This window comes from Panthera tigris, chromosome E2, assembly GCF_018350195.1.
Source record: "Panthera tigris isolate Pti1 chromosome E2, P.tigris_Pti1_mat1.1, whole genome shotgun sequence".
Lineage (NCBI taxonomy): Eukaryota > Metazoa > Chordata > Mammalia > Carnivora > Felidae > Panthera > Panthera tigris.
The window spans coordinates 14,939,044-14,995,812 of NC_056674.1; the positions used below are offsets into that span (position 1 = coordinate 14,939,044).

General features: G+C 51.9%; 4 protein-coding genes and 1 pseudogene across 4 annotated transcripts; 4 read left to right on the forward strand and 1 right to left on the reverse strand.

Moving 5' to 3' along the window:
- The first annotated feature begins 4,261 nt into the window (after window positions 1–4,261).
- LOC122234283 (interferon lambda-4-like) lies at window positions 4,262–5,628 on the forward strand. Its single transcript, XM_042970105.1, has 5 exons — window positions 4,262–4,492; window positions 4,819–4,890; window positions 4,966–5,109; window positions 5,337–5,411; window positions 5,530–5,628. Exons 1-5 carry the CDS (start codon window positions 4,262–4,264, stop codon window positions 5,626–5,628), a joined length of 621 nt encoding a protein of 206 aa, XP_042826039.1.
- A 2,177-nt stretch (window positions 5,629–7,805) lies between these two features.
- LOC102950865 (interferon lambda-3-like) lies at window positions 7,806–9,707 on the forward strand. Its single transcript, XM_042970106.1, has 6 exons — window positions 7,806–7,812; window positions 8,585–8,755; window positions 9,018–9,063; window positions 9,192–9,315; window positions 9,397–9,480; window positions 9,560–9,707. The coding sequence occupies exons 1-6, from the start codon at window positions 7,806–7,808 to the stop codon at window positions 9,653–9,655; spliced, it is 528 nt and encodes a 175-aa protein (XP_042826040.1). The 3' UTR covers window positions 9,656–9,707.
- A 6,777-nt stretch (window positions 9,708–16,484) lies between these two features.
- On the forward strand, window positions 16,485–25,066 carry LOC102950555 (annotated as a pseudogene).
- A 13,215-nt stretch (window positions 25,067–38,281) lies between these two features.
- Window positions 38,282–39,670, forward strand: SYCN (syncollin). The gene is made up of 2 exons (XM_042970304.1): window positions 38,282–38,710; window positions 39,539–39,670. Exons 1-2 carry the CDS (start codon window positions 38,316–38,318, stop codon window positions 39,546–39,548), a joined length of 405 nt encoding a protein of 134 aa, XP_042826238.1. The 5' UTR covers window positions 38,282–38,315; the 3' UTR covers window positions 39,549–39,670.
- An 893-nt stretch (window positions 39,671–40,563) lies between these two features.
- NCCRP1 (NCCRP1, F-box associated domain containing) lies at window positions 40,564–43,692 on the reverse strand. Its single transcript, XM_042969502.1, has 6 exons — window positions 43,425–43,692; window positions 42,751–42,813; window positions 42,615–42,666; window positions 41,945–42,040; window positions 41,223–41,361; window positions 40,564–41,090 (listed from the first exon to the last, which is right to left on the reverse strand). Exons 1-6 carry the CDS (start codon window positions 43,690–43,692, stop codon window positions 40,950–40,952), a joined length of 759 nt encoding a protein of 252 aa, XP_042825436.1. The 3' UTR covers window positions 40,564–40,949.
- Window positions 43,693–56,769: the final 13,077 nt, after the last annotated feature.

The window sequence follows — 56,769 nt, forward strand, 5'->3', positions numbered from 1 at the left end:
CTGGAGATTCATCCAGGTTTCTTTTCGTGTATCAATTATTCCTCCCTGCTTCCTGGTATCTATGTAGCAGAACTTGTTTTACTCTTTGAGGGACATCTTGGCTGTTTCCAGTTTGGGGCTCTTCCTAATGTCGCTATGGACATTTGCATGCAGCTTCTTGGGTGGACATACATTTTCATTTCCCCGGAGTGACGGTCCAGGAGAGCAGTTGCTGGCTGGACCTATCAGTTGCATGTTTTATGAGAAACCGCCAGCCTGTTTTTCGGAGTGGTTCTACCATTTTTACGTTCCTACCAGCAACATAGGACTGACCCGATTTCTCAATCATGTTTGAGTTGGACTCACAAACAGCTTTTTTGGTTTTTGCTCCTAAAATGCTTGAAGCATTTTTTAAAAATATTTTTTAATGTTTATTTATTTTTGAGAAACAGAGTGAGACAAAGCGTGAGCTGGGGAGGGGCAGAGAGAAGGAGACACAGAATCTGAAGCAGGCTCCAGGCTCTAAGCTGTCAGCACAGAGCCCGACATGGGGCTCGAACTCACAAACGGTGAGATCAAAAGCTGAAGTCTGACGCTTAACCGATTGAGCCACCCAGGCGCCCCTTGAAGCAGTTTTTGTGTCTTTTTTTTTTTTTTTTTTTTTTTTTTTAGCAGAGTATGGGTCACACACAGTGAGTGGGTCACAAGAAAGCTATTAGATTGGTATTTGTCTTAGTCCGGTTGGCTGCTGTCACAAAACAGACTTGGTGATTTATAAACAACAGATTTTTTTTTTTAAAGTTTTCTTTCTTTTTTTTCTTCAAATTTTCTTTATTGAAGTAATCTCTACACCCAACGTGGGACTCAAACTCACAACCCCCAAGATCAAGAGTTGCATGCTCGGGCGCCTGGGTGGCTTGGTCAGTTAAGCGTCTGACTTCGGCTCAGGTCACGATCTCGCGGTCTGTGGGTTCGAGCCCCGCGTCGGGCTGTGCTGACAGCTCGGAGCCTGGAGCCTGTTTCAGATTCTGTGTCTCCCTCTCTCTCTGCTCCTCCCCTGTTCATGCTCTGTCTCTCTCTGTCTCAAAAATAAATAAGGTTTAAAAAAAAAAAAAAAGAGTTGCATGCTCTTCTGACTGAGCCAACCAGGTGCCCCCAGAATTTCTTTTTCACAGTGCTGGAGGCTGGGAGGTCCAAGAGAAGGTGCCTGGTCAGGTGAGGGCCCTCTTCTGGGAGGCAAAGTTCTCACGTGCTAGAAGGGAGCTGAGGAGCTCCGTAGGGTCTCTCTCACAAGAGGACTAACCCCATTCATGACTTACTCACCTCCCAAAGGTGCCACCAACCAATACCATCATCTTTGCTGATTAGGATTTCAACACAGAAATGTTGAGGGGACAAATGTACAAGAGTATTAAATGTTATTTTCTACTGCACGTAACTCCAGCTCAATAACGTGCCTGGTGGGGCTCATAGCTGGATTCCTGATTGTCCAGAATCTGAGTCTGCTTCCCTGAGTCTGTCCCAGCGCTCCACTCCTCTCACTGTTACCAATCTTATTTGTACTTCTTTGGTCCTTGGAGACATGTGGTTGCTTTTCAGCCCCACAGTGGATATTGGTCAAGGATGAATAACCTTAACTAATAAGGTGGCAAACAACCAAAACCCCAGCTCAAGCCACCTTGGACAGTGGACAGTTTACGGATAATACCAGAATGCAGGAGTTAAGGGAAGGCTTCGGGTAAGGTTTGATCCTGTAGGACATCATGAACCTCCCAGTTCTGTTTGTTTTATGTTTCGGGTTTCCTTCCACAGGTGGGGAAGCTGTTCCCCCTTACACATTCCAAGATGGGTGCTAAGAGCTCCCCGGCTTTACACTCGGACTTCTTCAGTAGAGGTCGAAGACAGCCTCTCTCCCAAGATGTCTGACTTTGATTGGACTAGCTTAGGTCATGTATCCACGACAAACCCAGTCACTGGAGTCAGGGGCACAACTGTGGTAAAGGGCTGCAGCCAGGTCACATATCCCATCCCAGGGATGGGGGAGGGGGAAAAGTCACCTTCTGGAACTATCCAAATCTCCAACTGAAATGGGGGATGTGGGGATGGGTGGGGGAGAGGTAATGGAAGCTGGGAAAACAGGCTGCATGGACACTTTGGGGGATCCTTTCTAACATTTCCATAGAATTTCTCTCATGATTTTTCTGAGTTCTTATCTTTCTTGTTTTTGTTTTTGTTTTTAGTATTTATTTTAAGAGAAAGTGTGTGTGTGTGTATGTGCGCGTGCTCGTGCGCGTGCACATGCATGTGTGGGTGGGGAGAGCCAGAGAGAGAGAGAGAGAGAGAACCCCAAGAATCCCAAGCAGCAAGCTCCTAGCTAATGGGTGGGGGGAGGTTTGATTCCATGAACTTGAGATCATGACCTTTGCTGAAATCAAGAGTCAGACGCCTAACCACCCAGAGTTCTTACATATCAACCATGTAGACGTTTCTTAAAACCTTTACACCTTTGAATAAGAAAATAAACACTGAAAAAACAAAACAATTTTCTCATTGATGCTGAGGAAGACCTACATCTGAAAGAGTCACAACTTGCCTGTAATTATCAATATTTATTAATGAACGTAATTATAATAAATTAGAGGTGGTCTCATGAAGGAAGCTTGGTTGAACTTGGCCAAAACATACCTAAGCTATTCTGCACACAGACCAGTCTATATAGGTTGTAGAGCATCACCGATAATAACACCGGCAGTCCCAAAGTCACATCTCCAAGCTATGCGAGCTCGGGCAGGACTCGGTTTCTCTGTCCCTCAGCTTCCTCCCTGATAAAATGTCAGCTAATAAAAAGACCTTTGTGGCAACGCTGCTGGGGAGAATAAAGCATTAAATACAAGAGAAGAGCTTCAAGTAGGGCCCAGCACAGGGAGAGTGTTTAGTACAAATTAGCTCTGATTATTATGAACAATGACTGAGAAAAATGTAATCTCACTTTTCTTTTTTTTTAAGTCCTTTAACAAAATTTTAACGTTTATTTTATTTTTGAAAGAGACAGAGCATGAGCCAGGGAGAGGCAGAGAGACAGAGAGGGAGACCCAGAATCCGAAGCAGGCTCCAGGCTCTGAACTGTCAGCACAGGGCCCGCCGCGGGGCTTGAACTCACCAACTGTGAAATCATGACCTGAGTCGAGGGTCTGAGCCACCCAGGTGCCCCGTGATTCCACTTTTCAACAGCAAACGCACATTTATAATTGGCAAAGGAATACATATCATTTAAGAACAGGCCAAGGAAGCCAGAGAGAGTTTGTCAAAGACCCGGATGAGGAAAACCCAAGAGAACCCAGGGGGAATATTCAGGGCGAGACAAGAAAGATAAACAGAGAAAGACAAGGGGCGCCTGGGTGGCTCAACAGTCAAGTGCGGACTCTTGATTTCGGCTCAGGTCATGATCTCAGCTTTGTCTACTGCAGCCCCACGTGGGGCTCTGCGCTGACAGCTCAGAGCCTGCTTGGGATTCTCTCTCTCTCTCTCTCTCTCTCTCTCTCTCCTTCTCTCCCTACCCGCCCCTCCGCTCCCCTGCTCTTTCTCCTCCCTCAAAATAAATAAATAAATTTTTTCTTGGAAAAAAAGAAACAGAGGAAGACAAGACTGCGAAGCCAGGAAGCCGCTGCCCACAGGGCACTACAAACCTGCCCCAGGAGCTCCCTGAGGGCAGGCACTGGCGTGGGGACACCTGCCACTCTTGTCCCTCGAACGGGAAGGAAAAGCTATGTTTTCGGTTCCTTCCTAGAGTGCAGAAGAAAGGCAAGCGCGGGCGCGCAAGTCAAACAGCTGTCCAGAAAACAGACCCAAGCGGTTGGCTCAGGACAGAGGGTTGGGGCCGAGCCACGGCTGGCACCGGTCCGCAGGCGGGTAAAGTCCTCAGCCCCGGGCAGGCGCCCCAGCGCTGACGTTCGGAAAGCTTAGCCGGCTCCGGACGGGGAAGTCCGGCTGCTCACCGTCTCCCAGCCCCGCACATAAAAGCCGCATGGACCCTGCAGGCGCCGCTGTCGCTGTCGAAGGTGGGCTCCAGCCTGGGGACAGCGGAAGGCGGGCGCTGCAGCAGCACGAGGGGGCACCGAGGACAGCGTGCAGGTGAGCGGCGAGCGGAGACCGGCCGAGGGCACCAGGGGGCTGCGGGCTCGCGGCGTGTCTCGGGCCCGCGCTCTGAGCATCGGTCCCGGCGCGACGCCAAGCAGAGGCAGGGGCTTGGACTCTTGGCGCCTCGCCTTGCGCAGGAGCAGAGATGGGGCCGAGGGGCGCAGCCGCGGTGGCCGTGGGGCTGTGGGTCTTGGTGACGGCGGGCGAGGCGGCGGACCCTGGCGTGACGACACCCCGGCGCTGCCTGCTGTCACACTACCGCTCGCTGGACCCCAGGGCGGTGGCGGCGGTCAAGGCGCTGAGGGACCGCTACGTGAGTGACGCCCAGACCTCTCCACCCGTCCCCGAGGGCCCCCTGCGTCCCAGCGCCCAGCAGGCGCGCCTCGGATCTCAGGGCAGAATTCAGACCGCGGCGTCTTGCGGGGCGCCCCTGCGGTCAGCACACGCTCTGCCTCTGTGCCAGGCCCCAAAGGGCGCCCCCTCCAGGCCGACTCGGTTCCACGTCGGAGCGCCGGGCTTCGCAAGGCGACCGCGGGGTGCCTTTGGCCCACCGTGCAGGCCTTCCGAGAGCTACGGGGTTCAGTGCACCATCCGCACAACCGTCCCCGGCCGGGAGCGTCCCACGTGTAGGAATCCCCGCCTTCCCAGCGCTTGGGGAGCGCAGCGAGGAGGCTCAGCCTCACCCCGACCCTTGTCCCACAGGAGGAGGAGACCCTGAGCTGGAGGCCGCGCAACTGCTCCTTTCGCCCAAGGAGGGACCCTCCGCGTCCCTGGGTGAGGCGGGCGAGCCGTCGGGGGGCGGCGCGGACGGTGGGCGCGGCCTTTCTAACTCCCGCCTGCTCCCCACAGTCGTGCGCGCGGCTTCGCCTGGTGGCCCGGGGCCTCGAGGACGCCCAGGCCGTGCTGAGCCGCTTGCGGAGCCCGGAGCGGTTCCCCGGCATCGGCCCGATCCTGGAGCTGCTGGCGGCCGCACGGCGGGACGTGGGGGCCTGCGTGAGTACCGCCCGCGCCCCCGGCCCCTCCGGCTCGCTCTGCGCCCCCGGGCCTCCCCGCGAGGCCAATCTGTCCCCCGAACCGAAAAGCCGGCCCAGACACGATTCGCGTCGTCTCGGTGTCCCCCTATCCGGGCTTTGGTCTGCGGTGGGAGAGTCACTCACGGGCAGAGTCCCAGGGACCCTGGGTTCTTCGCCGTCTTCACGTCCCTCCTGTTCCCCTTGCAGCTCGAGCTGGTCCGGCCAGGCTCCTGGAGGAAGTCCCTCAGGCCACCGAGGACGCGTCCCCAAACGCGCAGAGCTGCGAGCGCAGCGGGCGGGGAGGCGGTGAGTCTGCAGGGGGGGAGCCGTGCGAGGCTGAGACGGGATGGGAGCTCGGACTCCTGGCTCAGCCCGCCTCCGCCTCCTTCCCGGGTTCCAGGACTCGCCTGGGTGCCACGAAGCCAGCGTCGTCTTCAACCTCCTGCGCCTGCTCACGTGGGACCTGAGGCTGGTGGCAGACTCGGGGCCTTGTCTGTGATCCGGCCTGGGCTCGGCCGGGCCTGGGACCCGAAGCTCTGCGGGCGGGAGGCTTCGGGCCCCGCCCTCTGGGGGGTCCTTTGCAGCAGGCGGGTCTCTCAGCCAGCTCGGGAGATCCTCAGCCTCGGTTGGCGGGACCTCGACCCACCGGCACTGGGTGCCAGAGGTGCGGGTGCTTTGCCCAAGGCCAGAACGAGTTCCCCGGGATGCAGCGATACTTCCGTGGGACGCATGATCTTCCAGGCGCCTGGTGTGGCAGGAAGAGACTTGAGTCTGGAGTCTGCCTTGACTCCCACGTGCCATGTACCAGTTTCTACTTCTGTGGTTCCCAGAATCCCAGCGCCCCTCTCCCAGGGCAGGTCCCAGGCCCTGATTTGAACCTTCAACGCCCACTTTGGGATTGTCTGAATCTGTGATTCTTGAATCTCCCCAGTGGGGAGGCGGCATACGTTCCCTGAGGGATCTGGTAGTGGAAAGGCCTAAAGTCCTTAAATTATTGTAGTTTTTTTCATTTCTGTTACTTACTCATGTTTTGTATTTGCAAAATTCCTGTGTGTATCTGCAATTCTGTCTGCAGGTGTTAATTTATGGCCAATTATTAAATATTATTGCATTTGCATTGGTTGTTTCCTTGTGACCATTTTGGGGTGCACTGTCCAGTAAAAAAAATGCTGAACCAGGGAGATCAGGTGACTTGAAATTTCAGTTCTGACCCTGCCATTTAATTATGGAGTAACTCTGGGCAAATTGCTTCTCTCTGAGCCTCGGTTTTCTCATCTATGCAATGACATTATGATACTGTCCTTGCAAATGAGTAATGTATTTTGAAATAGTGTTTATAAAGCTTCCAGGTGAGGTCATAGTGTGGTCTTAATAAATGGTCTCCATTAAATAACCACACACAGAGAAGTACACACTTGTGCTTTTTAAACTTGTCCAGATTTGTGGGCTGGCGATCTTTGTTGCTAACTGTGATCCTCATTCTCAAGGTCACACAGCTAGTGAAAGTCAGAGCCAGGTCTGAACCCCAGACCCTTTAGTTTCAGAACCTATGCTCTGAATCACCCCCACTGAACTTCCTTTCTAAGAAAAACAAGCCTGAAGTTTAGGAATTTTGAGATACTCTATCCACTTTCAGAATTCGCTGTTGATCCAATGTCTTCTCCCCTGACATTAAGGCCCTTGCAACTGACAGAAATTGACAATGCCCTGGTAGGTGACTGGGGTACATCCCTGCTTTTGGCTTTGAAACATTTTTCTGTATCAGAGCTCAAAGATTTTCCCAACTGAGGACTTCTGTTTACCCTTTCTCTGGAATTATCAATGAGGGAAAGGACTGCAGGCGGGAATCACGTGTCAGAAAGGACCCAACACCTTCCCTCCAAAAAATTCATCCCTTCTGGGTCCAGAAGTTCCAGCTACACAAAGGCCAGAGACTGCAGTGGTTACTGTCCAGGTGTCAGACCAAGTTCACTAAATCCCTGCCCTCACCACTTATTTGCTGTGTGACCTTGGGCAGGTCTCTTAACCTCTCTGAGTCCCCGCAGGTTACTACCTATTTACAAGGCAGGCGAAGCACAATATGCAGTTGGTGTTCTCACGGGCATTGTGGCAAAGCTTCCGTGACCTGGTGAGACACAGAAGTGTTCAACAAAAGGGGGGGGTGTCTCTGTTTTCCTTTTGCACTGGCTGCTGCCTTTCCCCAGAAGGCTCGACCCTCAGATGTTCACATGGCTCCCTCCCTCCCTTCCTTTAGGCTTTTGCTCACATGTCACTTTCTCAGGCCGCCTCATTAATCCCGCACTCTGCTCTCATCTCGGCATTATTTTCCCCCCATTTTCTGTTACCTGACGTAATACATACGCCATGCTCCCCACCCCCACCCCCAACCCCGACACTGTCTCTTACTCCTCTCTAGTAACAAGCTCTGTGAAGGGTCGTTTTGTGTTTGTTTGTTTTCGGTGCTCAATTCCTGGCACCTTGAGCAGTGCCTGACAAAATGGGGACCGAATAAGCACCCGGTGAATCAATGAAGGCGTTTGTCACCACTGGTGACCAGCTGGTTCCTTTGAAGTCCTTGGGCACACCCCACCCCCCATTCCTTAGCAGAGCGTCAGATCCCTGGGTCTTTCTGTGCCTGGATGATGGAAGGTGTGCGGGCTGTCTGTCTGTCAATCAATGGCAGGTGAGGACAGGTGGGGAAGGGTTGGTGTCCTCTCTGTTCTTGGATGTTTAGCTTTTCGACTCTCTCTGCCTGCGTCCAGACAGCCTTCTCCCTGGGATTTCTCCCCGCCCCTAAACCGCCTCCCTCTTGGAAGTCTCAAGTTCCCTGTGGCACCACCCACCAAGGGTGCCTTACCCCTCCCCTCCCTATATTAGGGAGTCCCGTAGAAAGGCAAGTCCCTCTGTCCCCTCCCACCCCAGTCCTGAAGCTAGTCCCTTCAGGGCACCGTGACCCCTCCCGGTGGGGCCGGCCGGCGCTGCCCCAGCCCTGAGGATTCACCTTCGGAACTCACCTTCGCGTAGGCAAACACTGAATCCGGTTTCTCTTTCGCTCCAGATGCTCGGCTGGCTCTGGGCTTCCCCGGCCTGGGGGCCTCCCCTGGCAGTGAAAGTTTTCACTTTTCCTACATCAGCCGGAATTGCCCATCTGTCCAGGTTAAAAGCTGCACCATGGGGCTCAGGCAGGAATGACACGTCTCAGAGCTGCAAGTTCTTGGGGGACGCAGACAGAGCAGTCAGCTGGGATCCGGAAGAGGACGCCCGACAAGACTGAGGACCCCGGGGGACAGCCTCTTTGACATTTGGAGTCCCCCGTCTGCTGAGGAAGACCAGAGTCCAGGAATGAAGTCGAGCGAGCCCCACAGCACCATCCACGACCCTCCCCTCCCCAGAGCCCTCCCCCTCGGCCCTTGATGCTGCCCTAGCCCTCGCCTTTCTGTCCTTCCGTATCACAGATCCGGCTGTGGGACGCACGCTGGTGCTCATTGCTATGGTCCAGACCGGGACGGGAGCAGTGCCCGGCCCCCAGCCCCTCGGGGCCCTCCTGGATGCCGGGGGCTGCCACTTGGCCCAGTTCAAGTCTCTGTCCCCACAAGAGCTGCGGGCTAACCTCCTCCCCTCCCTCTGTGGGTTACCTTTCCTCACTCCCCCAGCGGGGGACCTGCACCCTTCCCTCCCTGGGCTAACCCCCCCATCAGCCCTGCAGTGGGCAGACTCTGAGGGACCCTGCCAGTCCTTTTGCAACTTAACCTCCTGTTGTTAGCACCATCCAGTCCTACTGGGGTGGTCTCCTCGCCGTGCCTCAGGCTGACAGGCGGACCTCTGCCTCTGCTCTCCAGGAAGAGTCACTCGCCCTGCAGGCCCGGACCTGACGCCCCGCCCCCCCCCTCTTCCCCAGGACCTGGGACCTGCGGCAGCTGCAGGTAAGGGGACAGTCAGGCCCACCCCCACCCCCACCCTCACCCGGCCCCCTCCCCTTCTCCTTCTCACCGTCCCTCTCTCCTCGCCCTCCCAACCTGTCCTCTCTCACCTGCCTCTGTCTCCCATCCCCAGGTGTGGGAGCGCCTTGGAGGCTGAGCTGGCCCTGACGCTGAAGGTCCTGGGGACTGTGGCCGATGGGTCCCAGGGGGACATCCTGGACCAGCCCCTTCACACGCTGCGCCACATGCACTCCGAGCTCCAGGCCGTGTCTGCTCTCTGACCACCCACCCTAATGTCCCCCTCTGTCCCGGGCCCTGCCTCACACGCCACCCTCCTCTGCCCCCAGGTCTCGGCTCAGTCTGAAGCAGTCCCCCGGCCCCAAGGCCGCCTCTATCACAGGGTGCAGTGTCTCCACGAGGCCCCGAAGAAGGTGAGTGACCGGTGCCTGAGCACAACCAGAAGTCCAGATGACAGGCAGTCACTGACCCATCGCTTCCTCCCCACCGGAGTCCCTCGGCTGCCTGGAGGCCTCTGTCCTATTCAACCTCTTCCGCCTCCTCACCCGGGACCTGAAATGTGTCGCCAGCGGAGACCTGTGTGTGTGACCCCTGACAGCCACCTGCACCCTGTCCCAACACCTTAGCTATTACTTATGCGTCCCCCACTTTTCTTAATTCATGGCCACCAAATCATGATTTATGAATTGATGTGTGTGAATTCTCAAACTCGGACCTGATAAAATGTTTACTTTTCTACTTTTTGTAAACATTGTGCAAATAAAAAATGAGGAAAAAAACGCTCCTCGTGGTGTGGGACTGTGTGTGTGTTTGTATGGATTAAGTTTGTGAGGGTTTTTTTACATTTATTTTTGGGAGAGTGCACGGTGGGTGGTGCACACGAGCAGGGGAGGGGCAGAGAGAGGGGGACAGAAGTTCCAAAGCGGGCTCCATGTTGACAGCAGAGAGCCCCATGTGGGGCTTGAACTCACGACCGATGAGATCATGACCTGAGCAGAAGTCAGATGCTTACCAGACTAAGCCACCCAGGCGCCCCTTTTTAATTTTTATTAAAAAAAAATTTTTTTTTTTGCAACTACATGGATGGAACTGGAGGGTATTATGGTAAGTGAAATTAGTCAGTCAGAGAAAGACAAATATCATATGACTTCACTCATAAGAGGAGTTTAAGATACAAAACAGATGAACATAAGGGAAGGGAAGCAAAAATAATATAAAAACAGGGAGGGGGACAAACACAAGCAACTCTTTTTTTTTTAAGTTGGTTTTTTTTGTTTTCTTTTGGTTTCTTTTTTAGTGTTTATTTATTATTGAGAGACAGAGAGAGACAGAGCATGAGCATGGGAGGGGTAGAGAGAGGAGGAGACACAGAATCCGAAGCAGGCTCCAGGCTCTGAACAAGGGGTCAGCACAAAGCCTGATGTGGGGCTCGAACTCACGACCCGTGAGATCATGACCTGAGCCGGAGTCGGACGCTTAACCAACTGAGCCACCCGGGCTCCCCAAAACATAAGCGACTCTTAAATGCAGAGGACAGACTGAGGGCTGCTGGAGGGGTTGTGGGGGGGGGGTGGGCTAAATGGGGAAGGGGCATTAGGGAGGACACTTGTTGGGATGAGCACTGGGTGTCATACATAGGGGATGAATCACTGGCCTCTACTCCTGAAACCATTATTGCACTATATGCTAGCTAACTGGGATGTCAATTTTAAAATTAATAATTACATTAAAAATTTTCAGGAAAAAAAATTAAAAAAAATTTTTTAAGAGAAATATTTTTTCTTCTGCCATAACAAATTATCACACATTTAGCCTCTCAAAACAAGACGGACTTGCTAGCTCACGGTTCTTCGGGTCAGAAATCCAGGTGGGCTCGGTAGTTTCTCCGTCGTGGGTCTCACGAGGCTGAACAAAGTGCGGCTGGCTGGGTTCTTATCCGGGGCCCTGGGAAGAATCTGTCTCCGAGCTCATTCAAGTTATTGGCAGGATTGGCTCCTGGCAGTTGTAAGACTGAGATCCCTGCTCCCTCGTGGGGCTGTGGACACCCATCCACCCTTAGCTCTTGGTGGCCTCTTTGTGGTCTTTGCTCACGGGTCCTTACATGTCAGAGCCAGCAGCAGCGTGTGGCAAGTCCTTCTCATGCTTCGAATCCCTCTGACTTCCCCTTCAGCCACATTTCGTCCGACTCCTGATTTCGGCTCAGGTCATAATCCCAGGGTCGTGGGATTGAGCCCTGCTGAGTTTAAGAGGCTCTTAAGATTTTCTCTTAAGAGATAAAGATTCTGTCTCTTAAGATCAGGATTCTTTTTTTTTATTATTATTAATATTTATTTTTAAGAGAGAGAGAGAGAGAAAGAGAGCACGAGCGGGGGAGGGGCAGAGAGAGAGGAAGACCCAGAATCCAAAACAGGCTCCAAGCTGTTGGCACAGAGCCCGACGCGGAGCTCGAACCCACAAACCGTGAGATCATGACCTGAGCCGAAGCCGGATGCTCAACCGACTGAGCCACGCAGGCGCCCCTCTTTCATCGTATTTAACGAGAAGTCTGGAACAGCAGGGTTCGTGTGAAGCTGTGTTGACCCGGGTGGTCCACAGGCTACATACACCTAGCTAGTCAGCCCTTGAAATGTAGCCGGTGCAAGCTGAGCTGTGCTCTAAGTATAGAACATTCTGCAGAAATTGAGGAATTTTTATTAAAAAAAAATTTTTTTTTTCACATCGGGCCTGCCAAGTTTCCCCACTGCAAAGCTACTCTTTTTCTCTTTGTAACAAGTAAGGGAGGAGACTTTGAGACTAGGCAAATGCGTATTCCTTCCCTACCTCTGACCCGTCCATGTTGGCATCCATTGACGGTGGTCGTTTGACGGCTGCTGTTAGGACAGTTACCGACCAGCGATTCTCTTTTTACACGTATTCGCTGGCATTCTACTCTTGGGAAGAGCTTTTCTCTCCTCCCTCACTTACGTATTTACCGATGGATTTCCCTCAGCACAGACTCATGACTCCTTATTTTATTCAGTGGATTGTAATTCTTTGCTATCCGTTACTTTGGTATTTCAGTTGTTCCGGATTAGGTCAGTAGGGTTCAAGAGGGCGCCTGTGTCTTTGTGTGTGTTCCCGTCATTCTTTGAGCACCGCCTTGCTTTCTGGAATACAATTTTTAGTAATCCCCCGCCCCTTCCAGGTCTGTAAAGAGCCGCTTCTCCGAGGAGATCCGGTTATTTTCAGCGGAGCACAGTGTTTGGAGACGGAGATCTGGGTGCGAGGTGGGTTGATTGCTTCAGGAACACCACTGCTCCTACTCTTTCTGAGGACAGAGGGACAGAGCCAGGGAATAGATAGATGTGCGTACAGAATTTCGGCTCAGCGTAAAAGGCTGAAATCTTAACAACTTTTACACTGGAGGCACCTGGGTGGCTCAGGCGGTGAAGGGACTGACTCTTGCTTTTGGTTCGGGTCGTGATTTCACTGTTCGTGAGATCGAGCCCTGCATCAGGCGCTGTGCTGACAGCAAGGAACCTGCTTGGGATTCTCTTTCTCCCTCTTTCTCTGCCCCTCCCCCACTCATGTGCATGCTCTCTCTCTCTCTCAAATAAATAAACTTAAAACAATTGTTTACACAGATTATCTGTTGAAATTATGTATTTTTTAATATTATAAATATTTATATTTGCAGATATGATATATTTAAATATATGATATTTAACGAATATTTCTATTATTTTCTTTTTCTTTCATATATTTATTGGTCACATGTTATTTCATATATTTCTTTTTACTTTTGAAATGTGGCTACTAGGAAATTTAAAATTACATATGTGTCTCACATAATACTTATATTGAACAGTGCTGGTCTAGAGGGCATGACGTCTTACTGGTTCTAGACTCTTTCCACCTGGCTACTCCTCCTTCCTCAGTGTATCAGTACTGTCTCTCATCATGATCATAAAATGGCTGCCACAGATCCAGCCATCACACAATCACATAACGGACCAAAAAAACCAACCAAACAAAAAAACCAGAAGTGGCAAAGATTACAGCTAGCTGTATCTATACTTATTCTCTCTTTCTTCCTTTACTGAGACAAACTAAGTTTTAAGTGGATCCAAGAGCGCTCTACTAAAGACATTTTCCAGCCTTCCCTGCAACGACAGCAGCGGGTATTGCCCAATGCATATGAGTGAAAGTGATCTGAGCACCTCATGAGTCATTCCTTTGAAGGAAATGGCAATGCCCGTCTCTTTCTCCTTTCTCCTTTCTTGCTGAATGACAAGAATGAGAACAGTCATTTTATTTTGCCTTCAGTTTTCCAGGGTATTTTCAGTGGCTATAGAATTCTGTGTTGACAGCCTTTTTTTCTTTCAGCACATTGAAAATTCAGGGTAAGTTATATATAGACCGAGGTCCTTTCTTTCTGGAGCTCCCTCCATATTGAGATTTCTCTCTCAATTTCTACCTGCTCTGGAAGCTCCAAACTCTGGCATCTGACACCTCAAATGAATGATTACGATTTTCTGCTTGAGTTCTGGCTGCCTCTTACCGCACAGACAGAGATGCGTCTCTAGGGGAAAAGCCATGTAAACTTAGATCTCATACAGTGCGTTCTTGTCTTTAACGTTTTTATTTTATTTTTGAGACAGAGAGAGACAGAGCATGAATGGGTGAGGGTCACAGAGAGAGGGAGACACAGAATCTGAAACAGGCCCCAGGCTCCGAGCCGTCAGCACAGAGCCCGACGCGGGGCATGAACCCACGAACCGTGAGATCATGACCTGAGCCGAAGTCAGACGCTTAACCGACCAAGCCACCCAGGCGCCCCGCGTTCTTGTCTTTAAAAGGTTGAATCCTCTCCAAGTTTCTGCCTGTCTCTAGTTTCTCTCCAGTGCTTGTAAATAGTTATTTAAAAAAAAAAATTTTTTTTTTTTGGTCCAGAATTGGACCAGAATTGGTCCAGAATTGCTGTGTGTGGGGAAGGTAGTCAGGGCCTTCTCACCTGTCCTTGTCCTATCCTTCTCCCTCTCTGGTTCCCTCTCAATTGAGTGATTCCACTCAGGGTCTCTCCTGTGGTTGCAGACCACACGTCAGCTGGGATTTGATTGATCTGAAGTTTTGACTGGGCTGGATGCCATTGATGGCTCACTCATATGGCTGGCTGTGAGCTCGGCAGGGAGAGTTACCAGAGCACCTGTAAGTGGCTTCCCCATGCGATTCAGACTTCTCCCAGCATTGCACTCCCTGGGCAGTTGAACTTCTTACAATGGGGTTGGCTGACCTCCAAACGGTGTTTAAAGGACAAGATGTGAATGCTGGAGTCCAGTTAAGGGCCATGTCCAGAAATGACACTAAATTCTATCGGTCCCAGCAGTCTCAGGCCCTGCCCAGATTTGAGGGACTGGTGAAAAGTAAAACTCAGTCTTGATGGTGGAGTGGAAGTGTCACGCTGCAGCAGAGCATATAAGATAGATTGCTGGAAAATACAGTTTGACCACAGTAGACACAATTTCCCTCCACGCAATACTCTAAGTGTGTACGATGCTGTGTGAATGAATGTGAATGTCTGCCCAGGGTCCATGGCTGCCCAGTGCCTAGTATTAGGGGATAGAAGACCAATTAGTACCACTCTCTGTGGTCCTGAATCTGTGTGATTTCTCCCTGCCCAAAGCCATGCAGGAGAATGGTCCAACTTTACCAACACACACAGACACACACACACACACACACACAAACACTGCATGTTCTTTCCTTGTCAATATTGGCAAAAATTGACATGAAATATAATAATAGAAAAAAGAGAACCATTCTGTTTTATAACAATAGCAAGAAGTTGGTGACAGGTCACAATGGATCTGGTCATATTCTAAGCACTATCCCAAGGTGAAGTCCTTAAATTCACACAATAATCCTATGTTGTAGGTACTATTATCCACATACATTTTGAGGCCAGGAATAGTGAGGAACAGAGAGGTAAATTGCCCACTCAATGTTACACAGCTAATAAGTTAGGATTTGAAACAAATTATTGTGGGGTTGTTTTTTTTTTTTTTTTTTGAGAGAGAGACAGAGACAGAGACAGTGTGACTGGGAGAGGGCAGAGAGAAAGGGAGACAGAATCCCAAGCAGGCTCCACACTGTCAGTACAGAGCCCAACACAAGGCTCAAACTCATGAAACTGTGAGATCATTACCTCAGCCGAAACCAAAAGTCGGACACTTAATCGTCTGAACCACCCAGGCGCCCCAAAACAAATTATTGTTGACAGACTCCGTGCTCTTAACCACTATAATATATGGGCTCTAAAAGAAAATGGGCAACAAAAGTAAATGTGAAAAGTAAAACTTTTTTTACTGAGACCATCCTTATTTCTGGTTCTTCAACACTATTGCACGACAGAACCCAGTGGTTTTCTTTACACCCCTGTACAGACTCTCCCTGAAATTATGAATGAGGGTAGACAGGAACACAGATGGGGGTCAATGAAGTAGAGGAGGAGAGAGATGCCATATGGAAATAAAAAGACAGAGGTTAGTTTAAAATAGCATTTTCAAAAGTAACAAATGCTCATAGTTTTTTGTTTTCCTTGCTTTCTTGATGAAAAATTGGTAAAATAAATAAATTTTAAAAAATTGGTAAAATATTTATTTTACATCATTTACATCATTCATGTACTAATGGTAGTTTTATAGTTACAGACATTTGATTTTTGTGGTTTACTAGGGAAGGTGGCTCTGTTCTTACCCCATCAAGAAGTTTCTCATATTCAACCATTCCCACAAAGGCCACTTCCAGGCTGATGATAATGTGGAGGACAGAAAGAAGGGAGAGACCAGGAGAAAAGAAATGGAAGGGGAGATTCCAGGGGGCTGAACCAGATTTGCCATAAAGCTAACAAAGTTCACCTTTGGTTGGGTTTCCAGGAAACAGATTATGAGATGAGAGCCTCCTAGCCCAAGCTTTACTGGGGAGGATTCTCAGGAGATAGACATACAAGGGAGTGTGCAGAGCAGGACTGGGTAGAGGGGGAAGCTAAACCACCATACACTTGAAAACGAGGTCCTACAGGGAGCTCTGGAGCTGGGAAGGCCCTTTGGAATTGTTCCAAATTGACACAAGGAGTTCAGGCCTTTCTGTTTCTATATCAGTCAGTTAGTGGTTGTGGGACACCCCCCCCCACCAAGAACTGGAGCATAAACATAGTCCCAGCTGGTTCCCAGTGGATGATGGAAATTTCCATGGAGGGACCTGGCTGTGCACTCTCGGCAGCTTGGCTCTGACCACCACAGTGTCCACTACAGTCCACCCCTTGTCTTAGTCGAGCCGCTTGCTCCATATACTCAGTTTGTCCCATCTGGGAACAGTTCTTCCAAGATTCTGGCTAGTCCAGTCTTCTGGAGGAACTTGATAAAGAAGGTTTAGTAGGATGATCTACATCCTGCTTCTGCAGCTGGTCACAGGCAAGTTACTGATACTTATTATTCCCTCCTGCACCATACATTGTAGATTCCCTTAATCTTCAACTAGAACTTCTACTGGCTTGGATGGGTAACCCAGACCCTTATCCCAGAGTGGTGTGAGGCCCTTGCTACCATGACCTTCTCAATCTATGGCTGCAGTCTACCTATGCATTTTTTCCCCATCAAAGCTGGCCAACAGATTAACCGAACTGAAGATCCAGTGGATCACTTGAGTGCTAAATATATGCTTCCCCATCTCCACTGTACAACAGGGTCAATTTACCCTGCCAAAATGTTGCTCATTGGTGTCTTCGCAGAAGAGCAGTGGCTGGGTAACAATCAGAACTTAAGGTTCAATGGGATTCTTGCTGAGTTTCAGGTGGAAGGGACCCTTGACTGGGAACCAGGATCTCTCATTCTGCAGAACCTAAATTTTTCTGGTAGGAAGCATGACTTTCTAAGGTGGGTCAGTGGAAATGATGGTAAGCAATGCCATTTTTGCATTTGCTCTTTGGATCCCGGACTCATTTTTTCTACTTTCTGGGGGCCCAATACCATATGGTGATGGTTGATTTGTGGTGTATGCTGCATACTCAGTAATTTCCATTGCAGAATTTCCATTGCAGGTGGAAGCCTCAGCTACATCTTTAAGAGGCTATTTCACAGCTTTATTAGGCCAAATCTTCTGGGTAGTGAGGTATGAAATGGGACCAGTGGATCCCATGGTTACATGCCTACTGCTGGGCTTCCTTTGTTATGAAGTCTTTTGATTCGTGGTGGTGTTATGGAGGATCCTATGTTGGTGGATCTGAATTCTGATATCCCTCAGATGGTAGTTCTTGCTGAGGCCTTGAGGTCAGGAGAGGCAAACCCTTGGCTGGGTTATCCCGATGAGGATGAATCACTGTCCTATTCAGGGTGGAAGGGATCCAATGTCATCAACTTATCACCCAGTGGCAGGTTGGTCTTCTTAGTTCACGGTGCTTCTGGCTAGCAGGCTTGACATTCAGCAGTGGCATTATCCAGATGAGTTTTGGTGAGCAGCAGCTCGGGCTGTTGGGCCCCATCCATGGCCTTCATCTTGCCACCATGGCTCCCCCATTCATGTGCGCATGGTAGCAGATCTGGGGAGGCTGATGATGGAGGCGGCTGATGTCAGCTGGCCAAATCATTACTTCCCCTTGGTTGATTAGTGTCACTTCTGTAGTAGATGCTCTCTGGTGGCGTTGACATGCAAAACCAAAATACGCTGTGTGTCCATTCCCCTGTGTCCATCCATATACCTCTATCCCAAATGTCCCCATCTGAGGTCATCTCGTCTTTTTCAGGCTAATTTCAAGCTGCTGACCAAGCGTCAGGGCCATTTGCTAGTGCTTATAAATTCTTGCATAGTCACCTTGGGCTACTTCTGTTTCCACATACTGGATGATCAGCTTTACCACCTGGAGCTGTGCCTATTGACAAGGTTTCCTCTCAAAGCTGTCTTTCGGGGTCACCCTTGAATGGGCTGTCATGAGACATAAGTCTATTTTCATCTTAGACCCAAGTACTGAGCCAATCCATCCATGGGCCAAACTTAGCCTCTTTCATTCTCATGGGCCAGTCACAAAGAACCCCCTGCCGTGTGGCCATACATGTGAACAGAGGAATAGGCAGCCATATAACAGCAATAGATGACATGGAAGCTTGGGCCACTTGCTCATGAAGCAGACTTGTCCTCTGGCCCTGCCTGTGCCTCATCTTAGATCTTAGATCTTACAATGAATGGCTGCTTAGATCACCTGGCCTTATGATTTGGTGGGTCAGACAGCTCATAATTGGTCACTTGATGTCTCGAGACATTGAACTTCCTGTCCACTGTGACCCAGCAGCACGCCAGACACTGCTTTATGAATGGAGTGTACTTTGTTGTAGATGCCCTGACCTTGCTCCAGAACCCTAGTGGGCTCCATTGTGATTTTCCCATTGAGGTTTTGTGTAAATGCCACAAGTGGTCTTTTCTTACCACAGATACCTCAAGTTCCATAGGGTCTGTTGGATCATATGCTTCAAGTGACAGAGGACTCACATCACAGTCTGGACCTGCTGCAGAGTGCTTTTCTTCTCTGCACCCCACTCGAAGCTGACACTGTTTCACATTTATGGCTTGGAGCATTATTCCCATATGCTGTCTGCTGAGTCCAAACATGTCTAACTGGTATTGGGCCTTTTCCTTAGCAGGAAGAGGTGTGACTTGCAATAGTTTATTTTGAAGTGGGCATCCTGACATACCCCGCGCCACTGGACCCCTAAAGACTTGACTCATGGAGCAGGTGCCCGGACCTTTGAAGAGTTTCCCTCCCACCCCCGGGAGGATATCTTCCACATACTTGTCACTTCTTCCTCTTACAATCTGATTAGCATGTTGCTGTCAAAGTGTGGGCCAACATGACGTTCCGTGTCCAGATGGTCTAGGTCCTTGCAGTTAATGTTATGGCAGAGGACAGGATGGGCTAACATATCCCTGGGGCCAGATTAAGTATGCATCTTGGCCATCCTGAGTAAATGCGACTGGCTTCTGATTCTCCTTTCCATAAGGGACAGAAAGACTGCATTTGCCAGGGCAATGGCCACATATCACACGGTGAGGCTGTGTTCATTCTCGCTGGCAAAGATACCCTGTCCAGCACAGCAGCTGCAGTTTGGGCTAATGCCTGATTGAATGTGCACATCCACTGTCATCCACGATGATCTAGACGGGCTTCAAAGGGAGCAGGCAAGTGAACTAAATGAGGGTATGATGGGATCACCACTCTTGCCTTCTTCGTGTCTGAGGGCACTGATCTCTGCCATACCCTCGGGGGTGTGATGATTGTTTCTTAGTTATGATGATCAGGATGGGAAGGGGCCAGCTGCAGATATTTCTATTATAAGAAGCCCTTCCCCATTGTAACAGCTCTGTGAGGGAGACCTGGGTCAGGATGCCATGTATCACCTGCCTCCATATGCCCCCCACTCGAACGGAAGGGCCAGAATGGCATTGATATTCATTCAGATTCTGTGTTCCACGATTATCAAAAGGTCTGAGTTGTCACCTGTAACCAGTGCCCTCTTAACCAAGGTAACGGCCATGGGTAGTGGCTTCCCGTAAATGTTTACCGACTGGTTCTCAGAGAAGAAAAGCTCTAATTTGTAGCATTTTCCAGTTTCGATGGCTGACACCAGGCTGCCAACATGGTATCGCTGAGCACGGAGTTTGGAAGACACGTCCGGCAGGACGTCATGATCTAGTATTTCTACGTAGAAATAATAGACGTAATATTTTACTTGCCTGGGGCTCTCATAACAGAGCACCACGAACCGAGTGACTTAAAAATGGCAGAAGTGTGTGGTCTCACAGTTCTGAAGGTTGGAAGTCCAAAGTCAGGGTGTCAGCAGGGCCATTCAGGTTTTCGTCTGCAAACCTGTGCAGGAGAATTTCCTCATCTTTTCCAGCTGCCAGCATTTGCCAACAATCCTTGGCATTCCTGGGGTGCGTCACTGCCATCTTGGCCTCCGTTGTCACATGGCCGCCTTCTTCCTCTGTGTCTCTTCTCCCTCTTTTTATAAGCACACCAGTTGTATTGGATTAGGGCCAAACCTAATGACCTCATCTTAAAAAAAATTTTTAATGTATCTTTATGAGAGACAGAGCATGAGCGGGGGAGGGGCAGAGAGAGAGAGACACAGAATCCGAAGCAGGCTCCAGGTTCCAAGCTGTCAGCACAGAGCCCGATGTGGGGCTCAAACCCACGAAGCCTGGGATCAGGACCTGGGCCGAAGTCAGACGCTCAACCGACTGAGCCACCCAGGGACCCCTGGGCAGAAGGCTTTTTGGGGAGGGCTCTTGGGAGGTGCACCTGTAAGAATATGAGGAAGGCAGGATTGTGGGGGGCAAGGCAGTTCCACAAGACATTAGCCCATCCTACAGAGAGCTCTGCAGCTGAAATGGCCCCTCAGACTTGTCCCAAATTGAAGCCAGGGACTCAGGCTTTGGTATCTCTAAGTCAGCCAACCATTGGCCACGCCCAGTTCCCTGGGAGGGGGACTAATTTTGGGGCAAGGCAGTTCCCTGGAGCTGACAGCACTCCCCTCTGGGGGGGTGGGGTGCAGCCGGGAGCCATTCCCAGCCGCTGGGGCCTGAGCCTGCTGGTCTTGAAGAAGAGATGTGAGCGGAGCATCACCAGGGACTCGTATTCACAACACAGCCCAAGCTTCAGGGCCTCACCTTTGCATGGCCCTTCCCAGTCTGGGGCGGGGCCTTCTCCGCAGGTTCACAGGGTTACAAGTTTGTGTAAAATAAGCAAAATAAAACCTTTTCCCCTGGTGGCTCAGTTGATTAAGCATCCGACTCTTGATTTCAGTTCAGGTCATGGGCTCAGGGTTTGTGAGTTCAAGCCCCACGTTGGGCTCTGCGCTGACAGCACGCAGCCTGCTTGGGATTCTCTGTCCCTCCCCCTTTCACTCTCTCTCAAAAATAAAGAAACATTAAAAAAATATTTTCCCTTTCTGTTTCCTTTTTTTAAATTGAGATAAAATTGATGTATAGCATTATATTAACTTCAGGTGTCCAACTTAATGATTCGATATTTGTATACATTATGAAATGATCACCTCAATTCATCCCCATATATACTTATAACTTTCTCTCTTGAGATGAGAACTTTTAAGACTTACTCTCTTAGCAATGTTCAAAGACCCAATACAGTATTATTAGCTACAATCACCGTAAATCACACCCTCAATAGCTGTTTATTTTATAACTGGAAGTTTGTGCCTTTAAAAAAATTTTTTTAATGTTTCTTTGTTTTTGAGAGAGACAGACAGACAGAGCATGAGTGGGGATGGGGCAGAGAGAGAGGGAGACACGGAATCTGAAGCAGGATCCAGGCTCCATGCTGACAGCACAGCGCCCCACTCGGGGCTCAAACTCGCAAACCGTGAGATCGTGACCTGAGCCGAAGCCGGACGCTCGACTGACTGAGCCACCCAGGCACCCCGGAAGTTTGTACCTTTTGAACACCTTCACCCATCTTGGCCACCTTCATCCCCCTCACCGCCTCTGGCAACCATCAGTCTGTTCTCTGTGTCTGTGAGTTTTTTGTTTTTTGTTTATATATAGAAGCTAGATATAGATACAGATATAGATGATATAGATATAGATATAGATATAGATATAGATATAGATATAGATACAGATACATAGATATACATGGCTTCTATATAGAAGTGAGATCATATGGGGTTTGCTTTTCTCCGACTTGTTTCACTAAGCTCAATGCCCTCGAACTCCATCCATGTTATCACAAATGGCAAGATTTCCTTCGTTTTTGTAGCTGAATGATACTCCCTTGTTATATATAGTCCACACCTTCTTTATCCATTCATCCATTGATGGACACTTAAGTTGTTTCCATGTCTTGGTTATTGCAAATGATGCTGCAGTAAATACAGAGGTGTGTATATCTTTTGAGTTAGTGTCTTCTTATCCTTGGGGTAAATACCCAAAGCGCAGTTAGTGGGTCATATGGTAGTTCTATTTTTAATTTTTTGAGGACACGCCCCCCCATACTGTTTTCCCTAGTGGCTGCATCCATTCAGTTTTTCAAAAGGAGCCCCTGAATGGTGTAAGCTTCAAGCCCCACTTAATCCTGGATATGCCCCCACGAGTGAGAACAACTCTAGACAATTCATACTAAAGAGTTTGCATAAAGGGTGAGCTGCTGTAACAAAGAGACTCTTGAAACCAGTGGATGAGAAAACCCCACGGAAGCATAATTCTCTTCCACCCTACAGCCCTGAGGGCCGTGGTCCAGTTGACAGAACATCTCTACCCAGTTTTCCAGAGACCCAGTTTTTCACTCCCTGCCCCTCTCCATAGGCTCCATGCCCAGGGGGCTTGAACTCATGACCCTGAGATCAAGACCTGAGCTGAGATCAAGAATCAGATGCTTGGGACACCTGGGTGGCTCAGCCGGTTAAGCAACCGACTCAGCTCAGGTCATGATCCCACAGCCCGCATCGGGCTTTGTGCTGACGGTGCAGAGCCTCCTGGGATTCTGTCTCTTTCTTTCCCCGTCCCCTGCTTGCTTTCTCTCTCTCAAGATAAATAAATAAACTCAAAAAAAAAAAAAAAAAGAGTCGGATGCTTAACCAACTGAGCCACTCAGGCAGAGGGCAGCCGTTCTTAAACATTTTCATGCATTGGACCTCATGACAGCCTTTCAAAGCTTCTCGAAATAAAGGAAAAGACACAGGACAAAGAAATCCAATTTTTATTGTAACGCGGCTATCAAAATATTTTTTAAACCCGTGATATGGTAATTTATGTGCTTCTTTGCTAATGCATTAAATAGAAAGCTACTCGTGGCAGCTTTAATAGCTACTTTAACTTGAAAGTAGAGATGAGCATAAATAATATTGCAAGATGCCTGTTAGAAAATAACATAATAAGAAAACATCTGTGATTTCTTTTGGTGATAAAGTCACAAGCTCTGCCAACACTTGTCTCCATTCGCAACAGACGAGCAGTGGACTGAATAGTGGCCCCCACAGGTGTTTCCAGTCCCTGGAACCTATGACTATTTTTAATTTAGCTTATTTTATTTTTAATTTTTTTAACATTTATCTATTTTTGAGAGACAGAGCATGAGCGGGGGAGGGGCAGAGAGAGAGAGAGAGAGGGAGACACAGAATCCAAAGCAGCCTCCAGGCTCTGAGCTGTCAGCACAGAGCCCGACCTGGGACTCGAACCCATGAACTGTGAGATCATGACCTGAACGGAAGTCAGACACTCAACCGACTGAGTCACCCAGGCGCCCCCCCCTTTTTTTTATTTTAGAGAGAGAGACAGAGAGAGAGCACGAGCAGAGAAGAGGGTCAGAGGGAGAGAGAGAGAGAGAGAGAGAGAGAATCCTAAGCAGACTCTGCGTTGAGCCTTGATCCCACACTTAACCCACTGAGCCACCCAGGCGCCCCATGAATACATTCTTGATTCAATGATCGGCTGAATGACTGAACAAAGAAATAAAGGAATGAGTTCCTTTATTCCACAATCGGTTGGGTCCTTTGACGTCCTCAGCCGCACCTGAAGTCCTTAGCAGACGCTCATTCCCATCTCGTATTGGTATCACGTGAAGGGGGGCCCAAGAGAAGCTTTCCTCTTCTGTCTCTGCCTTACTGACCCTTCCCCCTGCGTGGTTCCCTGGGTCATCCCTCTGCTGTAAGCAGCCTCCCTCCAGAAGCCTCCAGCCCCTTCGTGGAGATGCTTTCTGGGTATCTCCTCGCTGTCTCCTGTCCACGCTTGGGCAGCCTGCAGAGATGAGCTCCCCACCCCACCCGGACACCTGTAACCCCTGACTGTGGGGCTGAGGCCGCCCCAGCCCTGAGGAGTGTCCAGCTCAGGAGGTCACTTTCCCGTGTCCGTTTCCCCTCCCCAGGCTCCCCTGGCCCCGCTCTGCCCCCCAGCTTCCCCAGCCTGGGGCTTCCCCTGGCTCCCCAGACAACCTCGGGCTGTGTTCTGCCATGTCAGCCCAGATGGCCCGTCTGTCTGGGCCACATGGTGCGACACAGAGCTGAGGCAAGAATGAGCTCCCAGGAGGACGTGGAAATTTAGGCACTGTCATCGTCACCGGGGACAGAGCTGCAGCTGGCACCCGGAAGGGGAGACTGAGGCCCCAGGGCAACAGATCCCAGGGCAGCAGCCTCCTCCTCCTCTTGGTGAAAGAGGCTCAGGAGCCGGGAATGCAGCCAGGTGCGGGGCCCTAGAGGGAGGACACCATTGTGAGTGTCCCCTTCATTGCTCCTGCTGGGGCCCACCTCTGCCTCTGCTCTCCAGAAAGAGTCACTCGCCCTGCAGGCCTGGACCTGCTGCCCCTGCCTCTTCCCCAGGCCCTGAGAGCTGCGGCAGCTGCAGGTGAGGGGACAGTCAGGCCCACCCCTGCCCTCACCTGTCCCCTTGCCCTTCTCCTTCTCACCACCCCTCTCTCCTCACCCTCCCAACCTGTCCTCTCTCACCTGCCTCTGTCTCCTGTCCCCAGGTGTGGGAGCGCCCCGTGGCCTTGGAGGCTGAGCTGGCCCTGACGCTGAAGGTCCTGGGGACCGTGGCTGACGCGTCCCAGGGGGACATCCTGGACCAGCCCCTTCACATGCTGCGCCACATCCATTCTGAGCTCCGGGCCTGTGTGAGCACTCGGGGCACCCAGGTCGTGTCTGCGCTCTGAGCACCTGAACATCCCCCTCTGTCCTGGGCCCTGCCTCACATGTCACCCTCCTCTGCCCCAGCAGGCCCCCAGACCCAAGGCCGCCTCCACCACTGGCTTTCCCGGCTCCACGAGGCCCCGAAGAAGGTGAGTGACCAGGGAGTGACTGGTATCTGGGGACAGCTGGGAGCCCAGATGATAGTCATTGACCCATCCCTTCCTCCCCACTGAAGTCCCTCAGCTGCCTGGAGGCCTCTGTCATGTTCAACCTCTTCTACCTCCTCATCCGGGACCTGAAAGGTGTCACCAGTGAAGACCCTTGTGTCTGATCACTGAGACCCACCTGTAGTATGTCCCTTAGATATTATTGCCACACAAACAATCTCCCCTAGATTATTGCTTCCAGATCCCTATTTGTTTATGAAGCCCCCAAAAGATGTTTATCTCATGCTTTTCATAAAATGTGTGAAAATAAACTATTGGTCTGTGACATTGACCCTGTTTGTATGTGACTGTGTAAATGACTGCACGATTGCACAAGTGACTGTGGCCCTCTGAGTGTGTATGGGGGGAGGGGGCAGCAAAGGAAGGGGGGAGGGGATGATAGAGTTTATGAAAGAATGAGTGAGGAGTGACAGGCTCACTAAGGACGCTTTCAGCTGCAAGTAGCGGAAGATTTCATTGCAAGCTACTTAAACAAGCAGTTGTGATGCCAAGTCATAACATGTCTGGATGGAGGCTGTGGCTGTCAGATCAGTGGGACAAGGGCTTTATCATGAACCTAGGGTCTGTATCTGAGTATTTCTAAGGATATGTGTCAATCTTGTGTTTGTGGTTCCTTCCCCTAAACCTACTGTGGTTCCCAATCCAGAGTGACAATTGTCATGGTGGAAATCTCTTGGGAGGAATCTCAGAGTTGTCACCAAGAAGTCATTTATGTTACACTGTGGACATCATTCTATGCAGACAGTCATGTCCTTTGCAAACAGTTTTATTTATTCTTTCCCACCCTTTACACTTTTATTTCCTTTTCTTGCCTTATTGCACTGGACGGAACTGTAGTACTACATTGAATAAGAATGGCCTGAGAAGGCACATTTTCTCTCTTCTACAGGGTAAGCCTTCAATCTTTCACCATTAAGTGTAATGTTAACTCTTTATCTACTTGTAGATACTCTTTGTAGACGCTCTTTATCAACTTGAGGAAGTTCTTATCTGTTCCTATTTTTATAAGAGGTGTTTAAAAATTATGAGTGAGTGTTGAAGTTTGGCAAATGTTTTTTCTGCATTGATTGATATGATCACATGAGTTTTCTTCTTTAGCCTGTTTTGGTGGATTATACTGATTAGGTTTTTTTATTATTTTTTTTAACGTTTATTTATTTTTGAGACAGAGAGAGACAGAGCATGAACGGGGGAGGGTCAGAGAGAGAGAGGGAGACACAGAATCTGAAACAGGCACCAGGCTCTGAGCTGTCAGCCAGAGCCCGACGCAGGGCTTGAACTCACGGAGTGCGAAATCATGACCTGAGCTGAAGTCGGCCGCTTAACCGACTGAGCCACCCAGGTGCTCCTATACTGATTAGTTTTCAAATACTGACCAGTCTTGCATCCTTGGACGAACCCCATTGGATCATGGTGTATAATTCTTTGATCTATTGCTGAATTCTATGTGCTAATATTTTGTTAAAGAGTTTTGTGTTTATATTCATTACTTTTGTGTGTGTGTGAGAGATAACAAATTCACCTCACTTTTTAAGCCAGTTGAGTTAGTACTTTCTGCTATTTGTAGCCAAAACATCCTTAATGATACACGTGGAAGTGAAAGGTGAGTTCCCCTCAAAGCTGAAGAATTCTGGCTGCATGGGATTATTTGTCACCATCATTCCCTGGGACTGCAGTTGGTATGAAGTGCCAAAGTATCCTTGCATTCAGTACCCATGGAGGAGAGTCAGGAAGATGGATAATCTGGGGCTGCAGTCTGGGGAACCAGGCTCTTCTGCCCACTCCCATCTCTGTGACACCACTCTTTCTTTACATCTGTATCTGGAACGTTTCACTCCAGCTCTTTCAAATCTCTTCTTTCTCATATTCACTACTCCATCACTTCCTCTCTCTTTCCATACAGATTACCTTTCCCTCTACCTTCCAGAAGCTGCAAGGTAGAAATTCCTCATCATCTACACCACTCTCCTACCTTGCTCCTCAGTCCCCATGGATGAAGTGTCTTTCTGCCTGACTTGGGCCAGTGCCTGATCCTGGTCCCTCTTAATTCACTCCCCCATAAAATACCTTTCTCTTGTCCTCTATTTTTCAAAACCTTCTTTACAAGTACTTGCCCATCATCAGGCTCACCTTTCTTAGTCCATAGGTTTCTTTCCAACTATTTCTCCATATCTTTTTTCCATTGGCTCCACTTCCTTACCTACCCCAGTCTCCATAGCCCCTACAGTTGGCTTCTGCCCCAAGAGCTCCACTCAACACCAACAATCTCTTCACAGCTAAATCCTGTGATTGCCTCTCTAGTTCTCACCCCAGATGGCCTCTCAGCAGCATAGAACCCATTCTTCATCAATTCCTTCTTGTAACTCTCTCCCATTTTGATATTTGTGATATTATACTTTTCTTATCTTCCTTCAAATTCTGGCTGCTGTTTCTCAGTCACATTTTCTGGTTCTCTTTCTTCTTCCTACCTCTTAAATACTAGAGCTTCTCAGAGTCCTGTCCCTTTTCTCGCTTCCCTCTTTATGGTCTCTCTGGACTTATAACATACATTTCTATATACATGATATACATTCATACATACATGAATTCACCAACCACCTTCTTGCTGATTACTCTTGTATCAGTCAACGTAGGCCAGGTTATGCTATCGTAACAAATAATTCTCAAATTTCAGTGGCTAGTAACAACAAATGTTTATTGCTCATTCAATATGACTATCATGGGTAGGCTGAGTCCCAGCTCCTCACTGGGATCCAGGATAAAGGTGTAGCCCTAACTGGGATATTGCTGGTCTTAGAGTAGAGAGATTACAGTACATGGTGGTCTATTCTTAGAGCATCTGCTCCAAAATGGTACACATACTTTCATTGGACAAAACAAATGACATAACCAAGACTAAAGTCAATAGGGCAGAGATTTCTAATTCCCTCCCAATAAATGGATTCCTCACTTTAAAAAGTAAGAACAGGGGCACCTGTGTGGCTCAGTCAGTTGAGTGTCTGACTGTTGATTTCAGCTCAGGTCATGATCCCAGGGTTGTGGGATCAAGCCTCACATTGGGCTCCATGATGAACGTGGAGCCTGCTTGGGATTCTCTCTCTCTCCCTCCCTCTGCCCCTCTTCTCTCCTTGTGTGCTCTCTCTCTCTCTTTCTCAAACAAACAAACAAACAAACAAATAAATGTAAGAACATAATTTGAATAAGGCAGTCTAATATATTCTAAAGTCATATCTCCAACTCTAATTTCAAGGACAGGGACAAATTAGCTTTGTTCTTGTGCATAGAAAACAGCTCAAGTTCAGATCCACACTGGACCACCTCATAAGCCAATAGCAACAAAAACTCTAATTCTAAAGGTCCCCTTGCCATCTTCTGAATAATGATCCATAGAAAGGGATTGGCCAGCGGAAACCCCTCTAAGAGCCAGTCTACTGCACCCTGAAGGCAGCGCCACTGGCTGCTCTCCATGGTTCTGAACACCGCTATCTGCCAGAGCAGGGTGGTTTCTTCCATCCCTTGGATCTTGATGAATGCCTGTTAACATCTTCAGCACTTATAGGTAATGGTGGTGGTGGTGGTTTTTATTTTTGAGAGAGAGCGCGTGAGAGAGTGCATGCCAGTGGGGGAGGGGCGGAGAGACAGAGGGCAGGGCGGGGGGGGGGGGCAGGGAGAATCTCAAGCAGGCTTCATGCTCAGAGGGGAGCACAACATGGGGCTCGATTCCACAACCATGAGATCATGACCTGAGCTGAAATCAAGAGCCAGATGCTTAACCGACTGCGCCACCCAGGTGTCCCGGTTGTTTTTTAAACGAAATACTGTAACATCACATATAGTTGTAGAACAAAAAGAACCATACCATTGTGTATTAAATGCAAATATGTTTATCAGGACTTTTTTTTTTTTTTTTGCTTAAATAATAGAAAACCCCAACTCAAAACGATCAGGAATTTGTAATTTCATATAACCAGAGGTCTAAGGGTAAAATAGGCCAAGAGTTGGCTAATTCAGGAACTCACAGTAATGTTATCAATAATCCAGATTCTTCCTATCTCTCAGCCTTGCCATTCTCAGCATTTTAGCTTCACCCTTAAGTTAGGCCAACTTATGGTCACACGGGAGCTACTACAGTTCCAGACATTACATCCTCTTGGCAATATCCAGAGGAAGAAAAGGGACAGCATCCTACCACTCCACAGATTCAGCTCTTCTCCAGCCCACCAATCATCTCCATATTGCTAAACTCAGTGGTTGATTCTCAGTCCAATCTTTCATGATCTACTCACAATCGTTGACATAGGTGATCATTCTTTGTTCTGTGAAACATACTCTTCGCTACTTCCCACTTGCCTGATTTTCCTTCTACCTCTCTGGTGGCTCCTGCTCAGTCTTATTTTCTGATTATTCTCCTCCTCTCCCACTTATAGACATTGGAATATACCAGGGCTCATCCTGGTCTTTATCTTTCCTCAATCTGTGATGCATTTGGCTATTCTCATGGCTTTAGAACATAACCAGCCTCTACAGTCATGGCTCCTGGGACAGATTGAATTCTTGCTGCAAATTCTCCCCCGCACCCCCAAATCCACATCATTGGCATGGCCTCACTGAAGACAGAGTTTACTTCCCTGCCTCTCGATTTTGGACCAAGTCATGTGGATTTTTAAAGCCAATGATGTATGTCTAAAAGTGATGATGTGTCGTTCTCAAGCTAAGCCAAGCCTCATGGGTTTCCACTTGCCTGGGCTTTGGCCATGGCAATGAGAAGAGCTCCCCTGGCTTGCTGCTGTCCTTCAGGCTGGCCTCGGATCTGAACCAGCCAGACCCACAGCTTGAAGCAGAGCCACCCATCTGAACCTGGCCGGAATCTGCCAGAGATTATCAGAGCCACCCCCGGCTGATCTGCAGATGCTGGGCTCGGTAAGTGGTTATTGTGGTTTTGAGATATTTGTGATTATTTATTACACAGCACAAAGTGACTGATACCACTCCCAAATTTTGATCTTCAGACCTCACCCCTAAACTCCAAGCTTATACATCAAAGTGACTACCGAACAACTTCATTTAGATGTCCAATGGGCTTCTCAAACTTATCATGCCCCAAACGTAACTCCTGCTCTTCTCATGTTAACCCTGTTGTTTCTATAATCTTTCTCAGCCCAGTAAGTGGCAGCTCATCTTTCCAGACCCACAGGCGAAAGACCTTGGAATCATCCCTGGCTCCTGTCTTTTCTGTCATTTCTCACATCTGGTTAGTACACCCAGTTGGCTCTAATTGTAAGTATATGCTGAATCTGACGATTTCTCACTCTCTCCACTGCCCCCGCCTAGTCTTGTCCACTGTCTTCCCCCTGGACCATGGCAGCAGCCTCCTCCCTGGGCTCCCAGTCTGTTCCCCAAACACAGCCAGAGGGACCCTGTGAACACCTGAGTCAGGCCAGGACCTCCCTTGCTCTCTCCTGGCTCCATTTTGCTCAGAGTAAAAGACAAAGTCCTCCTATAAGGCCCCACATGACCTGCTCCCCTGACCTCCCTGATCTCATCTACTCCTCTCTCTTCTCACCTCTCTCCATTCTGGCCACACGAATTCCTTACCATTTCTTAAATATTCTTTTGCTCTGGCAGTTCCCTCTCCCTGGAATGCTCCCCCACCCTCCCCCAGCATTGCCATAGCTCCCTCCTTCCCCTCCTCAAGTCTTTGCTCGAGTGCTTCTTCCTGAGGCTTCCCTGACCACTCATTCAAAATTGTTCCTACTCTGTTCCATGCCCGCTGCTTGACTAACTTTTCTCCATAGCATGTACACCATGTGGCATTCAATCATTTCATTTATTTTCTTTTGCTTATTGCCAGTCTCCCCACGTGGAATGCAATCTCCCCAAGGGCACTGTCTTTTTGTCTCATTAGTAAAGCCAATTACCCCCACGATCACTTTTTCAAGACTTGAGGTATAGTAGACATAGAATATTATATTAGTTCCAGCCACACAACATAAAGATTCGACGTCGGTACGTATGAATAATCACCAACTAGGTCTAGTTAACATCCGTCCCCGTACATTACTACGATGTTCTTTCCTGTGATGAGACTTTTTAAGATCTATCTTAGCAATGTTCAAATATGGGCTGCAGCATTCTTAACTGTGGTCATCATGCTGTGGTTACAATCCCGTGACATTTATCTCATAACGAAGAGTCAGTGCCTTTGCCCCTTTCCACCCATTTTTGTCCACATTCTACCTCTGCCCTGCCTCTGGCAACCACCAATTCTCTATTTCTGTGAGTTCGGTTTTGCGTGTGTGTGTGTGTGTGTGTGTGTGTGTGCGTGTGTGTGTGTTGTTTTCATGCGCCACACATAAGTGAGATCCTACGCTATTTGTCTTTTTTTCTGTCTGACTTATTTCACTCAGCATGTTGCTCTCAAGGTCCACCTGGGTTGTCGCAAACGGCAAGATTTCCCTTTTTCATGGCCAAATAACATCCCATCGTGTACCTATACCACATTTCCCTTATCCTTTCCTCCACTGGTGGTCACTTAGGGTGCTTCCATGACCTGGCTATCGTAGATAGGGCTGCGATGAACATGGGGGCATAGATACCTTTTTGAATTCGTGTTTTGTTTTCTTCAGGTAAATACCCAGAAGTGGAGCTCCTGGGCCCATAATCACTGTGGTTCCCTGGAAGACTTTAGCCAACACCCAATTCCTCAGGGGATCTCCTGCCCCAGTTAGCTCTCCTAGGGGACATGAGACATTTTAGGGCAGAGTCACCACATTCATTTCCTATGGCTGGTGTAACAAATTGCCACAAGCTTAGTAGTCCGCAACAACAGCATTCACTCTCCGATAGTTCTAGAAGTCAGAAGGTAAAGACGAGACCTCAAAGACTAAAATCAAGGTGTCGGCAGGGTTGATTCCTCAGGGGGGATCCAGGGGAGAATTCATTTCCTCGTCTTTTTCAACTTCCACTGGTGGCCTGCATTCCTGGGCTTCGGGCCCCTTCCTCATCCTCGAAGCACAGCGCCCCAATCTCCGCCTCGGCTGTCACACCTTTTCCTCTGTGGTCAAGTCTCCCTCGACTGCCCGCTTACAAAGACATGTGTTTGCGATTGGAGTTCACCCAGGTAATCCCGGACAGTCTCCCCATCTGAAGATCTGTAACGCATTCACATCTGCGAAGTCTCTTTTTACCAAATAAGGTCACATTCACAGCTTCCAGGATTGGTACCAGAATATCTCTGGAGGCCGTTAATCAGCCCACCGCGGTCAGCCTTCTCTCTACCACACCCAGGCTGTGGACAGGCTGGATCCCCTTTTCTCTTCTCCTGGACATCTGTCCCCTATCCGCCTCTCGTGCCATCCCTCGACCTGCCTCTTACCCAAACTTTGTGACAATCCTTCAATGTTTGTTCTTTCTTTAGGAACAGGAAACTTGGTCTGTCAGCAGGCAAATGGCTAACCCGAGTCAAGACTCATCTTCGTGTGGCATCATGTGCTCCCTTGGAGCTAAGTTCAGTGTCATGTGGCACTTCTGGGAAAGACCTAAAGGGTAAGGCATTCACTCTTCCCTCCCTCCCTCCCATTGTCCACCTGTTGTCTGGGATTGTGGGTGTGAAGGATGGAGCGCAAGCAACCATCTTGGACCATGAAGAGGAACCCACATATTGATGATGGAGCCACAGTATAGAAGGAGGTTGGGTCCTGACACTGGAGCCCCAGACAGCTTGGGCGACTGCCTCTCTTCATACAAGAGAGACTACTCCTCCTTTATAGTAAAACTCAATACTGATCTGCGATAGGCAGAGTAACTGTCCCCCCAAGACGTCCATGCTCTAATGCCTAGTCCCCATGCAAGTGTAATGGTGGCGGCGCCTGGGTGGCTCAGTCGGTTAAGCTACCAACACTTGATTTAGGCTCAGGTGATAAACCCAGGGTCGTGGAATCCAGGGCCGTCTGGGGTTCTGTGCTGAGCATGAAGCCTGCTTAAGATTCTCTCTCTCTGAAAAAAAAAAAAAAAAAAAAAAAAAAAAAATTCTCTCTCTGCCCCTCCCCCCTCTCAAACAAATATACCAATGACGAATATAAGCAATAAAAAGGAAAGGTCCCATGCAAGCCTCAAAGCTAAGAAGCTACAACTAGCTTTCGTGTCTTAGCCCCACTTCACACACGAAGAAGCTGAAGTCTACAGAGGTTGTTCAACGTGCCCAAGTGCACGGAGCTCGTGAAGGGCAGAGTCGGGATTTGAACCTGGATTCGGTACGCCCGGGCTGCCTGGTGAATCTCCGTGCTCTGGCGCCACCTCGCGAGGGCTCCCTGCCTCCCCTAACCCGTCCCGCAGCCGCCGAAGCCCCGCCCCGCTTCGGGCTCCACCCAGGGTTTCACCCGCACCAGCACCCGCACCCGCACACGCACCCGCACCCGCGGCTGCAGGGACTCTTGGGCCAACGCTGTTCCAGCCCTGAGGAGTCTCGGACTTCGCTTCCTCCACAGCCTTCCTCCTGAAATTTCATTGGAGTTTCTCTATCTAACCGCTGCCCGGGCGTCCACTTGGCCTTGCCCACCTCCCAAATCCTGCCACGACCTCCTGGTGACAGGTTCCATATTTGGAGCTGCATTCTCGCTACACCTGTCTCGGCCGGGGAGAGACGCTTCTTCAGTGGCCCCCAGCAGCCTGGCGGCACCCGGGAGCTCGCGGGAAATGCAGAGCCTAGATCCTTCACCCAGACCTGTTGGATCGGTTTCTTAAGACCCTCCCCCCTCCCTCCCCAAGCGATTTGCGGCGCAGTGAAGGTTGAGTAGCCTTGACCTGGACCGCAAGGGGGCCATGGGATCCAAGGGAGGCTTGGAAACAAGGAACCTCACCTGGGGCCGGTGTAGCTGAGAATACGGTCTTCAGCCACGTCCTGAAGTTGGATGATGACTGACCTTCTGTCTGTGTAGGAGAAGATTCAAGTTCATGTGAGGCATTTGGTTCCAGGCACGGCCTTATGAGGCTCCCCCTGGGACCCCCAAGACCTGTCCCTTTTTCTATGACTAACGTGGTTTTTTTTTAATCAGGAAAATTCTGTGAAATACGTCTTATAGAAGCTGAAAAACTTGAGGTGTCAATACAGAAAATTCTAGATGTAATAAAGTCAGTGACCTGCGGAGACTTAGAAGACCAAAACCCTACCCAGCGTTTTTTCAAACTCCAGGAGGCATCAAATTACCAGGAGGGCATTTAACACTCAGATTGTGGGGCTCCACCCCTAGAGTTTCTGATTCATCCAACTTGGGTGAGGCTGAGAATTTGCACTGACTTCTAACAAGTCCCCGGGGGATGCTGATGACATTGATCCGGGGACCACACTTCTGAGAATCCCTATTTCCAAACCATAGGAGTATGGCTGCTTGGGGGGGGGGGGGTGGTCATATTAGCCCTTAAGGATTATACAGAAATAATCCCACCAGTGACATATCATTGCAGAAGCGTAGTGAGTTCCCCTGATCCAGTGTGAACTTGAGTACTGATCTGAATATTTTCCTGTACTTATGCAACAGACAGCATTTTCATTTCAACGGTGTGCCACCTATAATGTTGTCTGTGTTCAGGCACCACCTTGATTGAGACAAATACTTCCTTTTTCTACTGGTGGCAATTTCACGTGCACACCAATCTCCTTTTTTACGGTCTTGTGAAAAATGTGGCATTCAGGTTGTGAGCTCTGAAAAGATTTTTTCCTGATGATACAAATCCAAATATACCAGTGGATATTAAGGGGGAAACTGGCTATTCTTTGCACTGTATTCCCAGAGTCCTTTGCAATGCCCCGTTTTAACTCTCTTCACATTGTGTTCAAATTATTGATCGACTTTCTCAAGGGCTCATGGGTTCCTCAAGGGCAGGGCATTCTTCCATTTTTTTTTTTTTTGAAAAAAAAAAGGAAAAAAGGAGATGTTTACTTTTCTACTATTTGCCCAGTTTGTGTTAATAAACAGTAAGGAAATTGTTTCTGGGTGAAGATGCCTGTGGGTGCTCACTCTGGGACATCAGAAATGTGCATGGACTTTTGTGCTTTGGAGATTTCATGGGGTGTAGAGCGGGAGTGGTTGAGGGCTGGGGGCTTGTTGTTGATGGTGGGTGTGCTTCTGTCCGGGGGCGGGGACAGTGTTTCTCCCCGACTGTGTCCAAGCATGTGTCTGCGCTGAGTGCATGCTGTTCTCTAGAACTCACCAGTGAGTCTCAGTGACCATCAGTGGTCGACTGTGTCACAGCATGTCCCTCCCCTCCCCTGCCCGTGTATGTGTCCCCGGATTGGGGATGCCGTGCCCTCGCTCTGGGTCTCCGTGGGTTCTCTCTGATGCTGGCTGTGTGCTACGGTCCACAGCCAGGGGTCCTGTCGCTGGGTCTGTCTCCCCATCAGGGTATCCTTGCTGTCCCGTGTCGCTACAGTGTCTGATGTTCGTGGCCCTCTCCAATAGCACTATGCTTTCCTGTCTCCATCCCTGAGTCCAGGGACCCATGCAGAGCTGGGGAGGGTGGGGGCTCTGTGTCCCTGAGGTCAAGGAGGCAGGCTGGGAAGTTAGCGGCTGGAGATTAGATTTCATGGGCTCACAGGAGGAAAGGAGGGAGAAGGATCCAGGTTCTAGTTTGGGGCAGGGCCAGGCCAGGATCCAGGGTCTCAAAATCATCATTATAAGACAGTCATAACTGCTCCCATCTCTGGAGCTTGTTCCCTGTGCTGGGCACTGTACTTTGTGCTTTATATATTTATATTGATAATGTTTTTGTTCAGTATTACAGATTAAGTATTTATATTATATGTATAAATAAAAATTATGTGGATTGTTCCTAATGTTTATGAATAAGATTTAATTATGTCAGTTATAGATTTCTTTATATAGTTATTTTCTTTTTTTAAATGTTTAGGGGTGCCTGGGTGGCTCAGCCGGTTAAATGTCTGACTTCGCCTGAGGTCATGATCTCACGGTTCGTGGGTTCAAGCCCCACGTCCGCTCTGTGCTGACAGCTCAGAGCCTGGAGTCTGCTTCCCATTCTGTGTCTCCCTTTCTCTGCCCCTCTCCCGCTCATGCTCTGTCTCTGTCTCTCAAAAATAAATAAACATTTTTTTAATGTTTATTTTTGAGAGAGTGAGAGAAAGCAAAAGAGAGAGAGAGAGGGTGCGAGCACACAAGTGGGGGAGGGGCAGAGAGAGAGGGGGAGACACAGAATCCGAAGCAGGCTCCAGGCTCTGAGCTGTCAGCACCGAGCCCGACGTGGGGCTCGAACCCACGAATCACGAGATCATGACCTGAGCTGAACTCTCAACCCACTGAGCCACCCGGGCGCCCCATAGTAAATTTCTATTGTCCTTTTCTATCATCCCATTGAAGGTAGGAGGAAACCAAAGCTCAGAGAGGTGAGTTCACTTGCCCAAGGTCACTCAACAAAGTGACAAGAGTCAAAACTTTGAACCTACTTCCAAGTGTTTCTAGCCTTTGGCTCCTCACCCCTGCATGACCCTGGCCAAAGCGGGGAGACAGCATCTGGGGGCCCCGGGGGTGGGGGCAGGGCGAGCTGGTCGGGGAGAAGAGCAGACTTGTGCTGCTTTGTGTTTGTTGAGCTCTTACTGTGTGCCAGGCACCGTGCTCAGGGCCGACGTAGTAACAGTGATGGCAAATGCCCACAGGACACTTGGCAAGGGCCCTACCGTTAGTGCTGTCACGGGGACTAACTCACTGACCCCTTATGCCAGCATCCTGAGGTGGATCCCATCGTTGTCCCCCTGGGGCCCTGCTCAAAGAGGAGCTGGGATTTGGCCCCAGGCAGCCTGGCTCTGTAGGCCGTTCACTTACCCCCTCCCCCTGTACTTTCCGTCACCCTTTGTAATCTTCATAACAATCCTATTGTACAATGTATCATCCATTCAATTTTTTTTCATGTTTATTTATTTTGAGAGAAAGAGAGAGAGAGAGAGAGAGAGAGAGAGAGAGAGAGAGAGAGAGAATCCAAGCAGGCTCCACACTGTCAGCACAGAGCCCGACAGGGGGCTCAATCTCACCAACTGTAAGATCATGACCTGAGCCAAAATCAAGAGTCAGACACTCAATCAGCCGCCCAGGGGCCCGGAATATCACCCATTTTACAGATGAGGAAACCAAGGCCAGACTTGGCCTTACCCACAGAGCCACAGACTTGAAACACTGATTGTTGATGGGTTCATCCACTCTTCACTCTGTGCTCGCCTGGCAGGCAGCAAGGAACTCCAAAGTCTCTGAAGGGTCTTGGCCAGGCCCCCAGATGCCCAGCTCCCTGTCCCCCTGTGAGGTCCCAGCCTACCCACCCTTCCTTTGCTGCTCCTTAAGTTTCCCTTCGGCTTATGTCATTTCTGCTTGTGATTGGTCACCGCTTACTGTATGTTACAAGAATTGTCTACTTTTTCCCAGGTTAAAAGGTTTTTGTTTAGGCCGTGTTTGTTGCTATACAAAAGGTTTACATGTTATACAGCTCAATAGGTCCTCTGTTTATCTTATAAATTCAAGATTTCCAGGCTTCTTAAGCAAATCTTCTGGCTCCTGGCAAATGGGGAGGAGGTTGTGGCAGCCTCCTGTTCCTCCCCTCTCCGCTTCCAAGGCTTGCCTTTCTTGGGGAGGGGGTTGTTTGATATCTTCTTGTCCATTTGTAAGCACTCTTTATATATTATAGCTATCATTGATACACTGTCCCACGTGTTGCGATCTCCCACCCCCCACCCCCACCCCCAAACCTTTTTATACGTTGCCTTGAGGTGGTAAAAACCAAGTGTTGTCCTGATATGTCTAATTCACAGATTCTGGGTTTCCAACCTTGGTTGGGAATCTCTCCTGTTCTGGGGGGAGTGGGATCTTTCTCCTCCTCTCCTCCCCTCCTCTCCCTTCCCTCCAGGGCCACTCTCTCCTTATCTCCAGCTTTTCCTTTCCCAAGGTCCTGTGTCCTGACAAGGGGACTTGCCCAGCCTGGAAACCCAGCCCCCCACCCCGCCCTCCGTTGACCTCTCTTTATTTGGAAGTGGGCGGAGGGGGGGGTTGGTTTCCAATCCCTGTCGGTTTTCTAGAGCTCTTCGTACCTATACCTATAAGGCTATGCTGCCCTCCAGTTACAAGAGACTCGTCCTCAAGTCCTGTTAATCGACTTTTTAAAAATAACGTTTGCCACGTGAAAGTTACTAGGTTGTATACAAATCTGCCCATCTCGTGTTCATCGGCTGTGGGTTTCCGGCCTCGGTTAGGAAGGCCTCCCCGCGGGGGAGGCGAGGGAGGGCGTCCTTATCTCGCAGCTTCTCCCTTCCCACGGGTCAGGCGCATAAAAGCTCGAGGGGACGCGGCCCGAAGTGTCGCCATGTCCCCGCTGTGCCCCCTGCTGCTGGCCCTGGCCCTGGTGGCCGTCCCCGGCATCCGAGCCGCCTGCCCGCTGCCCGCCGACCTCAAGAGGCCGGACGGGACGCGCACGTGCGCCAAGCTCTACGACAAGAGCGACCCCTACTACGAGAACTGCTGCGGGGGCGCCGAGCTGTCGGTGGAGCCGGGCACCGACCTGCCCTTCCTGCCCGCCGACTGGAACAACGCCGCCTCCTCGCTCGTGGTGGCCCCGCGCTGCGAGCTCACCGTGTGGTCCCTGCGCGGCAAGGCCGGCAAGACGCGCAAGTTCTCGGCCGGCGCCTACCCGCGCCTGGAAGAGTTCCGCAAGGGCATCTTCGGAGACTGGTCCAACACCATCGCGTCGCTCTATTGCAGGTGCCTGCCCGCGCCCCGGCCCCGCCTCCGCGTCCAAAGCGCGAACCGCACCCCCCCCCCGCCCCCGCCACGCGGCGCCCCCGACCCACGTGGGGACTCCCTAGAACCAATCCCTAGAACCAATCCCGGAGGACCCCCTTCCCCTCCCCGCACCCTGCCCCCAGCAAGGCCATGCCCTTCGGACCCAGCTCTGGGATTCCCGGACTCGGCAGCTGACCCCACCCTCCAGCCCGCCTCCCACCTTCCTGAATCCTCCACCTGCGGATCCGTCCAGAGCCTGGCAGTCCTAGGCCTGGCTTGGGGATGGGGAGCCACCAATCCTCTCACCCTGGAGCCCCCAGAACCGAAGCCAGTCGTCCCACCCCCAGATCGTCGGGTCCTGGAGCTCCCAGACCCAAGTCTGGGACTCCCAGACTCTAAACTGACCCACTGCAAGACCCCAAACCCAGTTCCAGGAAGCCCCCAGCTACCCTCATGCTCCCCATCCACCTAGACCCTCTAGATGGGCCTCCGCCCTGGAAACCAGTCCCAGGAGGCCCTGCTAGGGTTCTGGAGGCCTCCAGACCCAACTTTGGAGGCCCCTGAGCCCACTCTGCACTCTCGCATGCAAGCTCACAGACCCTGGGGCCCTACACCGAGTCAGAGCTCTCTCCACCTGTTGGGTCCCTCCCCCTGCAAGAGCGCCAAGAGCTCCCAGGACACCTAGGTCCTGAACTCAGAGCCCAACCCCAGCCCCCCACCCCACCTCAGGCTTTCGGAAGCCCCCACACCCTGGATCTCTGAGCCCCTGGCATCCCCCGCTGGTGACAATTTTTGACTCTGTTGCAGGTGTTACTGATGCCTTAGAGGTACCTCGTGTCCAACCCCCACAGAGTGCAGAGGCCCCTCACCTGGGGTATGCTGAAGGCCCCAAGTCCCAGGAGGAGAGAACTTTCTTCCTGCCCCCTCCCCACCCTGTCTTCCCTGCAATATAGAGTGTGCTTGTGAAGTTACCCTGCCTGCCATCTACTCGTGCTTGGGGCGCAAGTCCACCCTGGAAAGGGCGGTCGGGGGGGGGGGGGATGTCGGGGGAGAGAGCAGGGTGGTGAGGCCTGCATCAGCCTATACTTGGGACAATGCTGTAGGTGGGGACATACTCATAGATTCTGCCATGGATTTAGGTGTGCACAAAGGCACACATCCACAGGACACGCGTGTGACATGTACCGTTGGCTGACTGTTAAACGTTCAAATGCTTCCCACACTTTTTGGTAGATAGCCCTCCCCTGAATGTCCCCCCCCCCCGCCCCACCCCCAACTGTTCTGGCCTGCCAGGGACCTCCAGTTTCCCTCAGGATTCACGCATGGAACAGCAGGAGGCCTCCAAGGACCCTGCCCAGGCTAAGACCGGGGTCTCCTGCGTGATCTGGCCAGAGCCCCGGGTTTAGGGGTGGTTAAAGACTTTCAATCTCTTTTTCCCCAACACATGGAAAAAATTTTAGTTCAGATTTGCAGTCTGTCCCGCCACTGTCCCCAGCACGATGGCCCCGGATGGATACCATACCTTGCTGGGTTCGGGGGCTCTGGAGGACTGAGGCGGAGAAATGAGGGTCTTGGGGGAAAAGATATGGGGACGGCTCTAGGGGTTGAGAACTTGGGGGTGCGGGGAGAAGGGGAACAGTCTGAGACTAAGAGATGCCAGAGAAGAGGCAGGTGGGGGCCCCAAGAGGCTGTAAACTGGGGACATGTGGAGAGATCAGCGGTCAAGGGAGATGCGAAGGGCACAGGGGCTGTGGGGTGCTGGAAAATCACGGTGTGAACTCAGTGACATTCTGAAGAAGCAAACGCCAGGGAAAAGACTCCGCATCCCCACGCACACACATTTATTCATCGATCCACAAGGATGCGCGAAGCACCTACTGCCTGTCGAGCACTAACTCAGGAGGAAGTGGCCGCTGCCCTCATGGAGCTCAGAGAGTGCGGAAGCAATGCCAACGAGTCAGACGTCCAAGGGTGTGGGAAGATGCCAAGCGGGGAGCCGAGGGCCAGGCAGGAATAAGGGGCCCAGGAGGTGGTCAGCGATCAAGGAGAAGCTGAGGGGTCATGAAGGGATTAAGGGAACAGGTGGTGGTGAGCACCAGGGAGGTGCGAAGAGAAGGCCACAGAGCCGAAGGGTCAGGGAGGTGCCAAGGGATCGGGTAAAGCGTCAAGGCTGTGGACAAGTGACACCGGGGGTCAGAACAGGCCCGGAGTCTGCCAGTCACTCCCTGAACTGCACGGACACGGAGGAGTCCGTCACCCTCGTCCGCCGCAGCCCCCCAGGCTCCATCCGGTTCTTGGTCTTGTGCAGGAAGTGGACGAAGCGCACGCCAGGGCCATACTGGCGGAACACGTGGGACACCTGTGGCAGCACCCAGGGTTAGGGGAGAAGTCCTTGTTAGGGACCTGCGATCCCTACCCTACCCTGCCCTCTGCCCTCTCTGAGGTGACAGGAACACGTGTCTGGGGATGGCAGCCGGGGACAGAGCCTCACCTGGATCCAGCAGCCGGGGCGGCCTCTCCCGGAGGCCCGGGGGGCCACATGGTGCTGCGCGATGACCGTGCGGCGGTCGGCTGCCAGCAGCCAGACGTGCAGCTCATAGACACACGTGTCCAGCCGGCTGTCCTCGTACCTGGGGGTGGGGTCCAGGCCTTCAGCTGCCACTGCGGCCCCGACGTCCCAGCCCCAACCCCTGGCCCTGATGGCCATTCAGCACACGCTCACTGGCACCCGCTCTGTGCACCCGGGGCCTGGCAGTGCTGGCCACACAGCAAGATGGCCCCACACCCTTGCGGGAGTCACAGTCTGATGGGGGAGGCAGACCTGTCACCAGTGAAACCAAGAATGGTGGGGGCTGGGAGGGGGGAGGTCTGGGGGCACATAATGCATAATGCGTCTGCCCCAGCTCGAGGGTAGTCAGGAAAGGATTCTTGTGTAACCATGCGTGACGGAACCCCAAAGGATAAGGGCTTTATCTCGAGAACAGGGGGTGCCGAGCATCTCAGAAAGAAGGACCGGCCTCTGGCCTGGCCCATCTCAAAAGCTGGGAGTCTCAGGGCGAAGGGGCTAGTGCAGTGGGCGGGGCTGGGTCCTGCAGCGGGCGAGCCGGTCTTGGTGATGAGCTCAGACCAAAGGGGAGGAAAGGTGAGGTTTCCACATCCGGGAGCCCATCCCGTGAGCTGGCGGGGACAGGCTGGCCAGGCAGGAGCACGTACCAGTCCATGACTGTGATGTCTGGCTGCTCATCGTCGAGGAGCTCCTCCCAGAGGCCCTCGGCCATAAGATCCACACACTGCTGCTTCACGGTCCAGCTGCGGGACAGGGCAGTGGGGGTGGGGGGGCGGTGAGGCCTGGGATGTGCTGGGGTCCTAGTGCCCTCGCAGAGACATCAAGGGCACCCACATAAGGGCGCCGAGCACTCAGTCAGCACCTTGAGGGTTCCTCTATTCCCCTCTGAGGGCCATTCCTTTGGAACCCCATGATGCAGATGAGAAACAGAGGCTCAAGAAGGGAAGTCACTGGCCTTAGGGATCCCAACCCAGGCGCGTGTGACTGAGGCCCTGAGTTACACCGTCTCCCCTAATGTGCAGAAATGAGGCTCGGTTTGATGGAGAATCAATAGTGGCCTGGTGACTCCCTCTCCCGGGGGGAAAAAAGTGGAGAAAACAACACTAAGACCTGTTATTTATTGAACATCTACTACATGCGGGCGGGACCTAGCCAGCCAGACCCTCCCTTGTGTTTTGTGAGCATTCTTTTATGCCAAAGCCTGTGCACCGAGCAGGAGACTGAGGCCCAGAGGGGCAAAGTCAGTTTCTCTAGGTCCCGCAGCCAGACCCTGGGGCAGGGAACCAAATGCAGGCCACACGCATCCCGGCCGCTCACCTGAGGTTCTGCTGGAGCTTCTCGGTCCTAATGTACCAGCCGTGGAAGTTGCCTGGCAGGTGGAGGAGCAGAGCGTTAGGACAAGCACATTCTCCAGGACTGTCCCCTCCCCTCGGGCGCCGCCACCAGCACTCACCCAGAGTCTCCAGGGGCTGCTGGGTGGGACCAGTAGGGGGTGCTGGCTCATAAATGTTGATGCCTGAAATGCACAAGGTGAGTGGAGCCTCGGGCAGGCTGAAATTGCCTCCAGCGCCCCCCCCCCCCACCCCGTCCCACCCCTACCCGCCTCCACCGGACTCCCTCCCCCCCCCCGAGGGCTCCGCTGGAAGGGCAGGAATCTGTGCCAGACCGGACCTGCCTGGCAGCGACGTGTGAGTCAGAGCCTTGCCAGAGCCCTGAGAATGTCCGGGGGGGGGGGGGGCGGGAAGCGACGGTGCGGTGAAGAGGGAGGGTGGAAGGAGGAGGGCGTCCTGGTGTGACAGACAGAGGGACGGAGAGGGAAAGAGAGGCACGTAGAGAAAGAGACAGAAATACAGGCGGAGGGAGGCAGGGAGAGGTAGAGATACGGGGTAAGACAAAGAGACACAAGGGGACATAGCAGGGGCAAATGATACAGACAGAGACAGAGGGCCGTGCACGGTGGGACGAAGAGAGGCGCCAGGAGACGGAGAGGGGCACAATGACGGGAGAGCCGGGGAAGGATGCAGAGAAGGCGAGAAGGGCAGAGAAGGAGAGACGGAGGGCTGCGAGGGTGCCGCGCGCGGCGGAAGAGGCGGGGCCTCGGGGCCGGGTGCCCTGCGGCTCCCGCACCTTCGGGGTTGGGCGAGCGCAGCAGGTTGCGGTAGAGCGGCCGCCGCAGGAACAGCAGCTTCCAGGTGAGGCGGGGGGGCAGCTCCAGGCTCCCGCCGGGCGGCCCCCACTCCTCCAGCAGCAGCTGCCGGGCGTAGGCCTCCGACGGCTGCTCGGGCCGGGGGGACCCGGGGGACTCGGGGGGCGCGGGGGACGGCGGCGACGGCGGCGACGGCGGCGGGGGCGGGGACGGCGGCTCCCGGGGGCTCTCGGGCTGGTCGGTGTCCATCCCGCTGCCGAGCGCGTGTGGGTCGCGCACCTGCTCGGTCTGTGGGCTCCGGGCGACTGTGCCGGGCTCGGCCGCGGGGCTCGGGGTTAACTGGGGGCGGGAGGGGCGGGGCGCTCGGCGGGCATTTAAGAGACGGGTGTGTTGGGGGAAGGCCCTCGGTCCCAGGCCCTCCGCCCTCAGACTTAGGAGTCCGGGGCCCCAGTCCCCTGCCCCTTCAGACCAGGAGTCCGGGTCCTCTCCTCCGCCGGGACCCAGGAGTCCAGGCGCCCAGCCCCGCTTCAGTTTCCCAAGCCTCCTGCCGCAGTTTCCCCGGGGCCGGCCGAGGGCCCAGGCATTGGCCCTGGGAGAAGCGTGTGACAAAAGAGCTAATACCAGGGCTCCCCCGCCCTCATCAAGACCTGGCCTGGCGGGGTTCAGAGGTCACTTGAGGAAGACCCCCTCCTGCCCCCACCCCGTTCTCATCCAGAGGGTAGGAGGTGGGGGGAGGTCCTACCTCTGCTGCTTCCTCCTCCCCCCTCACCTGGGCCATACCCTTGGGACCCTGACAGGGGCACCCGGGTGGCTGAGTCAGGTAAGCGCCTTGATTTCAGCTCAGGTCATGATCTCACAGTTTGTGAGTTCGAGCCCCGCTTAGGGCTCTGTGCTGATGGTGCGGAGTCTGCTTGGGATTCTCCCTTTCTCCCTATCTGCCCTGCATGCACTCTCTCTCTTTCTCTCTCTCTCTCAAAATAAATAAACTTTAGAGAGAGACAGAGAAAGAGGGACAGAGAGAGAGAGAGAAAATGGGGGGCGGGGGGCGGGGCAGAGAGAGAGGAAGACACAGAATCTGAAGCAGGCTTCAGGCTCTGAGTTGTCAGCACAGAGCCTGATGCGGGGCTCAAACTCACGGACCGCGAGATCACGACCTGAGCTGAAGTCTTATGCTTAACTGACTGAGCCCCCCAGGTGCCCCAATAAACTTTTTTTTTAGAAAGAGAGAGATGCAGAGGGACAGATGTGAAGGCACGAGATGGGGGACCCCAGGGAAGCCCTGAGAGAGCACCAGAGAGGGGAGCAGCAACCCCACCTGGGTTTGGGGGGGCCTGTACCCCTTCCCGGGACAGGGGCAGGGGTTACGCACTGCCAACCCCTCTTTCCTCAGAGGTCCTGGGGATTTTGGAGTGAGGGGTAGGGCGATGGTGGGGGCAAGAGGTCGGGGTGCGGAGGAAGTGGGGTGCCGGAGGAACCTGTAGGGCCGGATGCCCGCGGCCACATCCTCCGGGGCCCCGTCCCACACCGGCCCAGGCAAGCACAGGCACAGAGTTCCGCACGGATTACCGGCGACAGTTTTCACAGTGGGTGCTTCCTGTGTACTAGGTGCTGTTCTAAGTGCTTATGGGTTCATTTCGTCCTCCAGCAACAGGGGAGGTGGACGCCCCTATTATCTGCACTTCGGAGACCCAGGAAAGGCGGCAGCACACAGGGGTGGCGCTGCGGCCCGGCCCTGCGCACCCAGTGCCTGTGTTGCCGGCGCACGGACCCCGTGTGGGGTGTGTTGTTATTCCCATTTCACAGATGAGGAAAGAGAGGCCACCCTCACAGGCCTGGTCCCATGCTGCCCTAAATAACCCCGTATGCTTCCACGGGCACTTCCTGCCCCGGATTCCTGCAAGATGCGGACAGACACACGTTCCAGACACTCTGAGTTGAGCTCACACCCGAATGAAGCTGCTCGTGTAATTGAGGGCTGCTTGCGTGCCAGGCATTGTTCCGCGTTCTTTAGGTGGAGTAATTAACTCGATCGCCGCATCCTCCCTAGGAAATGAAGTCCGTCATTGCACCCATTTTGCAGATGAGGAACCGGAGACGCAGAGAGGTCTAGTAACTCATCCGCGGTTGCACAGCTGGCGGGTCCACAGGTGGATACACCAGAGTTTCCGCCGGAGGCACATGGATGGGGACACAGAATCAAATCCCCCCACCCCCAGGGAGGAATACTGGCCCGCACAGAAGCACGCGAGAGATGATGGTCACATTTACTGGGTGTCTGTCTTTAACTCATGGAACCTCACAACAAGCCCGGGTAGGGGGGATCTAGCCATGGTTCCTTCATTCACAGATTGGGAAACTGAGGCAAGAGGTGAGATGACCTGTCCTGGGAAAGGTGAGAATTAGCTAGGGTCTTGGGCGGGGTGGGGGGGGGGGGTGGCAGGCGGGACCCATGGGAGGGAGCAGACCAACTGTTGCCCTCAAGGGCTGGCACCCAGACGCACCAGGAAGGCCTCAGGTGTTTCCCAAAAACTCGCAGAGCTCCTGGCACACGCACAGCCAGAGACACTCCCCCGGCCGCCACAAGCACACAACACACACCCATATCTATGCACCCATATCTGGCCGCCAGCCCACCTGACCTCGCTGGAGAGGGAGCACAGGAGCAGGGGTGGGGGAGGAGGAAGAGGAAGGGCAGAGAAGAGCGGAAGTGTCTTTCGCGGGGAGTCACAGTTGTTCCTGGGTCAGAATCCAAGGCAGAGAGTGGCCTGGGGCCAGAGACCTAAAAGGAAGAGCGGCAAGGAGTGTGTAGAGTGGGGTCTACACCCCTGCCCCGCCTGCCCCCCGGCCTGTCATGGTTTCCACACCACACTTCACATCGTCTCCTTCCTGGGTCCTCACCCCCTTCTATATCACACACACACACACACACACACACACACACACGGATACAGTCAGAGGGGTCCTACAAGAGCCCAAACCCAAGCAGACACTCCCCCACTTAAAACCACCATGGCTCCCCAGTGCCCTCAGGCACTCTTGGACTGACATTCGAGGCCCGGATTTCTGGTCCCTGCCCCCATAACCTGTGCTCTCCCATCAGGGATTTTGTTCCCAAAGTTCTTTCCACCTTGAATGACTTTCCCCCTCACTCACCCCCCCCCCCCCAGACTCCGTGTCCCAAACTTTGCAGCATGTCAGACTCACACAGGGAGCTTATGCAGAATGTGTCTTCCCAGGTGCCACTCCCAGGCGCCTGACTCAATCCCTCTGGGCCCCAGAATCCAAAATTTCAGAAGCACCTCTCCCCCTGACACTCCTATGAGAAACATTCTTACTTAAATCTGAGGAATCCAGGCCACAACCCGGGGCCCTGCAAAGCCAAGCGGCTTTCAACATTAGACCTCAAATGTCCCCCTGTCTCCACCTTCAAGGAATAAAGGTCTTAGTGTGGGGACCCATCTTCCAAACAGGCTGAGGCCTGGGTGACCGACATAGCGCCCCTCCTCAAGGGCACCTCTCATGGGTCACGAAACGTTCAAGACCATGGGCAATGGCGGGACCACTTTGGAAATCACTTCGACAATTTTTTTAAGTGTATTTATTTTGAGAGAGAGGGAGAGAGAGGAGGGGAGGGGCAGAGAGAAAGAGAGAGACAGAGAGAGAATCCCAAGCAGGCCCCACACTGTCGGCCTAGAGCTCAACGTGGGGCTGGAGCTCATGAACTGTGAGGTCATGACCTGAGCCGAGATCAAGAGTCAGACACGTGGGGCCCCTGGGTGGACAGGTCCACACAAAGGCCCACACGCCACGCTTTTTCATAACAGCTCCAAGCTGAGAACAGCACAAGGTGCTCATGCTCTCTCTTCTCAGTAAGGAAAAGGGATAAAGCATCGAAACATACAAGCGCGCGCACGAAACCACACACTGTCACGCAGAGTGGCAAATGCCAAGCAAAAAATTGCACGTGCTCTGCGGTTCCGCTTAGGGAAAATGCCGGAAGAGGAGGCAGTCACCTAGAATCCAAGAAGGGAGGTTGCTGGCTCCCTGGACCTGGGAGGGTCCCCTTTAAAGAGGCACGAGGCGGGGGGGGGGGGGTGCTTTCTGGGAGGATGAGGCAGTTCTGTCTTAGTGGTGGTGGTTATATATGTGTGTGAATACGTTTGTCAAAACTCGCCCAGCGGTGTGTTTAAAATGAGTGTGTTTGGGCGGGGGGGTGGGGGGGGGCGCCTGGGTGGCTCAGTCAGTTAGGCGTCCGACTCTTGACTTCGGCTCAGGTCATGATCTCACCGTTCGTGGGTTTGAGCCGGAGCCTGCTTGGGATTCTCTCTCTCCCGATCTCTCTCTGCCCCTCCCCCTTCCCCTCCCGTGCGCGCACTCTCTGGGTCTCAAAATAAATAAACGTTAACAGAATCAAATAAAATGGGTGTGTTGTATTGTAAATTATACCTCAGTAAGAAGCAAAACAAAAAGAATACGGCAACTCTCTCTACATACTAATAAGAAATTATCTACAAGCTTATTAAGTGAAAAAAGCGCGGTGACCGACAGGGGACCTTATATGCTACTATTCGTGTGAAGAAAAAAATATATGCAAAGCAAACAAGGATCCCTGGCTTCCCATTGCCTTTCTACCTCTTATTCTTTTAACAAATACTTAAGTATTACATAATAATAAGTAATAATACTTATCAAGTACCACTATTACTTATATCCCCCAGCCCTGTGCATTGGGGAGATAATGTGGAAGAACAGAGAGATTCCTGTCCTCATGGAGCCTCCGGCCTTGTCGGGGGAGGTATGGACTTCAACAAGTCCAGGGGTAGCTGGTTAATTAACAAACAGCATCAAGTGCTTTGAGAAAAAAGAACAGACTGTGAGGACGGAGGAGAGGAGCAGGAAGCCTGCTTTAACTAGGGTAGTTAGGGAGGACTTCTCGAAGGAGGTGACATTCGAGTGGAGACCTGAAGAAAGGGAAAGAGCTGAGCCTATCCAAGCAGCAGGAACAGCAAGTGCAAAGGCCCTGGGGTGGGACCAAGCTTAGTGTGTTTGGGGAACAGCAGGGAGGCTCAGGCAGCTGGAACAGAGGAATGTAGGGTATTGGGGGGCAGCTTAGGTAAGGAGCGGTAGGTAGGTAGGTGGAATACATTCTAAATGAGACCCCAGGGAAGGTCTCAGCTGGGAAATGATCTCTGGCTGAGAGTGGTCAGGGGAACAGCGAGGAGGCAGATGAGGGTGCACAGGACCAGGGCGGGGTCATGGAATGACAGGCAGAGGACAGGTTCAGCATCCCCTCTCGATTGGCCCTGGGCCGTGGACAGATGGTGGCACCATTATCAGAGAGGGGAATGTGGAAGGCGGGACAGATGCGGGCTTGGGGAGGAGAGACAGGAAATCGAGCGTTGTATGTAGGTTGTGTGAAGTGCAGGACATCCAAAGGGACGGTGCCAGGCGGTGACTGGATATACGAGGCCACAGCTGAGGGACAGATCAGGGCTGAGACCCAGATCTGGGAGGCACCGCCGTGTCGACAGCGGAAGAAAATAATGAGATATAACAACAATAATGATTGCAATTACGGAGCGCTTACTCTGGACCAGACACTGCCCAATGCGCTCGTGTGTATTCACGTAACGCACTCACTGCGGTAGGTATTGTTATTATTAAGCCCACTTCACTGGGAGGAAACTGGGGCACAGAGAGGTAAAGTGACCTGCCCAAGGTCACCCAGCCAGGACGTGGCAGAACTGAGATTTGAACCCCAGCGGGCTGGCCCCAGAGTCTGCATCCCCAGGGAGGGTGGCTGAGGTTGGGGTCCAAGGTCCTCATGCTAGTACCTGGCCCCCAGTGGGACCCTTCTTACCAGCCATCTGACCATGGCTCTGCTCTCCTTAAAACCCCTCCTGTAGCCCCAAAGGCCTCAGAGGGGATCCTGGTTAGCAGTCCAGTCTCTAAGTCATGGAGCTGGTCCCGAGCTACCCGGACACCGCCCCTGCCCCCTCTCTGCATTCTGGCAGCTCCAACTGCCATTCCTAGGATTCAGAGCCCTCAGGAGGAGGACAGATGAAGGCTGTGCTGGGCACGGTGACAGGGCTCCATCTCGTCCCAGGTGGGAAGTCCCGCTGGGGTCTGTCGGTCCGTCTGCCCCATTACACACGGTGTACGACTTTCCTAGGGCTGCACAGCCAATGAGCACACACGTGGTGGCCTGAAACAACAGAAGCTTATTCTAAATCCGAAATCAGGGGTCGGCAGGGTCTCGCTCCCTCCAGAGGCTTTAGGGGAGAATCCTTCCTTGCCTCTCGTGCCTTTTGGTGGCTGCCGTGTTCCGTGGCTTGTGGCCACCTCGCTCTAACCTCTGCCTCTGTGGTCATGCTGCTTCCTCTTCACTCTCAGATTTCCCACTGCTTCGCTCTTTTTTCCCCCTAAAGTTAATTTATTTTGAGGGGGGAGGGGCAGAGAGAGGGAGAGAGAGAATCCCAAGCAGGCTTTTTGCTGTCAGGGCAGAGTCCAGTGTGGGGCTCAATCCCACGAACCACAAGATCATGACATGAGCTGAGATCAAGAGTCGGACGCTCAACAGGCTGAGCCACCCAGGCCCCTCTGCCTCACTCGCATAGGTCAGTGACATTTGTCATTAAATCTAGGGCCCACCTGACTAATCCAGGATGACCTTTCCACCTCAAGCTCTCTAACCTGATTATATCTATAAAAACCCTTTTTCCAAGTAAGGTAGCATTCACGGATTCTGGGGACTAGGTTGGGGACATATCTTTTGGGGGACTGCCATTTGTCGCCATGCAACCCACGACAGACAGGAATCCCTCAGAGGACCTCCTCAGAGGTCTGGGAAGGCAAGAGAGCCTGGTTCAGTGGTTCTCAAATTTGACTATGTGTCAGAATCTTCTAGAAGGCTTATTAATCGCAGACTGTCGGGCTCCAAACCCTGCTCCCACCCTGAGTTTCTGATTCGGTAGTTCTGGGGTGGGCCAACAGGTGATGCTGGCCTGGGATCCCACACTAGGAACCACTGGCTGGTGGTTGACCATAAAGTTGCCTGAGCTCAACAGTCGCCACCCTTATGCTGTGTGTCCTTGGGCGAAGGACTTTCCTTCTCCAAGCCTTAGTTCCTCATCTATAATATTGAGCTAACTCCTCCCCACAGTGCTATCCGAGGTAGCCCACACTCTCCCCTCACTCGTGGTATCCCATATTTTTGCTGGTCCTTGACCTTCCAACTTCCTTTCTACCTCAGGGCCTTTGCACAGGCTGCCCCTTTTGCCTACCAGGCCTTCCACTCCATCTTCCCTTCAAACGTCACCTCTTCATAACACACACCTTTCTGCCTTTATTCTACCCAACAGTATATCCTGGCAATTGTTCCCTACCGGTGCATAAACAGCAACCTGGGCCCTCCCCAGCCAAGGTCAGTTTCCCACCCCCTGCTATTCTCTGTCGTCACACCCCGTTCTTTCTTTCTTGAATTTTGTATGATTTATAAATACCTATGAGTATGTGGATATGTTCACTTGGTCATGAACCGTGTCACCCCATGAGAATGTCTGCCTCACCAGGGCAGGGCCTTGGGCGGGTTTGTTTTTTTGTTTTGTTTTGTTTTTAGCTCAGGGCCGACAGACTGGTTGCTCTGTTTGCTGAGCAGGGAGGACAAGAAGGCAGGAGGACGAGGCTCCATCCAGTCAAGGAACCGCATCCAACGTGCATGAGTCTAGCTCCCACCGCTTCCACGGCAAAACCAGTATCACCCCCAGGGCCCAATCCTACTGGTTGAGAGAGAATGGTGGGGTTCTTGGAGGGCAGGTACCAAGGGCCTCTGAGAAACAGACGGTAGGTTTTCCACCAGGGATGCAGGGGGTGGGGAAGCCCAGCCAGGTCGGGAGGGGGCAGGGGATGGGAGAGAGTCTGGTGGAGGATGCGGGGAGCCAGCTTCGTACTGCAGGGGGCGACAGAGAGGCAGGGATGAGTTGGGTAGGAGGGAAATGGGAGGGGCAGAGGGAGAGAGGAAGAGGAGGAGGGGAGAGTGGTGGGGAGGGAAGCAAAGAGACACAGAGACGGAGGTGTAGATAAAGACAGACTGGGATGAGCTTGGCCAGGGGCAGGGAAGGATCTAGAAGGTTAGAGACACCCGGAAGGCATTACCTGGGGCAGAGGGCAGGTGGGAGTCCAGCGGCAGGTGCGGGAAGAGGCAAGGCGTGTGTATTTCAGATACATTTGCCCTTGTGCCAAATACAAAGTATTCGTACAAGATCTGTACCGAGGCATTGTTTAGGACGGCAAACAACCGCAAGCTTCCTGAAAAGTCCATCAACAGGGACTGTTTCAGTAACTCACGGTTCATATGCTCCATGGGATGATACTATAGCCATCAACAAGGAGTGCGGTTGCTGTGTCCGTACTAACAAGGAACCACCGCCATCATAGAGTGTTAGGGAGGAAAAAGCAAAGCACAGAAGGTTGTGTACATTTATGCTAACATTTGTGCAAAGTAGGACACATATCTGCATATGCATGGAGGGATTTCCTGGTACATGCCACACGTTTCTGGAAGGAGATTGCAGGAAACTTGTAGAGAAACTTGTACCAGGGGTCGCCTCCAAGGAGGCGGGACGGGGGAGGGAGGGGGGTTGATTTTGCAATTTATCCCCTTTGGAATCTTTTACATTTTGTTCCATGGGTTTGGGTTACCTGCTTAAATACTAAGAGTCAGCGATAGAATAAGGTAGAGAGACAGAGACAGAGACAAAGGTACAGGGAGGAGAGAGAGTGAGGAAGAAAGGGAGAGATTCTAACTTTGCTGAACCCGGGGGCCCCAAACTTCTGTGATGCGTCTGACATTCTAGGGACAGGCCGCGAGCTGTCCCCACCTCCCCAAACCACAGACCTGGACCCTGTTTGCTGTCCAGAGTCACTCCCAGCCCCAACACCTCTCGGCCCTAAGGCTTCTTGAGCAACCATCTCTCCCCTGAGCCTTTTTGGGGCCTGGCCCTAGTCCAGTTGACTGGCCACTCCCAGCCCCCCCGGGGGAGACAGACGGTGACAATCTCCAACTGGGTCCTGTGGCCCCTCGGGCGCAGTAGTGAAGGGAGCCCTGCCCAGTCCAGGAGGCTGTGACAGGGCAGTGATGTGCAGAGAATCCCAGACCACGTGCTTAGGTTCGAATCCCGCCTCTCGCACCTTCTGGCTGTGTGACCTCGGGTTGGTGACTTCCTGGGAGGCTGGTATTAGCTTCCAGAGTGCCGTAAGGGAATCGCCGCAGACTTGGTGGCTTAAACCAGCAGAAAGGTGCTGTCTCACAGCCCTGGAGGCCGAAGTCCAAAATCAAGGCGTCAGCAGGGTCTTGCCCCCTCTGAGGCTCTCAGGGGAGAATCTTCTTGGCAGCTGGGAGCCGCCGGTGCTGTTCACATTGCAGGCCTCCCGTGTCCGCCTCGTCTTCACGTGCCTTCTCTCAGCATCGCAAACCTCCCTCCGCTTCCCCTTCTAAGGACAGGACGTTGTCACTGGATGCAGGGCCCAGCCCGATGAACCAGGGTGATCTCATCTCAAAACCCTTAATCACACCCGCAAGGGCCCTTTATCCACAGAAGGGATTTGGAGGCTCCGCGTGGACGGATCTCCGGGAGGCCGCAAGGGGTGCCTTTCAACACCCTGTAGGGTTAAACTAGATAAACTCGGAGCTCAGCAAAGCCCTGGACACGGACTATTTTGACGAATGTTAGTTATGACCTTGATTTTGCTTGGGCCACACGATACTGTTCAACGTGCCAGATCGGTTGCCTACCTTGAAGACTGAAAAGCTCTCACGTGAAAATGGGGATTTCTCAAGGAAAAGCCTCCCCGGGGCTCGGAGGCTGAGCCTCTTGGACCATGTCTGTCGTGCTCAATGCTGCAGCCCCACCGTCTGGGCCACCCAGGGCCTGGCACAGAAACCAACGAGGGACCTGAGACTTTAGGCCTGGCCCTCCTAGGCCACGGGACCCGGGGCAGGGCCTTACCCTCTGTGGACATGATTCCACATCTGTGAAATGGGGGAAGGCATGAGATGCTTCCCTGGGCTCTTTTTTTTTTCTCCTGGGCCCCTCTTCATAAGCTGTGGGGTGTTGGCAGGAGGCAGGCACGAGGTTTGAGCCCAACAGTGACACTGTGGCGGACAAAGTGCTGGGCGGCCCCCACACCATGTTCCTGTTCTCAATCCTGGCTGCGCGTTAGAATCACCTGCACAGGGGTGCCTGGGTGGCTTAGTCGATTGAGCGTCCAACTTTGGCTCAGGTCATCTCACAGTTCATGGGTTCGAGCCCTGCCTCAAGCTCTGTGCTGTCAGTGTGGAGCCTGCTTCAGATCCTCTGTCCCCCCTCCCCCACTTTCTGCGTGTGTGTGTGTGTGTGTGTGTGTGTGCGTATAATCACCTGGATAATTTTCATTCAAATACCCGTGACTGGGTCCCAAGCCATACCAAAGAGGGTTGCCCTTTGTTCATAGGACAGACCATCAGCATAACCTTGAAGGTCTTTATTCCTCCCCAAACCCCTCACTTGTTCATTTATTCTTCCTCTTTGTTCCCTCTCCCTCCCCCTTCCTCCCCACTGGGAGCCATTCCATTATGTAAATGAGTCTTTCTTGTTTTTAATCCTGAAAAATGAATATTATTGTTTTATGCCCATAATTTGTAATCGACACACGTAGCCTGGTACTACAGATCTTGATTTTACTTTTTTCTGTTGCTGGGTTGGCTCCCCCTACCCATGGGCGCACTTGGTCCCTGGGTCCTGAGCACGGCACGAGCTGGTGTGCAGCCCGTGTTTACCACTCATTGCCCTAGGATGGACACCCAGGCCGCCTCCTGCTCCTGCCCCATAAACATTGCTGCAGCGAACATCCTCGTGCTCGCTCCCTCCCGGTCCCATGATTTCTTTGGGAAGTCACCCAGAGGCAGAATTATTGGGAGATACATATGTGCAATACTTACTTCATCAGACTAAACCACACTCTAATTTTAGCAGACTTGTGACAACTTGTTGTTGAAAGTTGTCTTCCTCTAATTACCATTGAGTTTGTGCTCTTGTACACACCCTGATTGGTCTTTTGTGTTTTTTTAATTTTTTTTCTTCTATAAGTTGCCTGTTTATACCATTTGCCCATTTTCCTATTTGGGTCACTCTTTTTCTCATTAAAAAAAAATCTTCTCGGGGCACCTGGGTGGCTCAGTCAGTTGAGTGTCTCTTGATTTCAGCTCAGGTCATGATCCCAGGGTTTTGGGTGGAGACGCAAGTTGGGCTCCACACTCAGCATGGAGCCTGCTTGGGATTCTCGCTCTCTCCCTCTGCCCTGCTCGCTCACACGCTCTTCTCTCTCTCTCACACACACACACACAAATCTCCATGTTAGACTTTGCAAATATTTCTTCCCATTCTGAAACCTGTTACATTTGCCCATGATGTCCCTCCTTGAACAAAAGCTTTAAATTTTAACATAGTCAAATTAAATTTTTTTTTTTTTTTTACTTTACAATTTGTTCCAATGGAGTTTTAAGTTCTTCTCTGCTCCTGGTCACCAAGTATTTTCCTCCGTCACCTTTATAGTTTTTCAGAGGATGCTGAATCCATCAGAGAAACCTTGTCCAATAGAACTCAGATAATGGAAAGCTTTCATATCTATACCATCAAATTAGTAGCACTGGTTAAAAGTGGCAATTGAGGATGTCAAATGTGGCTACCGCAGCCACAGCACGGAATGCTTCATTTATTAAAAGAATTAAATAGCCATATGTGGTTAGCGGCTACTGCCCTGGACAGCACAGATCTAGAGTTTTGTTGTGGTGTTAGGTACGGAGTTCAGTTTTCTTTTATCTCCAGAAAATGAACCAATTTCCCCAACCCTATTATTAAACTATCTATTCTTCCCTCGTTGCTTTGTGGGGCCATCCTTATTGTATATTAAGCTCCTGAATACACGTGGGTTGGCCTCTGGGTTCTCCGGAGAAGCCCAGTGAGTCTAGTGAACAGCAGAGGTGGAGAATCACAATTCTACACTAATAGACTTTTTAGCCAGACACACAGCTGCCCAGAATAAAGACTACATTTCCCAGCCTCCCTTGCCACTGGAGGAAACCATGTGACTAAACTCTGGCCAATGAGGCAATGGTGCAACCTCTGGTCATGTCCTTAAAGGGGAGTGCCCACCTCTTCCAGTCCTCTGGACCACTGATTCAGCCGGGGCGGGGAAGGGGGGGGGGGGGCTGGGAATTTGCATTCCCAGCAAGTTCCCAGGGATGCTGCTGGTCTGGGAACCACACTTGGGACAACCATTGGTCTGACTTGTTTCACTCACTCATCTTGGGTTTTTGTTAAACATGCCTTTGACCCACAGGCTAATACATCCTGACTTCCCCCTCCCAGGCCTTTGCAGTTTAGAGCACAGCACCCCCTGCTGGAGCTGAGCGAGGTAACCCTCGCTGCTTGCGTGGCACCAGGTCGACTCAGAGGCCGGCTGTGACTGTGCCACACTTGCCCTTGAGTGCTCCCCTGTCCTGCCGAGGCTGGAAGCCTGAAGAACTAACTTGCACGGACCCCCTTGTGAGCTGGGGTCAGTAGGGTTCTGCCTGAAGGAGGCACCGGTGCTGGGGGGCAGGAAGCTGGAAGAACCCCTGTTCCCCCAGCAGCAGAGGCACGAGGGGACTTCCGGGATTCTGGTGGTGCCACTGGAGCCCTTCTGTTCCTCTAGCCCCACACATGGCCGGGTTACTGGCCCTGTCGGCTCCCACAGACTTCCCAATACTTTTGTAACTAACCCCCTGTATTAAATCTCTTGTTTGAGACAACTAGAGGCCTTTGATGTCACAGGAGCCCCTTCTGCGGAGGCAGGACAGCAGGATGGGGGCACAGGGCCTGCAGAGACATCCTCAAGGCCACCCCAAACCATTCTTTAAACTGCAGTGATGGTGACTGAAGGGGACAATCACAGCTGGGTCGCCTCCACCATGTAATGGCCCTACAAGGGACTTCCCGTCCTTCACCTGCAGTGGCCTGTCCTGGAGAGGCCCCGGGGGCCCCAGGGAAACAAGGCACTCAGGCTGTGAGCACGGCGGCTCTGTTCTTCACCGTCCTTCGCTGGTTTTAGAATCACAGGCTTACCAGCCTCCTAAAATGAGTGGGGGTTTCTATCTTTTTTCTGTTTCCTGGAACAAACTGTACCAGGTAGGAATTACTGGATCCAAGTCTGGTAGAACTCATTTGTAAAAGCATTTAAGCTCCAAGCTTTTTCGTTAGTGTGTGTTTGGCGGGGGACGGGGGTGTGTGTTACTTTGGACTTTTCCTG

Bases quoted from the DNA above. Each gene is read 5' to 3' on its own strand.
- LOC122234283 (XM_042970105.1), top strand. From the start codon at position 4,262: ATGGGGCCGAGGGGCGCAGCCGCGGTGGCCGTGGGGCTGTGGGTCTTG. The intron at 4,891-4,965 runs GTGAGGCGGGCG...TGCTCCCCACAG, and splicing joins GGGACCCTCCGCGTCCCTGG to TCGTGCGCGCGGCTTCGCCT. The intron at 5,110-5,336 runs GTGAGTACCGCC...TTCCCCTTGCAG, and splicing joins GGCGGGACGTGGGGGCCTGC to CTCGAGCTGGTCCGGCCAGG.
- LOC102950865 (XM_042970106.1), top strand. The intron at 9,064-9,191 runs GTCAGGCCCACC...CAGGTGTGGGAG, and splicing joins CAGCTGCAGGTAAGGGGACA to CGCCTTGGAGGCTGAGCTGG. The intron at 9,316-9,396 runs GTGTCTGCTCTC...CTCTGCCCCCAG, and splicing joins TGCACTCCGAGCTCCAGGCC to GTCTCGGCTCAGTCTGAAGC.
- SYCN (XM_042970304.1), top strand. From the start codon at position 38,316: ATGTCCCCGCTGTGCCCCCTGCTGCTGGCCCTGGCCCTGGTGGCCGTC.
- NCCRP1 (XM_042969502.1), bottom strand. From the start codon at position 43,692: ATGGACACCGACCAGCCCGAGAGCCCCCGGGAGCCGCCGTCCCCGCCC. The intron at 42,814-43,424 runs GTGCGGGAGCCG...TGTGCATTTCAG, and splicing joins GCGCTCGCCCAACCCCGAAG to GCATCAACATTTATGAGCCA. The intron at 41,091-41,222 runs GTGAGGCTCTGT...GTGCTGCCACAG, and splicing joins GCCCCGGCTGCTGGATCCAG to GTGTCCCACGTGTTCCGCCA.